Raw genomic sequence first — 72089 nt, forward strand, 5'->3', positions numbered from 1 at the left:
ATAGTAAAAATTTTGCTTTCTTTTACATATAGAATTAATTTCCAATCTCCCGCCTTAATTCGTACCGTAGTTAACGATGCTAATTGTCATTTTGTTGGATAGGAATTTGAATCCCGAAAAAGGCTTGAATGCTTTTAAATGCATAGTTCTTTACGGCGTAAGGGTATAATGTACCTCAGTATTTTGTGTAGATAAAATGTCGAGCAATTTAGCAAACTAAGTAGCGTTTTCGCTACTTAGTTTGCTAAATTCGCTACTTAGTTTGCATATGATCGCTGAATTCAGCTATTTGCTAAAGGCTTTTGAGAAGGGTCAAAATACCTTTTTATTCATTTCAAAAAATAATAACAGATGGCCCCCTTCTCGGACTTACAGGAAAGCCTCCCTTCCGGCTTGCTTTTAAATCAGGATAAGAAAATACGAAACTAATCTAGTACTAAACTAAATAGACTTAGCCGAAGCTAGACACAAATACCTAACGAAGTTGGTCCTTAATTTAACCAACCGGTGATTATAAACAGACAATACGGCTGAGCGTAACTGATTTAAGAACGAAGTAGCTAGAAGAGAAACACTCGTCACTAAGGACTCCTAAGCTCTGTAGAGTCATTTGGATAATTGGAAGCAGAAAAAATGAAAAACATGCAACCGCCTTCGCCGGGAATCGAACCACGGACCTCAAATACCGGCTCAGTGTGCAGAACCACTACACCACTAAGGCACGCTAGGAAAGTGGGAGTAATACCTTATAGCACTTTCTCTCGTAGTAAGTTGAACCTTTCTAAATACTTCCTCTGACTCGTTTGCATAAAACGCAATTCTAAAAGCTGATTCTGGTAGGGAGTTGTAAGTGGGAAACAAGAATTGAAAGGAAAGTGTTTCAAAATTAAAAATAAAAAAAAAAAAAAAATCTGAAATGTTTCAGATTTTAAATTACGTCCAAAGGGGCGTTTTTTAACATTTTGTGTGTTACTTTTCTTTATTAAATACCATGTTCCTCGCACTTAAACCATAAGATCCAGTGCAACAGCAATATCGCAAAATAGTTTTAAAACGAGCATATCTTTAGAATTTCCGATACAGAGACTCACGCGCTGGAGATAAAAATGTTTTTTCTGCACAACGTTGCCATTGCTCGCTTTGAAATCCTTGAGTTTGTTAATCAAAAATTCGTCAAAGTTTTAAAAAATAGGAAATCGATCATAAAACAAATTTCAAATTTCAAATTTGGTCTTCCACATGCTCATATTCGTTGGAGGATTACGTTATTCAAAATTCGATGACTCTATGTACCGTTGTTTTATCACAATGTGAGAAATATACATACATTTATGCAGATTTTTCATTATTTAATTTCTTCAAATATAATGCAGGACTCTAACATTTTGTGGCAACAGTTTGAAAAGTGAACCGACATTTATGAGTCCGACGCAAAATGCCAAAACGAAACTAATAGTTCTTCGGGATTCAAATCCCTTTGGACTAATAACTGTTATAAGATTAAAATACACCATACAAGGACATTTTAAAATACAAGCGAGGTTGAAGTTTTGGTGTTTCGAAAGAGAAAATAGAGATTCTTGTATCCGTTTACCAAGGACACTTCTTTGCAATCTGGTATGGAATTAGAGAAAGTAGCTCTTTCTGTATTTTATTTAGTATTATTTATTTTTCTGCATTTTATTATTGTATTAATGTATTTTATTTATTTAGAATAAAAACTGGTGTGTTACAAAATATATTTATCAAAAAAATTAAATATAAATACCAACAAAAAAATAAAATAATAAAACAAAATAAGATTTTTCAATAAACAGTTTAAGCTTTAAAATTATGCTTAAATATATTTCTGGAATGTTTCAAAAGATAGCATTGTACAGAAAAACATCTTTTGAAAAATATTGTAGTGAATTTTGGGAGAACCTTTGCTTTTGCTCACTAAAAATACTTAACTTTTGTTTCTATACTTTGTTACATCTGTAGCGGGAATTGAGTTCATAGCTTTATTTTTCAAAATGTAGAATCAACTACATTTTTCCTCAAGTTAAAGTAAATGCAGACTGCAATTTTATTGAAAAACAGATTAAACGTTTATGATAAAACATAAAATTATTTGTCAATTAGCAATACGCAACAAATGAAAAAATAAATACAAAACAAAAATAATTTTCACATGAACAAATAAAACTATTGCAAAATTTTTATTTCTTGCACATTAAATTAATAAACAGAGAATACTACTTTAAAATATAGAAATGTATAATATTGGAAGGCTAATTGCAAGTCCAGATATACAGATAGTTTAATTTAGCGCCTAGCATCGTGTGTAACCTATGGAAACAGTTCCAAGATACAGAATCCAACGAGAGAAAGCCTGGGCAATGTCGTCCAAGAGCTACGACGGCCAGAGAAGATCGCTATTTGTCCATTTTAGAGAGGGTCTACAGCTTCTCAGCTCTCTCGTGACCTGTATGCAGCCACAGAAACCCGTGTAACAAAGGTGACTGCTTCCAAAATACTGAATGAGAGAGGGTCGTTTGCCAAAAGACCGGCTGTTTGCGTCCCGCTCACGTCTACGGAAAGAAGAGTCCGATTAGCATGGTGCAGACAGCATAGTAATTGGAGTACGGAGCAATGGGTGACCGTTCTGTTCATGTAAGCATATTGTTGCGTGCGTACGGGTTCGTTATGAAATGAATGCACAAGTCCGATGAAAAAAAATGAACAAAAATTTATTATTATCACAACAAAAATGCTTAAATTTTCTCAAATTATCACGCAGTATTACAATATCTCACAGTAGTTTTTCTTTTAACTACTCAAATGTCCAATAGAACGTAATTCAAAACAGCTAAAGAACGCTAATCCACGAATTCGCTACAATCAATAACAGTAGTTTTTTTAAACAACAACAAACTAAGCAACTACTACAAACTGAGATGTTTTCCTCCTTTTATAAGATTTTAAAATCACGCGCTAGAATTTTCCAGTACTTTCTCGAAATCAAAAAGAGATATTTATTTATTTAATGCACGCGCTCTTGTATTTTCAATTTTCCGGCTTAGCTTTCTTTTAATATTCGTCACGCGCTGCACTGCGCGAGAAATAAAACCAATTAATTTATAATTGAACTAATATTAGCTTTTTAAATACCAAATTCGTAACAATATATTATGAAGTATGTAAGCATGTATACAGGACCAACATATGCCCTTATAGTCCCCATGAGGTGTTGCCCCGGATAGTTGTGGAACCTGGACTAGACCCGAATAGTCTTAGTAAGCCGCACGGGTGTCCAGATTCTGCTCTCAACTCAACTCAACTCAACTCACCGACGACTTCCCTTTTAGCCTAAACACCGATTCTATCCTAGGTATGGAGAGAGCCAGGAACCCGCTACCTACTCTCCAATGTCCGCGAAATCAACAATTATGGAGGTGTAATGACCTGGCCAGGCATCATGTTGGATGGCCGCAAGCCTTTACATGTCTTTGACAGAGGCTCTGTGTCCGGTTATGAGGTATAGAGATGATGTCTTGGAGCCTTATGTCCTTCATTTCCGGGGTGGAGTGGGCACCGAATTCATCTTACAGGACGATAACGTGAGGCCACATAGTGCTCTTCTGGTCGACGAATTTCTCGAGAGTGAGGATATTCGCCGGATGGATTGGCTAGCCAGGTCTCCAGACCTCAACCCTATACAGCATGTCTGGGACGCTCTGGGAGGGCAATCGCAACTCGCAACCTCCCTCGGAGAACCATCCAGAAACTGAAAACAGCGTGCTGAATAAGTGAGACTAATTGCCACAGACACTGTTAAACTACCTTATTTCCAGTATGTCATCAAGCTGCGAGACCTGTATGGCTGCAAGAGGAGACCATATCCCCTATTAATCAATTTTTTATGTCGTCTGCAACCGTTGTTTCAAACTTTCAGACACCCATGAGTGTTACCCGCGAACATGTGTGTCTATTATAACTGTTGAATGTTAATTTTGTTTGTATTATATCAATTTATATTCACGCCAAATTTTATTAAAATCTCTCCTGTAGTTCTGGAGATCGTAGATCAAATATGAAAATTCTCTTAATCTATTTCATCAATTTATATGGCCGATCTGCTAGCCGCTTCAGCGAGCTCAGTTTTTTATTCCCATATATTGGTAAATCGTGCATTGTTTGCCTTACATATGATTGAATTTTATTGTTCTTATGTTCCAATTAATGTTTTTATACCCTCAGTTAATCTGTATGCACTAGTTGTAGAAATACAACAATTTAAAAGTTGCATTTGAAACTTTTTGTTGTTTACATTTGAAACTTTTTGTTGTTTATATTTGAAACATTTTGTTGTTTACATTTGAAAACTGTTGGTAGAATATTGAATTAAGTCAATTTCTGCACCCTCAGTGTCTTTTTGCTGAGTGGGACCAAAGTAAACGTTCAGTTTTTTAACCAAAAAAATCTGTCTTCTTTCCCGCTGGCCGAATTTCTTGTTTTTGTGCCGACACACTTTTAATTGTAAAAAAAAAAAAAAAAAAAAAAAAAAAAATAAAAAGTTTTAATTGTGTTTGATGTTATATATTTTTCTACGTATTTTTGCCTTGCCGCGAAATAAGAACTGCATTAATTGAATGAGAAATATATATCTAATGAAATTCGAGGAAACACGGTAAAATGAAATGCAGCAAAAAGTACGTATAATTTAATAGGCTGTGGAAGGAGATTAGACGCTAGGCAAAGAATACAGTTAGTGTAATCATTACTATCTTTTGAGCAAAATTAAGTACAAAGCATTTCATACATTGTGTACAAAAGTTATGAAAATGTCTGACGAAAATTAGGTCGTCTTTAAATTAGATTATTTTTAATGCCAGATACTTGCGTATTTTATAGAAAGATGCCCACTATAAGAAATAAAAGAACAATTGTTTGTTGTGATCAAAGTAGACATCCTTTTTTCTCCTCTAAACAAGCAAGTAAAATGCATCAGCCAAATATTGTATATTTTGGCAATTCAAGGTAACACATTGAGTAAAGGAGCAGCATTTAATCATATTCTATTTGATCCAATGAAACTATTAATAATATCATCTTGAGTTTTGAATATAGAACATTTTTATCTAAATTAATAAATTTGGAATCACATTTTACTACAAACATACTTTGCCTTATTTAGATACATTTTGCATTTTAAAATATATGTTCAGGATCTATAATTGAGGAAATAAAATACATAATCGACATTTTCAAATGTCTCTTACAAGGCTGCAAGCGAAATGGGCTCAAAATCAAGCATTTACCACAAGGATAATATAGAGAAGAAATAGATTGGCAAGAAATGGTTCTTATTGAGAAGAAATTAACAGCATGAAAAGATTATTTTAAGAAGACTGTGTATGTACTTTTTGTCTTTATATCACTATGGGTAATTTTCGCCTACAAATAAACGATTTAAATAACATTCATAAATGTCTTATATATTGTATATACGAGGGTTGGAACTTTAATAGTGGCAACACAGCTAAAAACACGCTACGCAACAAAACCAAAGAATATCGCGTATACCACACGTAAACTACATACCTACCTTACCTCTCAGCAAAAACGACTCGTCCTGCCTACGTCACGCGCATGCGGAGTGACGCGAAGAACGAATCCTTCTATTAGCTCGCGGTCTAAAGTAAGTGTTGTCAGGATGTTTTCAAAAGAAGAACAACGATGTTGGATAAAAATTGAATGTGCCAGAGGTCGTACAGCACGACAGTGTCATCAAGGGCTTCAAGAGGCTTGCGGGAAATCTGCATTGCCTTACAGAACCGTAGCAAGATGGGTGAAAGCATTCAATGAAGGACGCCAAAACGTGGCAGACATGCTGCGGCCAGGTCGTCCGAGTGTCAGCGATGCAGACGTGCAAGCTGTTGCCGCACTAATGGACAGTGATCGCATCCAAACGATTCGTCAGCTGGCCGGACAAGCAAGATTAGCGCATACGACTGTGCTGCGCATTCTGAAGAAACGTCTGTTCATGAGAAAAATTGCTTCACGATGGGTTCCACATCAATTGACGGAAATGCAGAAATGGCTACGATATGATGCTGCCCGAAACACCTGGAGCGCTATGAGCGCGAAGGAGATGCCCTTTTTACGCCGTATCATTACGCTGGATGAGACTTGGGCCAGATCTACCAGCCAGAACTGAAACGCCAATGAAACGAATGTCGTCATCACGGGTCACCACGACGTTCGAAATTTCGTCAGAACCCCAGCAATGTGAAAGTTATGGTGATTCTCGTGTACGACTGTGATGGTGTCATCCTAGCGCATACCGTTCCCCCACAGCAGATCGTCACTGCGCAGTATTACTGCTCAATTTTGTAGCACAATCTCCGACCAGCTTTGAGAAAAAAACGGCGACACTTTCTGCAGAACGCTCCTATCATTTTGCATGACAATGCTCGGCCGCATGCAGCGCAAGCTGTGACAGATTTGTTCAAGTGATGGGGCTGGGAAGTGCTTTACCATCCACCATACTCCCCAGATCTAAGCCCTTGTGACTATGACTTAATTCCTAAGATGAAGGAACCACTTTGTGGCACTCGCTTCCAAACTGTTCCTGAGATTCTTGCAGCAGTAGACCGGTCCATTCAAACTGTCAACAAAACAGGCGCTGCTACAGGTATTCTGAGACTTCCATATCGTTGGAAACGGGTTGTACACAATGCTGGCGACTATATTGAAGGACTGTAAAACATGGTGACATGAATCACTTTTGTATTCCTTGTAAATAAATAGTTGCCACTATTAAAGCTCCAACCCTCGTATATTGTATTCGAAGACATATTTTATCAATTTTCAGTTCACCGTTTGATGGTTGCGATCTTAAGCAACGTTTTCTTCCCAAATACGAGCGTCAATCATAAATTCATAATGCTAGTGTATTCGTTTGCGCCCCTTGCTTTACGTAACTAAAGCGCAAGTTGAGCTCGTTGATGACCATCAATAGGTTAATAAAAAATTCCTAAAATTTTTATCATTGCATCTGTATGATGACTTTCGTTTTGCATAGTTTGAACTGACAGTCCTTAAATTAACGTTCACTGGTGCAAAACTTACGCAACAATGTAAAAGTTAATTAGATAGCCATGAAATTGCAGAAAATGGGTTCTTGCGATCAGCACAATTAAGGCGCAATTCGGTAGAAAGGTCATGCGTATGCAAATGTCAGGAAAAAATCACAGGCGACGTAAGCGTACGAAAAACTCTTGCGGTCTGCGTGCTCAACTCAAGAGTACATTAAAAGGAAGGATGGAGCCGCAATTAAAGACATTCGCTGCAAACTGCAAGTGAGTTCCTTGAAATATGGCTAGAAGAAATCACCTGGATGACTTCACACCCGGAACAATGATCGCAAAGCTGAAGAAAGGGCGTAGTGTGACCAGTATAGCGGAAGTGTTCGGAATTGACAAAAGTATCGTTTCGCGCACTTGGAAAGCATTCCAAATCATAGGTACTGCTGTTAGAAAGGTTTGTGGTGGCCACCACAGGAAATAAAACTGCACTTAATGACCAATGTATCGTCCTGCAGGCGAAAAGAGCCCGGAACCAGTCAGCAAGCAACTATCTACAGCGACGGGGCGACCTATGTGAAGGCGTGTTCAGACACCTCCACAAAGATGGCGTATTCGCCCGTCTTACTGAACGCTGGATCCCTTTCAAATTTGGCTATCTGCTGCACCGTTTTGAGTGGTGCAAAGAGCACAGAAACTAGACATCTCATCAATGGAGTCGTGTCATCTTTACGGATGAGAGTCGTTTTAGTGCCACAAGAGATTCTCAACGACAATTGATTTGGAGAGATGTCGGGAGGGTTTCATCCCAGTAACATAACGGAAAGAGATCGTTACGGTGGTCCTGGAGTTCTAGTCAATGTAGGCAATATGCTGAACGGGCGGACAGAGCTCCACATTTTAGACTGCTGATTGAGGAATGGGCACTCAAGATCTGTTAGACAATCGGCTGCTGAGTATGGAGAGATGGTGCGAAGCAACCATTGCAGTTGGAGGGAATACCCAATACTAAGGAACTCCTGATTGTTGTTCTTCCTCTTGTACAGACAATCATGTGCGGCGATATTAAGTTCTATAAAGCCTTTTTTGTTTGATTCCACACTGTATGCATTATTTTAGTTTTTCCTCAACTATGCTTTCGTCATAATTTATATGCAAAATTTTGTCTCTCATTTCTGAATTTAATGTCTCTCAGATGATTTCATGTGGAAATTATGGCAAAAATGAAAACCTGCTGCTTAAGTTTGGCACTCCACTTACACCGAAAATACTTCAATGGCTGGAAGAATCCGTTCGAATTCGTATACTTATAAGGTATTTCACCCACTTCCCTAGCGTGCCTTCGTGGTGTAACGGTAGCACGCTGGGACGGTATTCCAGAGGTCCGTGATTCGATTCCCGGCGAAGGCGGTCGCTAATTTTTAATTTCTTTGGCTTCCAAAAAATCCTAATGTCTCTACAAGTGGCGCTCGAACTAAAAGGGTTGTGGATGATGATTCTCCGCACCCAGGATTTGGCGACTAGGTTCCCTAAAACCCTAGTCGCCCTTTAAAAAGGGGAGTATATAAGGTATTTCTCGAACTTCCCTAGCGTGCCTTCGTGTTGTAACAGTAGCACGCTGGGCCGGTATTCCAGAAGTCGGTGGTTCGATTCCCGGCGAAGGCGGTTGCTAATTTTTCTTCTCTCTGGCTTCCAAAACTCCTAATGACTCTACGTACTCATTATTATATTTTCATGCTTAAAAATTAATAAAAACTACTTTAATTCAACAAAACCTTGAAAAACACATGAGTCTCACGATAATTAGGTCTGTATGTGCCACTCACGGGCAGTGGGATTCGAATTGAGTTCTCTGCGAATAATGCTAACAATTTTTTTTTTATTTCACTTCTGAATTATTCATTCTCAGAATCAAAATTAACGGTGAAATACGGTGTTCGCATAATGCATCGAAAAGTAATTTTTAAAAAGCTTAATTTTTTTCACTTAAGGAAGGCTTTTAAATCCTTACACGAATACTTTAATCATTTTATCTTTAAAAGCACCAAAAAGCTTTTAAATTTTAGAAGATGTTTCTTCTAAAAAGCTGCAAATGGTAGCATTTATATCGTGTATTTAAAACACGACAACCGACGATATAAATGTCATAAGCTACTTGCGATGGTTAAACATAGCGGAAAGTTGCATAATTGATGGGATGTACGCCCGTTGGCATCGTGCGTTTGATCTAAGATACTGAAGACATAAATTAAAACTGTCATATTTTGAAGGGAAAATTACATCTTGTTCTGTCTAATACCTGGTACTGATAACATTTCTCCAGTTAACTCCATGTCTGCTTTCTAAAAACGCGTTTCACCCCTTACACAAACATTTCTTGATATGTGCGTATTCAGGAGGGATCCTCATGTTTAAGATTGAAGAATATCTCTCCTTTTCATAACATTTATACAGATTTCATTCTTCTACTAAACTTCTAGTTAAGTTAATTACTTCAGAATCTCTGAGTTAGTGTATGGAATCTGTATGAAATGAAATGTCACAAATACTCTTTGTGGGATATATTGTTCATTTACATAATAAAATATAACAAATATTTAAGTAATTAATTATAAACTTCGATCTCCTACAGAATATTCACTTCTGGGGCATCTTCGAACTGCAGCCAATCACAAAACAAGGAATCAAAATTTATATGCGTACATCCTTGCCAAGCAAAAGCAAAATAAATCTTTATCCATGAATCGTTCTTTTCATATAGTCGTTCTTTTCCATGAATCGTTCTTTTCATATAGTTTCATAATAATTAAATCTGTCTTATTATTTGAATAAAATGTATATAACATAATCATAAATGTGTACAGAAAGAACTGTTAATTGTATCCACAGCTTTTCATTCATGAATAGCCTTAAAGCTATCCATCATTTTTTAATGATATAGTTTGAATAATCTTGTCGACAAGAACGTAAGAGGTTCCTTTTATTTAAACCTGGTATTGACATAGTACTGATTTATCAGATTTTTTACACTCTTGGAATAATTTGTTTGTTAATTGAACAAAGAAAATCACACGAGGCGTGGTGATGCCTCCGTTTAAAACTTTCTCGAAGAAAATCTATCATATTCTTGCTCTAGGAAACCACGAAACTATTGCTAAGGCCAGCTATTTTGAAAGAGGACGGAACTACCTCAGCTCAGCGGTCTTAATATTTCACTTGAGCAAATGTAATTTCTGTCTCAAATTTTCACTTGTCATTTTGACTTTTCGTACTTAGTATAGTAATACTAAGTTCCTTTCTTCATTTGAAACTTACCGATTACGTATTGAAGCTCCCTGATTGAGGCTAAGTATTATCTCTTTCTCCTTGGTAGAAGTCGCAAAATTTTCAAAAGTCGCTAAACTATGGCAACCATGTGATTAACAATTCTGCAGGTAACCATACTGATAAGTGTAAGTTTGAATAAGAGACGTTGCTGTTTTTGTGAGTGTTCTTTTGGTTCTATTAGAAGCTCTAAATGCAACCTGCGATATTTGTGGTCTTCAGCTGAATTTTAAAATGTGCTCTTGCGGAATTTGCCTACAAACGAAGAAAGTTCTGTAAATATTTTGTAGGCATGTAATAATTTGCCACAAATGAGGGAATACTCAGAATCGCATTGTTTGATGCTGTATTTCGGAAAACAAGATTTTTCGAAATGCAAAGTGAAAATGTGTGATGAAGGCGCCGACATTCGACACGGTAATTGTCCGAGAATAGTCATATGCCATTTACTCTAACGATCAGATTCATATATTGCTGGAGTAAACGATTAACGAGTGTTACATTTTGCTTGGAAGAATTAGAAATGGCCTGTAAGACTGTGTTAGAATAGAATAATTACATGCAGATGGTGCCATCTGTAGAAATTTTATGAAATGTTTTCAAGGATAAGTATCGAACTAAAACATGTTTATACAAAATAGAATAAAATAGAAATTTTGTGCGATTTGAAATTACTATTCTTTTTCTTAATAAAAAGATCACCAACATGCACCAGGATGGTTCTGATAACACCAAAGTACCAAAATATTTGCTCTTTTCTAAGATCCTAGTGTTTCAATAACCGAAAATAAATACATCAAAGTTTCAAGGTATAAGAAAATGCTTATACAGTGGATGAACAAAAATATGGAAACACCTTGTGAAATGCATGTTTGAAAAGAAAGATTGATTTTAATGAAATATGTAGGTGGCGCTGGCGTTTTTGACTACTGACGCCACCTATACAACTTCGTAAATGTGATAAACAGTTCAGTTGTTGTCGGAGTACTGTTATGTGAGGTTGTCATTGCATTACGTAAGAGTTAACAGACTTCGAACGTGGGCAAATTGTTATACGTATGGTAGGTGCTTCCGTAAGCAAGGTAGCCGAGGTGTTTAGTGTTTCAAGAGGTACTGTATCGAAGATTTATTCCGCATATTTGAAAAGCGGAAAAACATCAGCTGCTAAATCACAGCGCGGACGAAAGTGTGTCCTGAGTGATCGTGACAGACGATCATTAAGGGCAATTGTGACGAAAAATAAAAAGACCGCAGCTGCAAAAGTTACTGCTGAAATGAATGTTGTGTTACCGAACCCTGTGAGTACCAAAACAATTAGAAGGGAGCTTCATAAACAGGGAATTGCTGGCCGTGCTGCAATTGAGAAGCCACTCATCAGTGATGCTAATGCCCGTAACAGGAAAAGGTGATGTTTAAGTCATAAAGCCTGGACTATAGAGCAATGGAAGCGAGTAATATGGTCTGACGAGTCTTCTTTAACATTGTTTCCCACTTCTGGCCGAGTTTACGTATGGAGAACGCCATCTCAAGCCTATAATACAGACTGCTTGTTGCAAAGAGGGAAACATGGCGGGGGTTCTGTTATGGTTTGGGCAGTCATATCGTGGTTCTCTGCTAGCCCCAAGATAACTGTGTCAGGGCACATGACTGCGAAGACTTATGTGAACATTTTGGCCGATCAAGTTCATCCCATGGTACAAGCTTTTTTCCCGATGGTGATGGTGTCTTCCAAGATGACAATGCCCCTGTTCACACAGCTCACATTGTCCAGGACTGGTTTTCTGAGCACGAGGATGAGTTTTCCCATCTCCCTTGGCCACCACAGTCACCAGACCTGAATATTATCGAACCTTTGTGGTCTACATTGGAACGGAATGTGCGTTCTCGTTATCCACCGCCAACATCGTTATCTGAACTTGCCACCGTTTTACAGGAAGAATGGTATAATATTCCCTTGGCAAACATACAGGAACTGTATTTATCCATTCCGAGAAGACTGCAAGCGTTTTTGGATGCCAACGGGTTTCCTACACCATATTAAGCAAAGAAACATGTTATTTTAAAGGTGTTTCCATATTTTTGTCAAACCCCTGTATTACTTTTATGGTAATCAAGATTTTCACATTTTAACGTTCTCACATGTAAAAGCAATTATCGTATAACTTATACTGCAATTTCATAATGTTTGCTATTTGAAGTAAATTCCAATACAAATATTGCAAATTTTTTTCAGTTATATCTAGTGTAAAAGTGAATGCATGACTCATAATAAAAACGTGAATCGTTTTTTTAATTTATCGCTTACTTCTTCTAGGGAAGAATTTCAGTTTCATTACGCTCAGCGTCATGAAGTAAACCCAATGTAACATCAAATGCACAACCTTAAATAAAGCCAATACTATCCAATTATTAATTCATAATTTTGAACTAATATGCATTTATTTGCGAATATGAGAAATTACATTTGATAAGTTGAACAATTAAAATTTATTTTCAAATAAAATATCAATCCGAATTCAGTATCATCATCAGAAAGGATAGTCTGCAGGAATTTTATTTCTCTGGAAAATAGAGGTAGAAAAAAAACATTGGATGCAAAGCGTATAAAATGAAGATAGCGTAAATTGAGGCATACTCTCCTCGCTTTCAAAGAGAATGATGAAAAGGACTTTTTGAATTTGATAGGGTAACTCGAATTTCGTTTCGTACCTCTCATCTAGAAAAGGATGAATTTCTCTCAGAGGCTTTTGAAAAGAAAGTGACATCAAAGAAGTATGTAACAAAATTGCATTTATGATCAAGTTCGATGTCTTAAACTAATATAGAGGATCTTGAATAATAGAAAATGTTTAAATTTAAATTTTAATAACGCAGAATTTATACAGGGTAAAATGAATTGTATTAGTAAATAAGTTTGTAAATTCGTTCGCAACGAACTAACATTAAGTTAATTAAATAAGCTAGAAATTTATCATTCGTAAATTAAGTATATATGTTTATTTTAGTAATAATAATGATTAATTATAAACGTTTTTAGTAACATTCATAAAAGAACTAAACCAATGAGTAAACATATTAGTAATTAAAATGAAAAAATAAATCAGCAATTTAAATTTTTATTTTTAGTAAAATTAAAGCAAATGAAGTGAAGAAATATTAATTACAGAATCTGGAAAAAAGGTGAAAAAAAGCTATGCATTTTGCATCAAATTTATGATAGGTAATTGTTTAATGTTAGAATATGTAGTGAATACTTATGGATGTGTATACATTTGTAATAGTTTTATGTATCATCAAATTTCCCAACAGATTTGCCAAGTTTTTCTACTTTGTGCAAAAAAATGTTGATAAACTTTAAGTTCCGTTTACTGTACGTAAATTTGTGATAGTAACATAAATTTAGTTTTACGCTAAAAAAATAATAAGTTTTGTGACTGTATATAAATTAATATGAAGATAAGTAGAATCAGAAATGTGATATTGTTTTTTTCCTTCACATCTCGTAAACGAATCATTGTGATAGTAAACGGACGCCAATTATTACCCTAAAAGGGATGTTAGTCCCGAATGGGATATTAGTCCCGAATGGGATTTTAGTCTCGAATAGGATATTAGTCCCTAATGGGATATTTGTCCCTAATGGGATATTAGTTCCGAATAGGATATTAGTCTCCAATAGGATATTACTCCCGAATGGGATATTAGTTCCGAATAGGATATTAGTCCCGAATAGTATATTAGTCCCGAATAGGATATTAGTCCTGAATAGGATATTATTCCCGAATGGGATATTAGTCCCGAATAGGATATTAGTCCCGAATGGGATATTAGTCCCGAATGGGATATTAGTCCCGAATGGGATATTAGTCCTGAATAGGATATTAGTCCCGAATAGGATGTTAGTCCCGAATAGGATATTAGTGCCGAATGGGATATTAGTTCCTAATGACCCAAATAGGATATTAGTCCCGAATAGATATTAGTCCCGAATAGGATATTAGTCCCGAATAGGATATTAGTCCCGAATGGGATATTAGTCCCGAATAGGATATTAGTCTCTAATGGGATATTAGTCCCGAATAGGATATTACTCCCGAATGGGATATTAGTCCCGAATAGGATATTAGTCCCGAATGGAATATCAGTCCCGAATAGGATATTAGTCCCGAATGGGATATTAGTCCCGAATAGGATATTACTCCCTAATGGGATGTTAGTCCCGAATGGGATATTAGTCCCGAATGGGATATTAGTCCCGAATGGAATATCAGTCCCGAATAGGATATTACTCCCGATTGGGATATTAGTCCCGAATGGAATATCAGTCCCGAATAGGATATTACTCCCGAATGGGATATTAGTCCCGAATAGGATATTAGTCCCAAATGGGATATTAGTTTCGAAACGGCGTTTTACGTTGAATCATTATAAATGGCATATCAGTTTTCAAATTGTTCCCTTCGAATATTATCGCTCTATATTATACTTAACTGAATAATGAAGAATTTTAATAAATGTCTGCATAAAAACAACGGTGCCTATGTCGAGACATTACGTATTTTTGGAAGTAGGAAACTTATTATTTCGATAACGTTAACAGAATGATAACATTAATAAATAAAAACCAAATCCTCGAAAACAGCAATGGAATTTAACTAATTTAGCATTAACAAATCAAAATGTATAAATAGGTATTTTGAGAACATTTAAAAAACTCAAAACTTTGTTTATGAACTGTTTCTAACGTTTCTGTAAATCATGTGGTGGATGCTACACCATTAATACTCCAAGGGCATCTCACATTTATTGCCTATGTCAAATTTAAAATTAGAATAAAAAGAACCTTGGTTTAACATTAAAGCTTTCAGGTTTCTTTTTTTTAACCCAAAGGGCATTAGCCCAGAAGGGCTATTAATTTCGTTTTGGCATTTTGCGTTGAAAACTTTAAATGTCCGTTCACTTTTCAAACAGTTGCCACCAAATATTAGAACTCCGCATTATATTTAAAGAAATTAAATAATGAAGAATCTGCAGGAATATATGTATACTTCTCGCATTGCGAAAAAACAACGCTACCTGTAGACACCAAATTTTCAGTAATGTTATGTAATTCTTCACTCGAATATGGGCATGCGGAAGCCCAAATTTGAATTTCGAATTTGGTTTATTATCTATTTCAAATTTAGTAAAACAAATTTTTGATTAAAAACTCAAAGATTTGAAATCGAGCAATACCAACACTGAACGGAAAAAAATGGTAAGTATATGAAGTAAGATATGTATTTTCCACTTTTTTATATACAAACTGGCTGGACTTCTGTAGTTCGAAACTAATATCCGAATGATAATATTAACTTCAGTCATATTAAGTGGCATCTACTGCAATAGCGCTGGCATCTAAAGACTACTTTAGATCTATGTCCTACAGATGGTTCCACGATAATTGTTTAAAAGCTTAAAACATTCTGACGATTTAAGACTGGAATTTACAAATGTTTTACGTTATAAATCGATTGTGAACGTTGCATCTTTTTGTGTTGTGTAAATGAATCCAGTGTGTAAATGAATCCAGCATTGTTAGTGGATATATATGCGAAGTTATGTCTTTATGTTTCGTGTGCGAATGCTATAAAAAATTAGAATAAATGATTTGGTGTTATTTAATTATATTTTATGAATTTAAACTATATAATTGTGTAATTCAACTTTTATTCAGTTTTCAGATTTATTTAGAATTACAAATATTTATTGAGGGTTGTCCGTGCATAATATTTTTAAGATTTAGATTCACAGTAACTAATAAAATGATTAAGTTTAGTGGGTTGGAATGTTTAAAATTCGATATCTTCAATTTAGGAAATAGTGTCTTAAGATAAAGTATAGATAATCGGATCTTAAATAGAGAAAAGTATTTTCGTATTAGATAAATGAAGACATTCTATACTTTTATATTTAAAACAGGCAAAAAAATAAACGTAACCAAGTAGCAAATTGTGGATATTTGATACAGCGGCTTGTCAAATAAAGCTAAAAAAAGTCAAATATATCTGGTTTCTCGGATGATAGAATGTTGAATTTTCTTAATTTCCAGGCATTTATCGATCTGGCTGTATTACTTTGCTACCTTGGTAACCATTTACGGTAATGAGCAAATGATGAAAATCTACTGGGTAACTTCTTTTCGGTAATTAATTTCTGTATTGAATCAGTTCTGAGCTCATTTCAAACTAATTATCTCGGAAAATGAGTTAAAAGTTTTTTTCATCGGATTCTAAGAAACAAGATATATTTAGTTTGTTACATTGATGGAACACAGTTTTCAGTGCCTGCAAATTTATTGGTGACATTCGATGGATAATATAAAGAACCGAATAATATAAAGGAAAGAATGTGAAGAAAAAAGAGCGTGGCTGTTGTATTTATTCTTTAGTACATATTCTGGAACAATGCCTGCATTTCAAGCATAAGCAATTTCAATGCAGTGTGCATTACTTGCTTTAGATTTAAACAAAAATGTATTATGATCCCATTGTGATTCAACAGAAAATTTCTCAGATAAATACAGCACTCTTCCAATGTAAGTTTTTTGAACGAAACATAGTATTCAATGCAAGTGTAAGAAAAGTCACCAAATGGAAACACGCACCCCGTGCATTAACATAGAATCCGCATCAAAAACCTTCAATACTTAATTCTCTGAAAATTCAAAACACGGTTTTCCCATTCGTTGCAATACCCCTTTCCCTTCCCTTTCATTGGAAAATTATTTTAGACGCTGAAAATTCACTTTAATTTTACCTTCTTCCGGCTTTGCTGAAAGAATGGAAAAGGGGCGGAGAAAATGGTAAACCATCTGTGACGATTCCACGTTATTTAATTCCATGCTAGAATGACATTCATCGAGAAAAGGGTCAGACCTCCTGAAAAAGGGAGTGAGGGTTCTGAACCCCAATGTGAAATGCAAGGCTTCGTTTGCACGCCATTTATGATCACATTAGTGATGTTTAATGATTTCGCTAGGGGCACCGGAAAGGAAAAGAAGATACTGCTGTTAGAATTTTCTGCAACTCCCAATTGGGGTCCCTATTTTCTCGGAGAATATCTTTACATGCATTCTAAATATACATTAAAGAAATAGAAAGTTAATTTCTTGTTTCGATTTTTAAATATTAGAATAATGTTGTATAGAAAAATTAAACTAACTCAGCAAACAATGTTTTTGAGGAAAATGAAAGAAAACTGCATTTCCATGAAAGATTCAATTCTTAGGGCTTAGTATAGAATTACATGATTAAAAATATCACTTTAATTGTAAACAGGAAATTGCTTGGTTACAATTTTAGCATGTTTTATGTATCTGCTTTTTTGGCTGTTTCCATTTTCATGACCATTTCTTAATGCTTTTTATTGATTATTATTACACTGAAACAAAATGTATGATAGCATTTGGATAAATGAAACATTAAAATTTACTATTCCCTTGAATTTTAAAAACGTTTAACTTGAGAAATCAATTTTGCAGATTTACGATTTCATATTGAGGGCATTGCATAATATATCTGAAAGCTATGCGTTTACTTTATAAAATCACATCAAGTTTATAATTATTTATCTCTTATGATAATAAAAGGAAAGTTATCACGACTAATTTAGTTAAGAGAGTTATATTTATAACTTTTTAACTAACTTATTCGCAATAATTTTCCTTATAATATATATATATATATATATATATATATGCAGTAATTTAAGTGCAGATGATGCCGTCATGAAGAACTAGGTACAAAAGTGACAGGCTGAATACGTTTTACTTTTCATAAAAGATACTTGATATCGAGACAGCTAAACTAGCGCAAAAATCGCGGCTTTATTTGAGTGGTTAGTTTCACTGGTGCTTTCAGCATTTAAAAAAATATATAATGTGGACATTGCATAACTTTCTTTGTACGCCCTGTAAAATATACACACCTTTTTGTTGCATTGCATTTAAACTTATTTCCTCGAATTTTATTAGAGATATATTTGTCATTCAATTAATTCAGTTCTCACTTCGCACCGCGGCAATACAAAAGTACAGAATATAGGAAAACTGAAAACACAAAATACAATTAAAAAAAGGAAAGAAAATTTGAAAGGTTTCAGATTTTAAATTACGCCCAAACGGGCACTTTTTTAACATTTTGTTAAAAAATTATTAAATATTTATTTATTAAATTTATTTATTAAATATCACGTTCTTCGCACTTAAACCATAAAATTCAGTTCAAAGGAAATATCGCAAAATAGCTTTAAATTGAGCACATCTTTAGAATTTCCGATACAGAGTCTCGCGCGCTGGAGATAAAAAGGTTTCTTTCTGTACAACGTTGCCATGGCTCGCTTTGAAATAATTGAGTTTGTTAATCAAAAATTCGTTAAAGGTTTACAAAATATGAAATCGATAATAAAAAATGTTCCAAATTTGGGATCCACATACCCATATTCGTAGCAGAATTACGTCATTCAAAATTCGTGGCTCTATGTACCGTTGTTTTATCACAGTTCGAGAAATATACATACATTTATACAGACTTTACATTATTTAATTTCTTCAAGACTTTAACATTTGGTGGCAACAGTTTGAAAAGTGGAATGAACATTTATAATGATTCAACGCAAAATCGCAAAACGAAAACAATAGTCCTTCAGGAACAAAACCTTTTTGTACTAACAATTTAAAAAAACATTACAATTAAAAATTGAAACTTTTAAACAAAAACAAGCAATTCGGCCAACGGATAAGAAAGTAGATTTTTCAGTGTACAAAACTGAAAGTTTACATTTGGTCCTACTGAGCAAAAATACAAAGAAGATGCAGAAAGACTTAATTGACTGTTTTGCTAAGTTTCAAAAGTAAAAAAAAATAGCTGCTTTGTAAGGCTTAGTCGCACTTAAACAACTTTTAAATTGTTGATAACTTTACCACTACTACATGCAGATTAACTAAAAGCATAAAAACTTTAACCGAAACATAAGAACAGCGTAATTCAATTACTTTTAAAACAAAAATGCACCATTTACTAACATATCAGAATAAAAAAAAACAACTGAGCTTTCCAAACCAAATAATAGGGTAGGTATATATAGTTACATACCTTTGGGGCGGCCGCTTGCATTCAAAGCAGCTGGTACAGAAGTACATGTTATAACAGTCATATGTATAAAATTTCAACGATCTGGGACTACTCGTTTTGAGTTATGAGAGATATACATACGTACAGTTTTCACTAAGAAATCTCTCCTGAATTCATTTTAAATCCATTTTATTCTCCGTTTTAGAAAAAGAAAGAAAAAGTCACATGTATTCGCTGATCTTCTTTTTCCATTATCTAAAATATAAACTGCATTTATAGAAATTGTGGGGGCTTTTAGTACCCCCATTGTTGTACCACCTAACCAAAAATATATTTTCTAAAAATTGTTCCTATTCAAAATAAAAAAAAAAAAAAAAAAGATTCAGCCATGAAGCAAGTTATGATTTTCGCTCCAATCATATCAGCATCCTCAGTTATGAGTGAAAAGTGATTAGTTTTGGCTTCTCTAATGAGCTCTATATTAAATTATATTTATGTATCACGACTACGAACTTCTTATATTCCCCCCCCCCACGTATATATTTCACTCAATACTGAATTTGATTTTTTGATGTTTCGGATAACATGCCATTACCATTTTATTTATTTATTAATTTTTTTTCAAAATTTGCTGCACTGGATAAAAAATAATTACAAAACCAGAAACGGAAGAATCGAAGTTTGATTCCTTCAAGATATTATAAGGAATTCGTCTCAAATAATTTAGTTAAAAGGTGGTGTGTGTATTAGGTATTTATGTGTGTGTATATGTATATATGCTGCTTTTTATATCCAATTTATTTATTTTGGTCACAAATTAATATTGTTTTTCCGGATCACATATTTCATTACTTTTCTTTCTCACAATTTGCTGCAATCGTTGAAAAATAACTATAAAACCATCTTAAGATGTTGAGCTTTAATTTTATTCTGTCTGTTGACTTGAAAATAATGACAATGTACTAAAATATATCTAAATGCCGCAATTAAATTTCTACATATGTGATTCAGCGTTACTTCTGTCTAAATCAACATACAGTCTGATTTAAAAGAGAATTCATTAGAATACCAAAGAAATTAATCTAATCTAAAATCTATTTAACATCTCATCAGCAGCATTCGAGATGCGTTAAACATATCGAAAGCAAGTTCGCAAACTCACACTGTTGTCAGTTACCGTTTTCTAAATGAATGTGCTTCTACTGATTTCCGCGTTGTCGTTGAGGGGTAGGGAAAAGTGTCTATTCAAATCGGAACAAATCCATTGCCGAATACATGATTTTCAGAGAGAAGTTAAATAGTCAAAAACTCTATACACTACCTTTTATAGAAATGGAATATCCCTGTAATAATTATGAGTTTTAAAGAGAACTTTACTTTTTAATCTCATTTCTGCTGTAAGGTTTCGTTTACCTGCCAAAAACATAGTAATAAAAGAAAGGGTTAAACAAACTAAATATAAAATATCCAAGTATATTACATTACAGAAATCGTATAATAAAATGAAAACAAATAATTGAAATTTCATCTTTATTTTATCTTAAGCCCAACATGTATACGTCAATATTGGGATGAACACATGCAAGGTCTGCTTTGGTATATCTCAAAGAAATTATAATATATTCTGTTAGATATTTGTCAGCTTGCACGACGCAACGTTTAGAAGAAACTGACTGCTATTCCGCATCTAATGGGTGTGGTTCGACTCCCGAATAAGTGCTGTCATAAGAACTTGCTTGTCTGTATGTGAGCGTCTTCCCCGCCACATCTCACCAATCAGATATCGGTCTGTTCCTTGCGGTTCCCAATGGGCGACCTTCTTGTGTAGAGACAGTTGAATGATGCATCACTTCAACTAATCGTGCTGAATGAATTCGAGCAAGTGTCCAGCCATTGGGTAGAAACTGAATGATTTAAACGTTATCAAGAAAAGGTTCCTCTAACTATAAATCTAGGAAGCAGGAAATAGTAATTGAAAGGCATATAGAAAGAGCAAAGCATTGAACATAAGCGCATTTGATTTCTGAAGTAGTCATCCTGCCGATTAGCCCGGATCTATTGCCGATTAGCCTGGATAAGAATGGTAAGCCCTGTTTCGCATGTGAATTCGCAATAAGAATTTCAGAATCCTATAAGTAAATAATGTAAATAATGTTTGTCACAACTCCAGAGAGCAAATTTATGGCAAAATTTGCAAGCGTTATCTTTACATCTGAATGTTAAAGTCGACGTTCTCGCTTCTTAGTGAGCCATTGAAAGTTTGAACATTTAGATATAGAATCGTAGCAATGAAACAAGTTTCTTTCACTGCCACAATCAGTTTTAAATGACTTTTAATGCTACACTTTATCCATACATTTTCCATACCTAATGCTTTCATTTTAAAAATTATTTAATTGAATTAATCTACGGAAAACTGTTAATTTACCATGTTTCAAAGTTAGTTTCCATACTCTTTGTATCTTAAAATGTAGCGAATGGAAATGGTACACAATGACCGAGTACTCACATTACGTGAGTTCTGCCAATTTATGTGCTATTTCTCGTGAAGATACGACTTTAAGCGATCTTTGTTAGAATGAAATAGTCTTGTTGAATGTGGATCAACAGATAAGTTAAACCGCATTACCAGAAAGCCAGAGAACCATGTCTTTGCCGTACTTTGAGCAGGAGCGTTATACCGTAAGCACCAAAAATTGCTTTCACCTGACTGATCCTGGATTCACGTCCGATAGGAAAGCGTTCCATAATTTAAAGTTTTTCCTACGTGACGCTCTGACATGTTAGTCTGCAAAACAAAGCAGCCATGAACATAATGTCAGAGCTTAAATTGTGCCGAAGACCACCGAAACCGGGTTCCGGCTATTCTTATTTTTAGGATAAATCATAATTCTAACCGGAGGGCACCGGAGCCCTAAATAAGAAGTCTCCTGCACTTCTCTAATGTAACAGAAGAGCAATTTCAGTAGAAATCGGATAACGAAAATTTGATTTTTATTAATAAAATTACATTAAAAATCGATTTTAACTTGAGTGCGTGGTCCAGTCTAACGGAGGTACAGACATTCAAGGAAAGAAAAGAGCTTTCCAACATGTCAGAGACTTATTCTCAAGATGGTACATTGGATTTATGACTGTGAATAAATTTTTTCTTTCAACATCAGTGTTTTCGCGTGGAAAAGAGAACATGGAGACATTTTGGAGCGATGTAGCCAAGGGCATGGGATAAAAAGGCGTTACCTTTTACTCTGTTTTCAGCTAACTCTAAAATTCGGTGAACATTTGCACTCTTATCATATTCTGCGTGACAACTAGATTTATGCTGAGAGAAGATAGTAGTTAAAAATGGTCGACATTTCTCTTTTTTGTTTTCAAACTTACAAGGTCATCCGTTAAAATTATTTCTATATTCTCTTACTGTTTATAGCATTCTCTGTATTTAATTAGTAACGCTTTAACCATTTTAACATTTGCATTGATGCTCTGGAAAACGAATGATCTTTATCTATCACCCCTTGAAGCAGTACATTATGTTAGTGCATTCGATAGCACATTACATTCAGAGTGCAAATTAAACCGGAGACCAGTTGAGATATTTCTTATTTTTTGTGCGAAACTGTAACTCTAGCCGAAACCACAAATAGGTTAAGATCAAGTACTTTATTTTATTATTAAATTATTTACCATTTAATAACGTATTATATATTTATTTATCTCTTTCATGAAATTGTAATATTAACTTTTTTAATTATTCAAGCCATTAATTATTTAAATTTAACATTTAATTATTTAATTGTTTAATTATTAATTGTTTTAGTAGTCATTTTATTTAATTATTTATTTTTCTTTCTTTTTCCCTGACTGTCTTCCAAAGGGCTCCGGCACTTCTAATTTTAAAAAATAAGCACTGCAGAATGTTACAAGAATTCTTTTAGCAGTTGCAATGTAAATATTTGAAGCTAGATAAATGCCATAATTCGATGCAAAATATTTCGATATGTATAAATTTGAGATTTAAAATGCGTACATGTGGATGCATCTTCGCATGAAAAGCCGATGTATTAAAGGCAAATATAATTTTTAACTTGATTTCAATATATTCTGTCCCAAGCTTTAAATAAATTGTAAGTTACCCGAGAAGAGAGAGCTAATTCTCCTTAAAAGGGATATATGAGCTCTGCGTTTATTCAAATCTTATGTCTAAAGCTTCAGTTATCATGCCCTTATTTATATGTTTCATTAGATACAATATTAGAATGACTGATGTTTTATTAAATGACACTGTACTAATAAAAATCAAATCTAAGTATTATTCCAGTAAAACTTAGCTACTACTGTTACTTATTTGCTTATAACCAACCAAAACCCTTTCATAATCTTCAGCCAAATTACGCTATTTAAGAAGCATCGAATAGAGAAGTAAACACATGTTAGTTACTCAGTACAATAAAATACAGCATTAAAGGCAAGTAATGTGATATTTTAGTAGGCTATCAGATTTTAGAGGAACCAGTTAATACACATTGAAGATAGTTAAGCATCAACTTACATAGTTCGAACCAAGTACCCGAAAAATTGTTATTTTCTCCTGCGATACCTTCTCCGAATAAGATACTTTATTATTCCCATCAATGTTACTATTCCCATTAAACTTTTGTGCTTTTCTCTTCTATTCCAGTTGATTAACTTTTATAGTTAGTCTCTAGAGTATAATTTGCTATTTAATAAAATACGAAATTCCCATTTTTTTTTTTAATTTACTTTGAATTTAGGCGAGAATTTGGAGAATTTATTGATTCACTAACTTTTAAAGCGTTTCTATTACATATATTGTATCTAAGCACTGTTGTTACAAGTAAGTATCCATTTATAGCTCTAATATTTTTAAGTTAGTATCGGTAGTGTTTAAACGGTTGGATAGTTTTTAAAAGCATGGATACTTTAACGCATACATCAGTAATTAGTATATATAGAATGAGCCTCATTCATTTGTTTTCTACTTCTTTCTAGTTTAATACTTAAGGGGCCTCATACACCTTAAAACCCTCATGATCTTCAAATATGTGACTGTTGCAAGAATTGGGATATTTTATTTATTTTAAAAGCAATTACTTCCAACCTTTTACAGCTGACTACATAATATAGCTGCTTTGGAAACTAGTAACCAGAAAGTTTGTGTCGCCACAAATATTTTTGTAATTTAATCCTCTTTGTGACAAAATATTTCGCCATGTTTCCACCTTGCGCGCATGATATTTTAAAAATGGCTAATGATACATACAAGAAATTCGATGGAATTCGTTTTATGGGCACTATTTTCTAACTGAACCAAACATCTGATGAATATTTTAATATGAAAAAATTTTATGGACGAAAACATTACAGATTTTTGTAATAAAATACATTTTATAAACTCAACTCAAAATAAAATAAAAATTTAACATGAAATTTTTAGAATTTTAGGTTCACAGTATTTTCCAAATGTTATAAAAGCTATATATTAAATATGGAATTAAATTATGTAACAGAATGTTTTAAACTGTGCGCGCAAGTTGGAAACGTGACGAAAAATGTTGTCACAAAGCGGATTAAATTATAAAAATGTTTGTGGCAACACAAACTTTCTGATGACTATTTCAGAAAGCAGCTATATTATGTAGTCAGCTGTAAAAAGTGGGAAGTAATTGCTTTTAAAATAAATAAGTTATCCCAATTCTTGCAACAGTCACCTATTGGAAGATCTTATGGGTTTTAAGGTGTATGAGTCCCCTTAAGTTTAAGGTTTAATAAAATATTAAATAGAGGAAAAAAAAACTAATAGTTAATGGATATTTTTACTTCAATATTCAAACTGACATATTAAAAGTAAATAACAGGCATTTCTTTTAGTTACATCTTGAAATGCTTTAAAATAAACAGGCCACTGTCTTGAGATATTACTTTACGGATAACAATATCAGATCAATGAAATTCGTCTATTTTTTAAACATATGACGAAAACTCATCCACGCATTAAATAGGAGATAAGTTTTAAAATAAAATTGTTAAATTATCGATAAACCCATGTTTTTTAACTGAGTATTTCATAAAGCGTTTTGATGCCCAGTGGGATAGCGGTTATTGACGTGAACTGTCGTATCGAAAGGCCCGGTTAAGAATCCTGGAGAAGGCATGGTTGTTTGGAAATGTATAGTGTCTGTGTGGTATGGAGACACTCACAATTTACGACAACCGAATGCCCTCGCGAGTGGTTTGATGGTAGAAGAGTGGGAAAATTTAAGACCAGTCCCTTGGGGACACTTTGCTTCAAAACTGAGACGGAACTGGGCAACGTCGATTGTTCCCTATTTCAGGGGCAGTCAACTTTTAGAACTTCACGGACCACTACATACATAATTTTATATTTGGCGGATCAATAATATGAAAAAAAAAACTAAACCAGACCTTAAAAACAACATATTAATACGCAAAAACAATATTCAACTTTCCAATACATGTAATTGTAAGTTTCATTTGTTAATATAGTAATTTTCGAAACATTTGGTGTCCAGCAGCATGCCCTTATGGAATTTCAGGCTACCCGCCTGATTACGAGTAACAATTAAAACACTATTAACTTCTCACTGATACGCATATTTCGTTCACACTGAAAATTATATGAAAAGCACAAAAATCTTACCTTCTTTTACAGAAAACTTCACGTTTCCATATCACTGAAAGGGAACTTCCCGAAAAGCAAGAATAAACAGGCAAATGCAAACAATATCAATAAACTGAAAGTCTTATGCAGCCAATTTTTAATTATTGTAAACAAAGTAATCATCGCTTACTCAGCAATGGCGCCATCGATCAACAGTCAGACAAAACAAAAACGGAAACTTCCAGTGGTGTAATTATAAACAAGAACGCAGTTGGTTCTCATAAAAATCCACCAGGTTGCCTATTGACACAGAAAAGAACCGTGTTACAATAGCATATGTTTGTAATTCAAAAGGAAAGAGAATTCCAGTTCGCGCTATTTTCAATAACAGCAGTATACCCATGGATGCCAACTCTCACTTTCAAATGTCGCTAGATACACCTGCAAAAATAGCTAAAAAGTCGCTAAATTTAGACGAAATTTCACTAAAAGTAGTAGCTAAAATTTAAAAAAGTATAGCCCATATTCCGTAATATGTTTTTGTTACTCGTCATTTTTTAAACTGAATCTTCATAAAAATATAAATAATGTCCCAAATTTTCTGCGAACCACCAAAAGGTTTTCACACCGGTTGGCGACCGCTGACCTACATGATGTGCAAGGCTCATTTCAACGACAACGCAATCGTGTACCCTGCCAGAAGAAAATTCGTGCACTTGTTCTAATTAGGTCAGATAATTGCGATTAGGAAAATGAACATAAGCTACTCTTTAAATAAGTTCTACACCTTATAAGGCATTTCTCCCCCTTTTTCGCAAGCCTCCGTAGTGTTCGGTCTGCAGGCTGGGCGCTTGTTTCCAGAGGTCCGTGTTTCGATTCCCGGAGAAGGCGTTAATTCACTTCACATTTCCTGCTTTCAAAAAAAAAACCTAATGTCTCTACAACCTGATAAGACATTTTCCTGATTTGCCTTCAGAGATTTATATAACGCACAAAAAAGACTGATTGCAAGCCTCTTCGCGATGTGATTTGGTTATTAGTTTTCATTCTAAGGGCGCAGATATCTATTGAGTAGAATGAACGTTCCTAGAAAGATTTTAACACTAAAGACATAAATTATAATTTTAGGAATGGAAGCTTAATGTTAAAATTTAATGTTTTGGGTATTTTAGGTAAAGCAATATGGCTAAATACATTATGACAGACAATCCTCATCAAATTCTTTTGACGACAGTCTTCCAGCTTCTTTTTCTTCGAATCCTTTTTTAACGAATGCCGTACAACTTGTCGACTATTCCGATGTTGTTCTTGAAGAGTACAAATTAATTTGTCTTACAGACTGAAGTAAGATGAATGATAAAGTTAACCTTCCTTTTGTTGTTTATCAAGATAAACAAGGAAAAAGACTTGAAGCAGTACATAATTAATGATAAGTGCTTTGTTTTTCAGGTTGAGGTGCTATGCTTAAAGCTTATTGTGAAATGGATTCAAAATTCTTGTAATGGTTTGAGATCAATGTACATTTTAATATGTAGTAATGTAATCTCCTTCTTCGCTAGAATAATTACAGAAAATTAGTGTTAGGAGTATTAAACAGAAACAAATAAATAAATATATATTAATAAGATAATATATTATTATAGTATCTATATATTATAATAATATACTTGGCTTTATTACTAAAAATTAGAGACTTATGTTTGCAAGCTTTACTATCAATATTTTTTAATGTAAACAACAAGCAAACTCTGATCAGATCGCCTCTGAGAAAGGTTACATAATAATGATCTTATTACTAACTGCTTTGAAGTCGCGTGTCTACGGAAACGTGTAATTTGTTAAACTGTTCAGACTTTTAAAAATCTAATGTATGATTTTAATGAGTATATATTGTTTTACATCTACAGTAAAAAGGGTATAATGTATTGAAAGTTTATATATGTAGACGTATAAGTTGAAAATAGCTGAAAATGCATATGAATGTTTTGAAATGATAAAATTTCAATGTCATTTACTTGTATTTTCAACGCAAATTTTTTTAATCATCAAAATTTTATTGTGGTTAAATGTAGACTTGAAACAAATCAAAGCAAAATACCACTTGAAGCAGAGCAAAATACCAGCGATCTACCATTTTCCGTAAATAATTACGAAAGAATTCATTTGTAATTTAAAATCTCAGGTATATAATGCATATATACATAGGCATGTTATATTTTATTTTGAAATGGTTTCGCTATTAAGTTTTTGTTTTCTCTCTTAATTTATTCCTGTATTACGTTCTCCTGTTTGAAAAATTGCTTAACGCAGCTGTTTTTAAAAGCATGCTTTAAATGAAGTCACAAAAGTTTTCTAGATTGCTAAAAAATTGCTCCATAAACTACTAAATCTTTTTAAAGAATACAAATGAAAATTTTACTGCAGTATTATGATATAAACGTTTTTGAACAGTTCTTCATAATGGAAGAAATGAGTCTAAATTCCAGTCATCATTATAATGTTCCCGTTGTTGTCTCGTTTAATTACTTTATAATGAATGCAATGAAAAGAATTGAGTGTTTTATGTATTATAATTATTTATTGATCAAAATCCCATTTTTGATTTCCAATGAATAAAATCTGTAAATAAGAATCAGTAGAGGAAGTAGACAGTTTCGTATTTTTATGCACGAAATATAAAAAGCTACGATTACAGGAATGTATATATTATAAATAAAATGATAGAGATTGATTGTGTACACTTAGACAAGCATTTAATTGTTTAATATAGCTATAAAGTATAAATTTAAAAAGTAATTTTTTAAATATAATATAGCTAAAAAGTTACAAAATTAATATAGTTTAATATAACATAAAGTGTAATTTTAAAAAAAGGTATTTTTTTAACTTTAACAAAGTAATTTCTGAAAGCTTCATATTCTTTTAAATAATTATGTAACATTTAATTTTTGAAAGCGACTGAAGAGAGCTGTTTTAATAGAATTTTTCTTTCAGCTAGTCTCATATGACGAACTCTGTTATTTCAAGTTTTCTTTATTCATATAATGAGACATTATTGCTTGAATAACTGGTATTTTACGGCAAAGCGCTAAATTTGTCCACCGCGTCTATTAGCTGTGATATAAAGCAACATCAACAGAATATCAGAAAGAACAATATATATATATATATATATATGATGTACCAGCGTTTGTCCGGAATAAATAGATTGGTGAAGAATCATCGATGTAGTCGTAGCTTAAATTATCAGACTATAAGTTTAAAAAACAGGATCCATTTATTATTGGTCAGGAGAAATAGTAGTTACAAAAATCAGATATCCGGAAAAAAAAAGAACTACTAATAACTTTTTGTATGAAATTTACTGCATCGTTACATTGAAGAAAAAGGCCCCGATATTCCTTTGCGAGTCTTTTTATAGCCTCTGGAAAGGCGGAGCTTCCAAGAAATGACGTCAGCCTCGTCAGCCATTCCAGTTCGCTTTAAATATCTTCAGAACATTCTATAACTGTACGTGTATAAAAAAACGGGAAAAACAACTTGACTACGGGGCTGTGAATTTAATTCCACGTTCTTTCAAGTAGGAGACCGTCGCCATTAAAAATTAAAAGAACATACAGTTAGAATTTTAAGTGTATTCTTGACTATGGAATTTTATTATTACATATACATATACATATAGCGGACAGCGCTTTAATGAGGGTTACTGTATTCTGTTCCAATGTATACAGTATATACGAAACCTTAAACTTATTAGGTCTAAAACACTATCCTAAAAGCCAAGAATCAGTGACAATGAAACTAGAAGAAAAACTGGCATCACATTTCCATCGAAAATATTCCTTCGAAAGAATGTTAACCAGAAATTAAAAAGTTATTCGGTTTTGTCCGTTTATGAGGATGGAAAACTATTAATGACCTGTTAATGCAGAAAAACCTCAAAAATGTTAAGCACTGTTATTCATCCTTTTACGGACGAAGTCATTAATCTTAAGTTTACGTGCCCCTCAAAAGATATCGTGACTTGATTTTCTTAAAGAGAAATGCTGTATAGCAACAAAACAATGCCTTCAAGAACATACGGTGAGTTAGTTGTTAATGAGAGCAGAAAAATAAGTTCATAACGTGTTATTTCATTGCAGTTTCTGTCTACTTTTAAACGCCTCTGATTGAGTAGTTTATTTTTCAAGTGGTATTTTAAAACAAACTTCAATTATAAAGAAATAAAATGACATCTGAAGATAATTTCATAAATTTAAAATATTCTGCAACTTTATTTTAAAAAAATTGAATACTAAATTTATTCTTAAATTTTTATTACTTGATATTTCATAAATTGTGCTGAAACGATCTGTCAAACGTTACATAAGTATTATCCGATGACTAAGAACACGATGAAATCTTGCCATTATTTTTGGCAAATACATGATTTTTTTATAGTAATTAATATTGTTAGAATGGGTCTTTCAGCAAATTTTATAACGACAGAAAGCTAAAGCTATAGTTAATCCGATATATATATATATATATACAGTCGCTTTTCCTATATCTTCTAAAGAACATAAATTGCTTTCAATAAAAGTTTATGTGCCACTCTAAAACCTTTTAATAGCTATCCTATATTTGACATACACAGAAAAAATATGCAACTGAAGTATTTTATCGTATAATATTTAAGTATTTGTATAATTTTTTAATATATATGTAACAGAAAGTGGCAGAGCATAATGAAGTTTGAAGAGCTTCATGGCGGTATTCTCTAGCACAGTTTTCTTGACAATATTGCACATATTCTTGTGAAAAATTAAAGCGTTTCCACCCTCTTTCAAAGGGGAATATTTCACTTCTTTTGCACGTATTTGATTAAATTTATTAGTGGTAAGTAGTAATTTAATTCCGTAGCCTACTTGATTTTTTTCTCTATACATTATATATAGAGAGAATTATACATGAAGTTTACGTCTTGGCCTAATTATCCAAAGATGAGAGATCAAAAAATCCTAAATATAATTAATAGATCCATAATAAGGTAATTAATAGATTCAAAACACTATAATTAATAGATCCATGAACCGTTTAAATGAATAAGAAAATAAAATAATAGAGTTCCAACAAAATACTGTAAAAGCAATAATAAGTTGACGTTACAAATTGTGTATATATGGTTTTACTCAGATTTGAAGGCGCCACGAAAACGCAAAACTTGCCATTTGTGACCTGTGAAAGTTTTAACACAAGACTCGCATTTTATCTTATAAAAACAAAATATCCAAGTTGAATTAAAGCCTTTTCACAAAAGAGAAAATACAAGTTAATTGTATATGAATAAATACACATTAAAAATTACAATTTATAAAACTTAATCGCAGAAATTATATTAAATAACTAGCTAATTTAATTACGAGGCTAAATTTATGCCAGATGCTGTAACACATTATTTCTTCTTCTTTTATATCAGTGATCTTCTGGAAAATTTAAAAATTATCGATAATTTTTCAAAAATTAAAGACAAATCGGATGTGATCAGCACAGGACGAATATCAACGAGCTTTAATTAAGCTATTACTTCCGGTTGATCATTTGCAAACGAAATCTAATTTGTTTAAAAATTTTATGACTCAGTATTATAAACGCTACAGGTTTTTATTATTCTATTTTTCCTACAATGGTCAAGGATAACTATGGGTGCCCATGTAGAAATCCGGCATCCATAGCATATCCTCTAGTCATATTGTGTTTCGAATTCAAATTAAAAGTCACCAATTTTTAAAAGAATTCCAATAACTTTAGAATTCCCGGAACAGTACTAACAGTTGCCATACATTTATTTTCAATCTTTTCTCAGTTTATTATATTATTCCTTAATAAGACCAAAATTTTTAATCTGTCATTTTAGCATTATTTAGTTATTGGACATTAAATTTTTCGCAATTATGCCACACAAATTTCAACAACAAAATCATAAAATCTTTACACTTAACATATCTTTATAATTCCCAGTACAGTGTTAATTGTTGACATATTTTTAGGTGCACTACTTTATTCATATTTGGTACATTCTTGTACATAGAAATAAAATTTTGTGGCAGCGTCCTTTTATAAGAAAAGTAATTAGACACAAAAGTGAAATAAGCAAAAAATTGAGGATTAAGGTTAATACATTTAATTGCTTCTTAATGAGCGCTCGTTTTCATAATGAGCTTATTCTTGCCGCATACAGCGTAATTGCAAGAAATTATTTAAGGCTTATGCGTGTATTATGCATGTGATAATGTCGCATAGATTTGTCTAGAATGAATAATTTCAGATTGCAATGGTTTTCAGTCCATAGATGAAATCCTGTGCAATGAGGTGCATTTGTTAATGATTCCGGTTGCAGCCTCGAATGTCACCGCAATCGACAAAGACATTTCCTGACCCTGAAGAAAAATGGGTCAGGAAATGGACACCTTTGTTGTACGAATGAAGGAATTTTCCCCCTCCGGTAGTTCAGCGCAAGTAACGATACAGTGAGATATAAAAGGTGATTTCCTGAAAAGAGAAAGGACATTTCTCCTGCTGGAGCTACGGACATGTTGGCCCGCTAGAACTACCATTAATCGTGTATAATGCGATAGAGCAGCATTTTTCCTGTTAACAAAATGTTGAAATTACGGGACTAAATGTATTTAAGTCCCACACTCTAAAGAATCGCAACTGTTATTGTTTTTATTTTAATTAAAATTCATGTTATCGTAATAACTTGGTCCATTTCAACCATGTATTAGAATCCAGGGTTTGTGTAGCGGTTACGGCTACTACACGACATGTATTATGTTGTTTTAAATCATATACCTATTTTAGATAACAAATTTAAAGAGTTCTGAATTATCTCATATTATATATATATATATATATATATATATAGATATTTTTTTTTCTTTTTTTTGGGAAAGGTCTGTTCAGAGCTGTAAGTAAACTATCACTTCCGGTTTATCAGTCGTAGCCCTTTCCCGTTAATCTAAGTTAAATGTCCTGTTCCCATTAATATAAAAATCTTGAATACTAAAATAGACAAATTTTGGATCTTATTTTAATACCGTATTTCATGAAAAACTGCTATGGGCTTCACGTAAAGTACTTCTTCCGGTAAACACTGTTATGTGGCTCATGTGAAATGCCACTTCCGATTTTCCAGTTTTATCCAAACCCTATTCAGCTCCTTCTATGAATCAAAATGCTAAAATACGAAAAATGGAAATTTTTGGAAGCTTCATATAAGAGTTACCATGGACGAAAAAAACTGTTATACTTATACCCACAGAAACAAGAAGAGAGGACATCATTCTGAAAATAACAAAAACATTTTGTGCCGAACCCAATTCGTGGTTTAACTCATAATAGAATTTTTGGGCCACAAAGATTGTTTCGCTTACCTATGAAGTACATAGGTACGTCGGAGGTAACACTTACATTTGGTTTATAATTAAATTCATGTAATGGTTTCACATTTATGAAGATTGTTATAAAATCTAAAATATATTGTACAATGGAAAACCTTCTTCATTTGATCAAAGATTTTCATATCTTAACGCTAAATTTATTGCGAACTGAGGGTCTTTTCTGTCACCTATTCAAATTTTATTTTCTTTATAACGCTGTTAACCAAACTTAAATTAAATTTGACGAGACTCTAATTTTCTGGAAGAGAAAGAATGATCTAAATCTAAATAATTTTCTGACACACAAGAAATAAATTTTTCTTGTAATATAAACAACAACAACAAAAAGAACAAGAGGCCTTAAGGGGGCTCATACACCTTAAACCCCTTGACACCCTTCGAATATGTGACTGTTGCAAGAATTGGGGTATTTTATTTATTTTAAAATCAATTAATTCCAACTTTTGACAACTGACTACATAATATAGCTGCTTTGGAAACTAGTAACCAGAAATTTTGTGTTGCCACAGATATTTTTGTACTTTAATCCACTTTGTGACAAAAGTATTCATCATGTTTCCGCCTTGCGCGCACGATATTTTAAAAATGGCTAATGGTACATACTTGAAATTGGATGGAATTCTTTGTATGAGCCCTAATTTTTAACTGAACCTAAAATCTGTTGAATATTTTACTATTAAAAAATTTTATGGACGAACACATTACAGATTTTTTTAATAAATTACATTTTATAAACTCGACTCCAAATAAAATAAAAATTTAACATTAAATTCTTAGAATTTTTGGTTCACAGTAGTTTCCAAGTGTTATAAAAGCTATATATTAAATATCGAATTAAATTATGCAATAGAATGTTTTAAACTGTGCGCGCAAGGTGGAAATATGACGAAAGGTTTTGTCAAAAAGCGGATTAAATTATAAAAATATTTGTGGAAACACAAACTTTATGATGACTATTTCAGAAAGTAGCTATATTATGTAGTCAGCTGTAAAAAGTTGGAAGGAATTGCTTTTAAAATAAATAAGATATCCCAATTCTTGCAACAGTCACATATTCGAAGATCCTATGGGTTTTAAGGTGTACGAGTCCCCTTAAAGTAAAATTTAACAAAAGGCTTATGCGAGCTCCGTACATCTCATCACTGCTACTACGTGTATTTGACATGTAATGCGCCTGTCTCTTGTTAGATATAAATATTTGAATATTTTGAATATAAATATTTGAATACAAAATATTTGAATATTATGAATATAAATATTTGAATATGCTTGAATATAAATATTTTCAATATGCAGTTATCACAACCCAGCTTAAGCCTCTAGCGGACCCTAAACAAATTTTATGTTAGGACCTCATATGTATAAACTGCTTTAAATGAAATCTTAAGTAACGCCATTTTAAATGTTCTTTAACTCTCCAAAGGTTATAGACGAGAAATCGTATCCGTATCGAAGGATAGATTTCACATCCATTACACACAAAATTTTCTGCCATATCCTGATTAATCCTATTTCGAATTGGATGCATATTATAAGAAAATGAGTTAGAATACAATGTGAGAGGGTCATTTTGGAATTATAAACAAGAAAATAGCACTTGATCATAACATTTTGGAGAATTTTGAAATTTTAAGGCCGAGCACGTAACGTTTGAAAATAATGCAGAATTCAAACACTCATGCTATAATAACTGCATATTAAAAGAGTTGTGTATTAAAGTATAATAAATAAAAATACATATGGTTATTCTTTTATCAAGATTTAAAAAGTTGGAATTTTTCGCTTTTGAATTTTCATTTCACAATACTGATCAATAAAATCATCCCAATCTAGACATTTTAGAGTATCTTTTCCTGTAGCAAATATTGTTAAAAGCTTCAACATTTCCTGTAATATTTCCGACCTGAATTTCTTTACTAATTTTAAATTTGTTTGAAAACAGAAAAACATCTTTCCCTTTCTGTAATACTTACATGCACAATTCGGTATGTTTCAAGAATATTTCGGTATTATAATCCGAACATGCAATACAATATTTTAAATTTTTATCAGTTCATAAATATTGACCCAGTTTCATAAATTATTCGTATTTTCATCTATTTAGTTTTCAGAAACAAGTTAAACATCTATTTAGTTTTCAGAAACAAGTTAATTTGAGGTTAATTTCAGAAACCTCAAATTAAGTTTGAGATGTTGCTAGTGCCTCATTTTTATTTTCGTTATATTTACCACTCATATTTACCCTATTTCGTATGCATTATGATAAAGGTTGCAGCAAACTTATAAAGGTTGTTAAATTATTTCTAAGTTTTTATATGGTTTGCTGGATCTCAAAATTTTGCCCCAAATAAAAGTCATGTAGACAAACTCTAATTTCAGCATTCCTTGAAACAATGTTTAGATCCGTCTGAGGGACTCCCTAGAGTCGAGTTTCATACGGAACATTTGTCTCGAGTTCCAAGAAAAATGATATTCCGGTCCTGTTACGACAATCTACCTTAGAAACTATACACGCAATTCCCGCTGAAGCTACCTTTATCTATACTGATGGGAATAAAAGCGAGGACTCTCGTTCCCGTAGTGGAGTTGTCATTAAATGCACAAATGGAAATATTGTTAAAATAAAGAAAAGAAATTCTGACTTCAATTAGGTTTTTAAGAGTGAGCTCACAGCCATCGACGAGAGACTAAGCGCTGTTTCGTCCTTTATAGTTCTTAAAGCAGTATGGTGTTTGTCTGACAGTCGTAGCGCCATCCAATATCTTTCAAACTGGCGAAGAGTTGGTGATAGGGCTGGAATTGCAATTCTTAGCAAGCTTAAGCAGGTCTCGTCACTCTGTGAAGTGCATCTTCAGTGGATTCCTTCCCATGTTGACATATGAGAGAATGAAATGGCACACATTCTGGCGAAGGAGGGTTCTGAAGAACCATTACCAGTTACCAATTCATTGACATATCTTGAACTGTATTCCATCAGAAGACATGCAGACAAGCAAATTTAGTTCGTTCCACCTAATCATCTCTGGTATCAAGCTGATTGTCCTGGAAGATCTCTTGCTATTGATTGCGATAGATGTGTTCAGCAACACTTTCCCGATTCTTCAGTGGACACCTGGAAGGATTTACAGAGGTCTCAAGATGCACCCAAGTTGTTCTAAATGTCAAAATGCACCAGCATCCAACGGCACATATCCTTGAGTGCATGGAGTTGTCTCTTGAGGACCTTTACAAGTCTCCTAAGCTTGTTTTCGATTTTCTGAAAGTGAATGGATTCGTGAACCTCGTCTAGTATATTCCTAGGCATGGAGTAAGTAGTATATTTCTAGTAAATAACTGCAACAACAACTCTAATTTTCTTACTTTTTCCCTCAGCGAGTTTTGATTCTCCTTGTAATGAAAAATTTTGTGATTCATACTCAGAGTAGTGAAGCGAGACACATCGTATTTCTCTACATCTACATATTTCATATTGCTTTGCCCTAATATCACATAATTTCTTCAAAGTGAAAGAAAACTCATATTCGACGAACTTAAATTCCAAAATGTTTCAAGGGTTAGTGACGCACACAAATATGTAAATTCTGATTGCTAAATTAAAATATAATGTAGCTTGCAGACTGAAGTGAAATACAATATTTCTGCCTAAATTAAATAGATTGTCTGCCCGAAACAGTGAATGAACTGTTTTGCTATACTGTTAAATTCTGGACTCCATAGCTTCATCTTGCCTAGACTCTTGCTGCATTACTATAGTTTTTATCACTGCAGTCATTAATATTTGTATTGTGTTTGGCTGCCCTACTGCTGCGGCCTTTCGTGATATGTCAGTGTGCTAATATATTCGTAGGAATTCAAGCTAGTACTCCACAAATTGACAATTATCTACAAATTAACGAAAAATGATCAAAAACCTATCAACCTGATTTATTAGATGTGGAATCAACATTTGTGGCATAGTAGTTTGACTTCTTCAAAATGTTCATCATTTGTTCACGAATAGTTGTAATCATTTCATCACATATTTTCGCTGATGTATTTGCTTTTCGTTTTAAACCACAAGGTGCTAAATATTCAGCAAATTATGGTAGACACTCCGATGTTCCACTATAGTTTCCATTACTTACTCCACTAGACAAAATTTAATTGTTTAAAATATTTGTTAGCACCACAAAATCCAAGCTACAGTTTCTTTGAAAATTTTGTAATTAGATTTGATCTTTGAAGAAACGTTCTCCAATATATATATTTTCTTCCAAATAGAGTTTCGACCTTTTTATCAAAAGAAATATGCAGAAGCTTCTGCTGAGAATGTTGCTACTGGACACGTATATTCCATTAATCGTTCATGCTGTTGAACTTCTGCTTAAACATTTTCTTAATTTACTGAAGAAAGTTTTTGTACATATTTAGTGTATATTATGCTTGTTGTGTGTATTATTGTACAATAACGTACATTACTTGTATATGTGTATACATATTACTGTATATTATTAGATAATGGCTGGTGACAGTGGAAAGCTTGAAAGCTAATGGGCTGGCGTATAGTTTAGATTACTCGCCAGTCATTCTCTTTCAAGATTTCCACTGTTTACTTTTGCACGGCACCTTCGCGCCAGCCAAAAGGCGACGTCCCTGCCCTTCAGCTTCAGTTCCTGGTGCTACAGCATCCAAGACAGATGCTCCGTGATACAGGAGCTACAGGAGCTCCTTGAACCATAGCAATGCAAATGCTATAATTCCAAATAAAATGCTATTCTAAATCCAGACTATTCACCTTCAAACAAGTGTAAAGACCATCACGAATTAGTATAAGTTTGCCCAATATTATTCAGTTTAAATTTTGTCACGGATTACCTGAAGCATTGTTAATTTGTGATTTTCCATCCATGTGACCAAGGGGCCTATTAATTTTAATCGCTTTCCTATTCGCTTTAATCTTTACTGTGTATCTCTAGATGAGTGGTTGGCGCATCACACTCGCGACCGGAAAGTCGCGGGAATGAATCTTGCTAATTACTCTTAATTTTCCCCAAAGTTTATTTTTCCCTCTTAAACTTTCTCAAGCCATATATTGACTTTCTCTTTTATATTTCCTTAATGTCTTTCATATACTTTTTCCCAGTTCTGCTCTCTATTTATATTTATTATGATGTAAAAGTGGTTGGTACTATACAAAAGACAATGCAAGATAATTAATCCTTGGTCCTTGGAATATGCATTTTTCAAAAAATGCTGTTATTTTCTTTTCAGCTTCTGTTACAGTTATTTTTAATGTATTTATTAAATATGTATTTCACAGGGTCTAGGTTTACTTTTTAAATCTTACTTTATGGAAATAAAATGTGTGAGACTCATAGCTTTAATCATAGTATTTTGCAAATTTTGTTGTTTGTGTTTGCTTTTGTATTCCTGTTTCTTTTATCCTGCACGCCGATCTAAATTTCTTTCAGTTAATTTCCTTCACTTAGGGAAATTTTTTATTCTTAACTGATATTTCGTTTCGCATGAAGTTTTAACAAATCAATTTCCTTTCTTTTGTCTTCTATTATACACAGATCCATATTTTCAATTACGTCTCTCCATTTATTCATGTTGACATCTGTCTCTGCACATTACACAGATATTTGTAAAATTCTTAAAAAATAATGCATCTTTTTGATTTACGTTTTGTATCTTTATTTTCTTCTTTTCTTTTCTTTACAGAAATTCAGATTTATGTTGCTAGCTCATATTTGGTATTTTATCGAATGAGATAAAAAGACCATATTTTAACTAATTATATAATACTAATTCAGAAGTCAAACAACAAAAATCAGCGTTATATTTACAAAATTTTCACAGGACTAGTTTCGATGGTATTACCGAACCACCATCTTCAGCTGCAAAACCGCAAATGAACCAGATAGGAAATAATAATTAGATAATATAAGAAAGCCTGGACAAGGGTAAGCAAATGGCGCCATCTGTTGGTGAAACCTGAACTAAAACATAATTTCTTTAAAGGCCTAAGGCAAATTTGGATTGGAATTTGGATCGTTAACTAGAACAGAAAGGTTTTTATGAATGTGAAATGCCTCTAGAAAATCCAGTTCTCCAATGGAAGATGTTTTTTGAATAATTTTGGCAGCAGAAAATTTGAAAGTGTGATTTTCGGACCAACAATGTTGAGCAACAGAAGACGCTGATTTTTGTTGTTTGACTTCTGAATTAGTATTTATTCGGCGTGCTTTTGTGTCTTAATTAATTATTTAATCTCTTAAATCCTAATTCCTAGTACAGATATATTAGAAAAAACATGCTGTCAGTATGTATGTCTGGTTTATTAGATAAACATAGCACTCGAAGTTCTATGTTTGTGCCGTACTATACAACTCAAATCCAGTTTTATTACTTTATTAATTATTATGATGTTACATATTTATGTATGCTTCATTTTCGTATGGTAATATGTATTCATATTAACATAATTATTCTATATGAATAAAATGTTTAATTTTTTTAATCCATTATCATTTATGTTTTAGCACTGAAGGTGCTATTAGATTCGAAACTCACTTTTTGTCTGTAACACTTTTGTGTCCGAATCACTTTTCAAATTGTTACCACCAAATGTTATCACGGTGCATTATTTAAAAAGAATTAAATAATGAAGAATCAGTATGTATGTACGTTCCTAGCGTTGAGGGAAAAGCCATTACTTTTATAATACACGAAGCCCTCCATCCGAACTTGGGCACCTTGAAGCCATTTTAAATTTCAAATGTGCTTTTTCATACTTAAACTAACTAAAAAAATAACTAAAAAATAAACTAACTAAAAAAAAATAAAAAAATAACTAAACTAAAACTCTGACAAATTTCTGGTTGACAAACTGAATGATGAGAAAGCCAGCAGCGGCAACACTGTGCAATACAAAACATTATTAAGGTTAGGATTTAAATAAAATGTGTTAATATAATTAATCTATATTATACGAGCTGGACAATCTAGCTTTCCTCTAAAATCATTATATACTTTTTCGTTTTTTATGATAACAGTTTTAGGCGGCTAGTTTTTAAAGGAATAGTATAGCGAATATAAAAATATGCACATCAACCTTTAACATGCTATCCGTAATACTAAAGATGTACGGTTTTTAAATATTCTGTGATTTTGCTATAGGATTGAATTTTATGTGACATAAGTGCAAAGAACGTGATATTTAATAAAAAATTACACATAAAATGTTAATAATAAAAAGCCAAAAATGTTGTTAACACTCGTACTAAGAAAACTGAATATTGATATGCTGAACTATGAAAATACAGGAAAAAATGCGTACTGGAAATACTGGAAAACAATTGTAGGAATTCTAAATATATAATGCTAAGCAGGTTTTGAAATTTTTGGCATTCTGTTGTTGAACTATATGCTGTGTAATGGCGAAGGAAACTAGGATTAATTATAAGGCTGAAAAGGAAAAAAAAAAGTTAAAAAAGAAAAAAAGAATGGGTAAAACAGGAATGAGTAAAACAGCAGACTGTCAGCTCAGTGATAGTATTAAAAAAACAAAACAAAACAAAAAAAAAAAAAAACCTTTTAGAAGACCTTTAGTACCTGAGATATTGCAGAGTTTTTTTGTCAGTTCAAATGTGCATTAGCCTAGAAGGGCTATTAGTTTCGAAACGGAATTTTGTGTTGAATCACTATAAGAATCTGAATCAATTTTCAAATTGTTGCCACCAAATATTATCGCCCTTAAGGAAATTAAATAATGAAGAATATGCATGAATGCATGTATTCGTCTCGCATTGTGGAAAAACAAACAAAAGCCATTAAATTTCGAATAACATAGTCCTCTACCCAAACACGGCCACCTGGAAGCCCGAATTTTGAATTTCGAATTTGTTTTATTATCTATTTTAGATTTTGTTAAACTTTAACCAGTTTTCCATTAGCAAGATCAATTATTTCAAAGCGAGCAATGGCAAAACTGTACTGTAGAATACAATTTTATCCCCAACGAGCTTACTGTCTATCGGAAATACTAAAGATATGCTGTTTTTAAATATTTTATGATATTGCTGTTGAATTGAATTTTATGTGGTTTAGCTGGGAAGAACATGATATTTAATAAATAAAGTTAACAGATAAAAAACTAAAAAAAACACATCTTTGCACGTAATGAAAAATCTGAAAGCTTTCCGATTTTATTTTATCATTTCTTTTCATTTTTTCCTGTACTGAAGCTAGGCCGTTATGAATTATGGGCCTTAAACATTTATCTTACTTTGTCTATTGGTTTTGCTTGCACTGTCATGTACAGTACATATTTCACTTTGTTAACCTGTAAGACTATTATGTTTGTAAATATTTGTATCTAAAAAATTAATCAGAATGTATCTGCATGTATCTATATGCAACTGCAAGTATATGTAACCTAAGGTTAAGCAGTGTAGGTAAAATTAAGTAATATGTGAAGCAGGCGTGCCTGACTACGTATGTATATAAAAATAATGTAACGCAAGGCACATGTAATATTAGCATATGTAACTGTACATGCAAACTGTATTTATATGCAATCTACAAGTAATGTAGGTATATTTATTGAAATGTACAGCTAAAAACTGTAACTGTACACAAAAGTAATCCAACGCAATGTAAGATTAATGTAATTCAGGTAATGCATATGCATTGTATGCCGGAAATGAGAGACAAAGTCAGTATGTAACTCTGTAAATCACGCTATCCATAGAATATGTTAACCAGCAAACAAGAATGTAATACTAAATATTAACAGCCCTTGTATGGCCATGTAATTGCTCTTTTGAAAGACTCAAGGTTCAACTCTAGATATTGGTGGACGTGGCGCTACACCAATTAACCGACGGTAAAGGGGTGGTGCCCACGTCCCCCGTCGCATGTCGCATGTTAGACAATCGGCATTTAGTATGCAGTATATAAAATGTGAGTCCTTTATTACTTTACTAAAAATTAATCAAAGATATTGTAGCAGCGGTTTTGAGATTACGATTTTATTTTTCTGTAGACAAAAATGATAGACGAAGACTTTCTCATACATAAGTTAGCACGTATGCTAAGTTTTAAAATTTAATATGGAATTCAAAATTTTTCTCTAATTCTCAGTTATTTTAATTGAAAGAAGATAAAATAGAATTTCATTTTTAAATCTCAGCTAATATGATATGACAAAAAAACCGATCAAGAATTTACAAAATACTCAGCATTTTTTACATGTATCAGTTTTACGAGGCTGGTCGAAATTCATTTCTTTAATTTCACACTTTCACATCTTATCGCGTAAACTCCCTATGAACATTAACTAATCTCAAATGGTTCTGAGTTAAAACTCAGACACCAAATATCGATACAAATGAAACAATTGTGGTAGCACGATTTTCGTTATTTTTTGTATAACATTCTGAATGCGATTTTCAAAAAAGGAATCCAGGAAATCGGAAAACAGAGCAGATTTAAAGCGCATAGACATAGAGAACATGACAAAAATTGCTCGCTCCGTTCACGGGATTTCGCTGAAGCCCTCCAAATGTAATTACAAAATCAATGCTTGTTTCTTGCTTTTGCTTCGCGGGCGATAGGTTTAATTACCTCTCATTTACATTTGACGTTAAAAATTGAATTCCGAGTTCGGGAAGATGTAGGAAGGATAATGACGTTTTTAAAACTAGTTATTAGGAATGGAAGAAGGATTTCCGGTGGTGACACTGTACTATACCGTGCTTGCATCCCGAATTTTTATTTCTCTCTTTCATTGGAAAAATTGCCTTTTGATTTTTGACGAACTGGGATACCTCGATATCCAGGAAGTTTGCCTCAGTGATTTTGCTGTATGGCATCAGCACCGGATGGTATCGCTGTACAAGTTTCTGGCAATTAAAAATAGTTTTGCAATGCTGTGGTAATGGCTGCGATAGAAGGTTTCGTAAGATAAATTTCCTGGATCAGTTGAATGAAACGTTCAAGGTATCTTTTCTGAATAACTAATGTCTTTCAGCTATAATTATTATCTATTTATTCAAACTAAATTTTTAAGAGGGACAACATCTTTTTCTTTATAAAAAATGCAATATATATAGGGTGTTGCAAAAATATATCTATACCTTGGATACTCATAATATTATTGTTTATTATGATTCGGATTAGTTTAAAATAAAAAATAACAAAAAGCTTTTCAGTGATTGTTTAAATGACATCTAATTGCTCAAAATGGTATTGATTGGAAATTGGCTCTCTTCCTTCTATCCTGACAAGTACCTCTTGCAAACTATACCAATCTGTTCGATAATCTGCTCTAAGAATATGGGGTACGTTTCAAAACTCGATAAACACATGATTTTGAAATGTCTGTATCACAATTCGCCTGCCAAATAATTCTTTCATTCTGGTGACAATTTTCGTGAAAATGTCTTCCCTTGTGGAGCCTACTGATATCCGCTGTCTTGTAGAGTATATTTGAAGGCATTTTATACATTTTCTACAAATATATTTATAATTCGAATATTTTTTTTAATCAGGCACTTCCCTTTTCAGCATTCTCCACCCCTAAGCCTGGAAGTAGTAACCATTTTATTGCGTAGGCAACTAATAGGCGGCCACCGCTATTTCCTATGAGGGGACAGGGATTTAACTCCATGCCTTCTCTGGGATTCGATCCCGGGCTATTTGATATCGCAGTCGGCTTCTCTACCACTATACGGTCTGGGCGGCATAATTCGAGTAATCATAAATCTTGTAGTTGCTTGAAGATAACTCATAAAATGTATTCGCAGTTTAATTTTATTTTTAAACTTCTGGTAACATTTACGATAAATTTTCTTTGCCAAAGCTTGGAGTAATCCCTCATGTTTTCACATCAGTTAAAACTGAAAGAGAGGAAAATAAAAGGAATTATCAGATAGTTATATATTCTTGAGACATGCTGCACAAAACAGCACTAGATATTCACATAATATTTTTTTCCAGGAAAATGATCTAATACTAGTTTTATGAAGTATACAATCTATGTAAGGATACTGGTGGATTTAGCTTGCTATGATATGTTTGGAGTTCCAGTATTTTTCGCTTATGCTTAGCAACCAAGTTCTTTAAGGAGACTCATACACTTTAAACCCCTCATGATCTTCGAATATGGGACTGTTGCAAGAATTGGGATCTTTTATTTATTTTAAAAGCAATTACTTCCAACTTTTTACAGCTGAATACATAATATATCTGCTTTGGAAACTAGTAACCAGAAAGTTTGTGTTACCACAAATAGTTTTGTAATTTAATCCTCTTTGTGACAAAATATTTCGCCATGTTTCCACCTTGCGCGCATGATATTTTTAAAATGACTAAGGGTACATACTTGAAATTGGATGGAATTCTTTATATGGGCACTATTTTCTAACTGAACCAACAATCTGGTGAATATTTTAATATTGAAAAATTTTATGGACGAAAACATTACAAATTTTTTTAATAAAATACATTTTATAAACTCAACTCAAAATAAAATAAAAATTTAACATGAAATGTTTAGAATTTTAGGTTCCCAGTATTTTCCAAATGTTATAAAAGCTATATATTAAATATGGAATTAAATTATGTAACAGAATGTTTTAAACTACGCGCAAGTTGTAAACATGTAATGTGCGCGCAAGTTGTAAACATGTAATGTGCGCGCAAGTTGTAAACATGTAATGTGCGCGCAAGTTGGATACATGACGAAAAATGCTGTCACAAATCGGATTAAATTATAAAAATATTTGTGGCAACACAAACTTTCTGATGACTATTTCAGAAAGGAGCTATATTATGTAGTCAGCTGTAAAAAGTTGGTAGTAATTGCTTTTAAAATAAATAAGTTATCTCAATTCTTGCAACAGTCACCTATTCGAACATCTTATGGGTTTTAAGGCGTATGAGTCCCCTTAATTCATTCATGCTAAATGTTCATCATACGGTAGAGAAGTAATTCTCAAGGCTTTGCAACTGTGCGACTAGAAAATAAAGTTATGGTGGGAATAGAAACTTAATGCTAAACATTTGAAGACCTCAGAGGATAAATACAAAATAACTGATATGATTGCAAAGAGATTTATTTATTTATTTTGCCAAATTTTGAATAACTGGAAAGTGCTACCAAAATTATAAATAAGCTATTCGATACAAATGGTTTATTTGACATTTTTTAATTACATAAATGGCTTCAAGATGACAATCAAACCCTTACTCGCTCCAAAATAGCCTTTGTTACTACCACTGCATCAGTAATAATTCAGTTGAATTCACATAGGTTTGTAAAGATGGCAAAGGTAAAATAACTTCGACGGTCGATGTGCTTCCCAAAAAACAGTGGTATGTGTCAGATATGAAACAAATGTCCTCGAACTAACAATAATATGTCCAATATGGAGAATGACTTTTCATTTAGAAATCATGACTTTCTACATCCTGCGTTGATTTCTTAGATATTTTTAGCCCTATGAGGCGGTAGCCCAGAAGGGTTATTACTCTCAAAATGGCATTTTGGGCCATTTCATTATAAACGCCGAATCACTTTTTAAATTGTTGCCACCAAATACTATTGCTCTATTTTGAATCTGCATGAAGGTATGCATGATTCTCGCCTTGTGAAAAAACAAAGGTACCTAGAGCCATCAAATGTTGAATAACGTAAACCTGCACCTGAACATGGGCAACTGAAAGCCCGAATTTTAAATTCCGAATTGGGTTTCTTATCTGTTTCACATTTTGTAAAACGTTTTACGAATTTTGAGTAACAAACTCAACTGTTTAAAAGCGAGCACTGTACGGAACACCCAAGAAAACTTTTCAACTCTGTTTGAAAAAAAAAAAAAATATCTCTAGCGCATCAGACTGTATATCGTAAATTTTAAAGATATTCTCTTTTTAAATGATTCGTGTTTTGCTGTTTGCTGTGAATTGTATGGCGTAAGTGCGAAGAACATGATATGTAATAAGTAACTATAACACACAAAATGTTGAAAAAACGCTCCTTTGGACGTAATATAAAATTTGAAAGCTTTCAGATTTTTTAAATTTTTATTTTAGATAAAAAAATAATGACATTGGAAAAAATTTAATAACAAAGAGAAAATTTTCCGCATATTATGTTTTAAATTTATTGAAATATTTTTTTTAATTAGTAAATAATACCTTAACAAGTATTTATTTTATATTCTTTAAAAGTATCATTCAATTTTTAGTTTTAACTAAGAAATAAATAGAACCTGATAGTTTTGAAGAATAGACTTTTATACACAAACAACATATAAAAGTGTCATGTGTAAAAACATATGAAAAGTATGATAGAATAACGATATGAATAATTTATTGGGAATAAAACAAATATTATTAAAATTAAATATAGAAAGTAAGAAGGGTTGAGTTTGTATGTAGCTTATTTGCACTCAGCAATTTATTGTAAAATAGTCAATACTGAAAATAAGTCAAGAATTGGTTTTACGTCAGCATTAATAATAGCATAAAAAATGTAGACTTACTTCTATTTCAAAAGTTAAAAAAAAATGTATAAAAGTTGCTAATTCGTAAATATTTTATCCATAAAAATACACACGGAATTTTTTTTTTTTTTCTTTCCAAAATTCCGCAAAAAACGAAAAATATGCTAAATGAATAATTTTCAAACACTTAGTAAAATTAGGACCGCCGCTTGCAGGTGCTGATCCGCTGCAGTTTATCAATTGCAGCTGTGTCAAGAACGGAGAATCTATCAGCAGCAGAAAGTTCTCTGGAGAGAAACTGGGATCAATATGTGCGAGTTACGACTATGCAGAAATGAAACGCATCAGGCCCTTCCAGCTACGCCCCCCACACACATTCCGCGCACTCACGAAATAAAAAAAAACAGCAATAATGCATTGAAACGTAGAGTAATAAAAAATTACTGAAACAAAGTTCTAAACTTGCGGCCCAGCGATTAAAATCCTTCTTCTTTCTTCTCAAGGGGAAAAAAAAAGCCACGCTACGTAGGGAAGGAGTTTAAAAGGTTTTTAATTTATAACGGAAGTAAGGTTTGAAGGGAAAAGTATAATCTTAAAACTTGTTTTCTCGAAAAAACGTTTTCTGCAGCTAATGAACATTCATTACGAAGGCCTTTCGAAAGACAGGGGGATGGTAAAGAAAAGAAAATATAATTTCACTTCGGTAATGAAGAGGAGGCAGCCCAAAGAAACATTTTATGCAGAATCTTTGTAATTATTCAATGTTTTTAATAAATTCGGAAGAATCTTAGTAATTATTCACTGTTTTAATAAGTTGGGAAAAATCTTAGTAATTATTCAATGTTTTTAATAAAATTGAGTTTTGGAGCAAAAGGAAGGATGAACAATGATTATGAATATAACATGGCTGTAGGACATAATTGATTGCAAGAATGATTATGGCAACAATATGATTATATAAAAAACATGATTACGTACATTGATTATGTAAATAACAGTATGAAATTAAAAAATTGTTATACCGTATAATAGTAAAAAATATGCTTGAATGTATATAAATGATGTTAGAAATATAGCAAAATATGCACCTATGTATTAATATTTGGTTCTAATAAATTGTTTCATTTTCCTTTCTCAGAGCCTCTTCATGCATGCATGTTTATGTTTGCTTTGTTTGGTTTAATTATCACAAATCACGCGACCGACGGTTTATGGCAAAGCACTCGCCTGCTTGGAGGGTTTCTTTCGTGGAGGGCTTTCTAAGGAAAACTAATTCGAATGCACTTTACACTTGGGAAAAACCAGGAAACCGAACATGCAGACAACCCATTCATCAGGACACGAGGCCGAGACAGAACTACCAGTGTTCAGAGTTCTTTCGCTGGTGAGCTCGGGTATATGTATGTATTCAAGTAAATAAAAACACTATTCATTACAATTGAAGGTTTAATGTACAGGTACGTAATAATTTTAATTTCAAAATGTGATATAACTTTTTGTGAAATATCACAAAACTCACAGCATTCCGGAACGAATTCCGAAGTCGCCGAAAGTGTATTTGTTGGTCATTTGCAAATCTGCGTTCTTGATATATGTATATATATATAAACATAATTTAAATGTTAAAAAAAAATTGGAAGCATACTCGACGCATATTCCAAAGGTCCAGGGTACGAGTCCCTGCAAGGGCACTGCGGAATTTTCCATCTCCTGAAAAAAAAAAAAAAAAAAAAAAGAAGAAGAATGCCTCTACAATATACATGTATATTATTAAGAATTATAACATGAAGCTGTAATTAGAAATAGCTCATATATAGATATGTATTAGGAACTTAATAATATGTACCTGTAATTATAAAATATCTTAAAATATTCAGTCATTTTCCAGCTGTTTGGCTGGAAATTAAAATAAAGCATTTGTACTCTAATCCGTATTTTTAATATTCTGCTTTCTGCCGACCACCAAACCAGATCTCATTCAATGAATGTGACTACCGAACTTTGAACTGATTTTATCATCCGCAAAAGTAAGCTTTCACTCAGTTTTTTTTTAGTCCAAATGGATTTCAGTCCCGAAGGACTATTGCTTTCGTTTTGGCATTTTGCGTCGCACTCATAAACGTCGGTTCACTTTTCAAACTGTTGCCACAAAATGTTAGAGTCCTGCATTATATTTGAAGAAATTAAATAATGAAAAATCTGCATAAATTATTGTCTATTTCTCGCATTGTGATAAAACAATGGTACATAGAGCCATCGAATTTTGAATGACGAAATCCTACTGCGAATATGGGCATCTGAAATCCCAAATTTGGAATTTGTTTTATTATAGATTTTATATTTTGTAAAACTTTAACGAATTTTTGATTTACAAACTCAATGCTTTAAAAGCGAGAAATGGCAACGTTATATAGAAAAAAAAAATACTTTTATCTCCAGCTCGCGAGACTGTGTATATCGGAAATTCTAAAGATATGCTTAATTTAACATTATTTTGCGATATTGCTCTTGAACTGAATTTTATGGTTTAAGTGCAAAGAACATGATATTTAATAAACAAAGGTAACACTCAAAACGTTAAAAAAACGCCCCATTGGACGTAATTTAAAATCTGAAAAATTTCAGATTTTTTTTTTTTTTTTTTTTTTTTTTTTTTTATTGCTTGGCTTTCATATGGTTTCAGAAATTTTTAATTGTGTGCTGTTTACGTTTCTCAACAATAGAACTATTGTTGTAATTTGAAAAAAATACCTTCAGATTTTTCAGTTTTCAACAATTTTCGTTCTTAATTCATTGAATGAGGGAGGTTGACTCTTCGATATTCGAGACTTAGTATTGGATGTTGTTTGACGGCTTTCGTAGAACTAAACTGTAGTATGGTGTAAATACACGGGACTGATTTGTCTTCCTTGATATAAACGCGTCTCTGGTGTTGGTGTTGGTGTATTTAATTATGGCAAAGCACACGAGGGCTATCTGCCTAAAGGGAGGGATGCCTTTCGTGGAGGACTTTCTAAGGGAAACTGGCTCGTATACACGTTACACATGGGGAAAACCACGAAAACGCCCATGCAGCCAGCCCGTTCGCGGGATTCGAACCTCAGACCGAACTACCAGTGTTCAGCGTCTTTACCGCTCGGCCGCTGGTGGGCCAAACGCGTCTCTGAAACTGAAGCTAAATTGCCTAGGTTGGTATATTTAGATGCCGGGTATCAGTTTGTTGTCTTGACGATGCACCTTTTCGCGTCTGGAAACTGCACTAAGAAAATCAGAAGTGATTCTAAGTAAAACATGCAACGATATCCATGCAAGCGCATGACATAATAACTTTTAACGTTATAAAAATTATCAAGAATTAAAACAAGCTACATGAAATGTAGTTATATTTAACCCTTGCACGAAAAAATGGGACTGTTATGTGTCTCCCGTTTTACAGACCGGAATGTCGAAATTTAACTTACGTCTGCCATGTCTGGAAAGCGCCAAGTAGAATATATATTTGATTTATATACAGCATTGTTCTAACATAGGTATTTTGTGATAAAATCGGAATTTTTTGAAATAACATACCAATTGTTTTCATATTTCTAATCTACTACTCAAATTATACCAAAGAGCCAAATTTTATAAACAGCACGAGTAGATGTTAAAAATTTAACTCACAAAATTTTAGCTCTTCCATCTTAATTGAATTTGCTATATATTTATGACTATCTCCTTTTTATTAAACTTATTTGACTCTTCCTCTCACATTTCGAAATTTAGGCTCATTCCAAATAAAATTCGCCCATGTTTTATGATTTATTTTAAAATAAATTTTATAAATTTTTCGAAAAAAATTTGACATTTAACCTAAAAAATATTTACTATCATCTTGCTTAGAAATACATCTACTTGATGTATTTCTAAGCAAACCTGCAAAAAATAAAAGTTTATTTTTTTTCAAAATTTCCATACGATTTATAAGATATACTTAAATTTACCTATTGGGACGTTTTGAAATTTGGCATGTTTGCTACAAGCGATAATAACGCCAAATGTGGTTTACGCACTTTGTTAAGTTTATCTTAAAGTATGAATGAATATCTTTTTCCCGCTCGTGTGCAGTGGAAAAAAGGAAAGGCAAATAGGTTGCCATAAATTAAGAAGTTCGCCAATTGAATTATTCTTGGCGCAAACTGAAAAAAATGAGCCAAGATAAAATTTTAAATTTCTGTATAAATTTCTCACCAAAAATTACAAAATTTAATTTCTAGGCATAGTTTGAGTCGTAGAATCGAATTGTGGGGGAAAATGTAATGTTATTTCAGAAAAAGTCCGATTTTGTATCAAAATACATATGTTACAGCAATGCTACATGTAAATTTAACATACATCGTAAGTCGCGCTTTCGGGACGTGAAAAACGCAAGTTAAATTTTGACAATCGATCCAGTAGAACGGAGATATAGAACAGTCCCCTTCTTTTTTTGGCAGGGTGTAAATGAGCAGTTCTGCGCTGACAGAGAAGTTTACAACTGATCGACCAGATATCGAGACGAGAAAAGCTTTAATTTAGAAAGTAAAAACTCTGAACAAAAATCATTGATGAGTATGGCTGTCCGAAGATAGCTGGATGCCAATGTTTATAAAAAGAACACATCATTTAGCAGAGCACTAAACTTCTCAAAATCCACTCTTTGGGAATGTATCAATAAGTTAGGCCCATTTAATAAATTTAATGCAACGATTTCGTATAATTTGATTAAGAGAATTTTCTAACTATCTCTTTGTGATAATGGTTTGAAACAAAACGAAAGCGAAGGATGCTCGCTTTGATCATACTATTTCCTTGACCATAGGACTTTTGACTGGTAGTGAAAGAGCGAACGATTATAACACCTGTTGTAGAAGAGGACAAAATTGCTACATGCTGCTATACGCATTTAGGAACAACTAAATCAGGACTGCTTCTCAAGTATTTGGTATCGCATGCAGATGTAATCGTCTACAGGTAAACTTCTAACGGACAGTCTCAAGGTAAGCAGACAATGTTTTTCACAACTGGATGTTTTGAAAGCTACCAATATAATTTGATGAGCTACCAAAATACAATACTTTGTTTTAATGGATAGGACTTAAGATAAAGTAATATTTTCGCGGCAAACCAACAAACACCAGATTTCTTAGCTCATGGGTTAAAAATGCCTCAAGTTAGATCTCCAGTTTCACTCATCAGGATCTGAGGACATTATTCCTTCGTATATCGTTTCTAAATTGCCGTAATAGCGCAAGCTAATTTGGACTAGACAAAAATTACACAGACCTAATTTTTTTACGAAATCTCTTCTGGGAAGGTGGAACGATTCACCAGAACGAATCACTTGGGTATAATGACCGGATATGCGTACTTTTCAACATACTATATTTATTGCGATACGTCAGGTTTTATATGCTTTTTTTCGACAGGAATCTTCCGGAAAATAGAATAAATACTTGAGAGGAATTAGTTGTTGCAAATAAGTGAAAAGGAAAGAGGAAAAAACACAATTATTAAGCAAAGAATGGACTTCAGGTTTATTGGAATGAATCCAAAAAAGGTTTCGTCACCATTACTGTAAGTTTAGAGTGAATACAGTAATGCTCTTGAGGAAGTTGAAGTGCTTGACCGGTATTCGAAGTGTAGCTAAGAACACTTTACTTTCTCACCCTACTTTCTCGAGAAAGAAAGGGATGAACCTAATCTAAATTTTTCCAATAAAATATTCCTTTTTCAGTATTAAGTTTCACTGTTACTTATACGGCATGTTAATACATTTGTTCTGGGCGTTTTTGTAAAACTAGACTCAATTTCAACAAAACTGTGGTGACTAGAAGAACCAGTGTAAAAATTAGAGGAATTTACTTAATTATATTTTTTTACATTGCTTATCTTTTGTTATCTAGTAAATACGTTCTTTCATTAGTATAACTAGGAAAGTAAGCAAAAATAGATGAACAATGGTATGGGTAAAGTGTTTGTTGTTATAAGAAAAAATCTGATGTGAAGATCACATGACTTCCTTGAATGGCCAGTTAAATTATATAAATTTTTCGCTGTATCCATTTAAATTTATTTCCTCGAATTATTGTAACTTAAATAATCAATCCCTCAAAGCATGTTGAAAATAAAGTCAAAATCTAAAAATTTTGAAATTGAATATTCCAGACAAATTTTGTAGGACAGATGTCAAACTTTTCAGAATTTATTTTTCATAACGAGTATAAAGCGCTTTCAATAATAATTGTAAGGATCACATTAAATTTTACAACATATCGTTATTTGTGGAAATTATTCTTTTTTTTTGATTTGACATTGATGAAACATAAATATTTTTGTCATTTAAAATATTTCTGTATTTGGAAGTTACGCGCCCAGCATGTAGACCACTACACCACGAAGGCACTCTAAGAATTCGGGAGAAATGCCTTATATACTCCTCCTTTTAAAGGGCGTCTGGGGTTTTAGGGAATCCATTCGCCAAATCCTGGGAATGGAGAATATCCATCCACCACCGTTTTAGTTCGGGTGCCACTATAAAGACATTAGGTTATTTCGGAAGCAGAAGAGGTGAGAAATGAAATAACGCCTTCGCTGGAAATCGAACCACGGACTTTTGGAATACGCGCCCAGCATGCATACCACTACCACGAATACTACAACTGGAATCTTATAGCTGTCCCATATACAAAATTTCAACGCTCTACTTATAATTAGTTATGGGAGATACGTAGAGGCGCTGCGAAAAGAAATCCCTCTTAAATCCATTTTAAACCAATTTTGCAAGCTTTTTTTTTTTTTTTTTTTTTTTTTTGGAAAAAAGTGTCTCTTTATTTTGTTTGTACGTACGGATGTTACGCAAAGAAAATCATCCAAACAGATTTGGGAATGTTCAAAAATATTTTTTCTTTGAAATCTGATAACCGAAAATTTTCACGATTACAGTACTTTCTTTACTTCCTACAAGGAAGTAAAATAAAACTTAACCACTGAATTATATTATTCAGTTCTACGAGTATCTGTATATAAAATATTTTTTCCTTAATTTTCTAAACTATGGATTTTTGTAAAGCAAATACGAAACCACATTGATATCTTCTTTTACAACATAAATAGAAGTGGAGAATAATCATTTTTATTACAAATATTTGACATTTTCCTGAAAAAATTAAAAAATGGTTTTTAGTTCTGTGGCATATTTATATTTTGTAAGGAAATTCAAATATATTACTGAGAGTTATATCTAAAATTACTTTGAAATGTATCAGAAGTCAAAACGCATTTACCTAATAAAATATATAAATATTGACCTAATAAATATACGCATTTACCTAATAAATATATAAATATACGCATTTACCTAATAAAATATATAAATATTGAAACATCACTTGAAAATTAATGAAAGATATTTATGTTCCACTTTTTACTGAAGCTGCTGATATTTTATATTTGTGATTACAAATATTTGAAATTTTCCTGAAAAAATTAAAAAATGGTTTTTAGTTCTGTGGCATATTTACTTTTTGTAAGGAAATTCAAATATATTACTGAGAGTTATATCTAAAGTTACTTTGAAATATATCAGAAGTCAAAATGTTTTATACGCATTTACCTAATAAAATATATAAATATTGAAACATCACTTGAAAATTAATGAAAGATATTTATGTTCCACTTTTTACTGAAGCTGCTGATATTTTATATTTGTGATTAGTTTTATATTTGTGATTACAAATATTTGAAATTTTCCTGAAAAAATTAAAAAATGGTTTTTAGTTCTGTGGCATATTTACATTTTGTAAGGAAATTCAAATATATTACTGAGAGTTATATCTAAAATTACTTTGAAATGTATCAGAAGTCAAAACGTTTTATACGCATTTACCTAATAAAATATATAAATATTGAAACATCACTTGAAAATTAATGAAAGATATTTATGTTCCACTTTTTACTGAAGCTGCTGATATTTTATATTTGTGATTAGTTATAAATATATTAAAACTCTATTTTGCTATCCAGCCTTTCGGTTGCCATAAGCTTTGTCTCCCATTTTGTTAAATAGCTTACGCTGGAAAAGTATAAAATAACAATATAACGGTACAATAGGTGAAAAGATCACGAACAACCGGATACCAATCACCTTAAAACAAATTTAACGCATAAAATTGTATAATGTAAATATATTCATATATATATATATATGTACTTTTATATATATATATAGATAGATAGATAGATAGGTAGATAGATATCTATATTTGATATGTGTATGCATATCTATGTGTGTGTTTGGTTAAGTACATATATGTATCCCTTTGTATGTGTATAAATATATTCAAAAACTACTACTATTTACCTACTTGCAGGCGTTGCTGCCAATAATAGCATAGCTAAGTTCGTATATTTAATTTTATTTTTATTAGGTTAAATACAGGAGTTGGACAAAAATATGGAAACATCTTTAAAAAACATGTTTCTTTGCTTAATATGGTGTAGGAAACCCGTTGGCACCTAAAACAGCTTGCAGTCTTCTCGGAATGGATGAGTACAGTTCCTGTATGTTTGCCAAGGGAATATTATACCATTCTTCCTGCAAAACGGTGGCAAGTTCAGATAACGATGTTGGCGGTGGATAACGAGAACGCACTTTCCGTTCCAATGTAGACCACAAAGGTTCGATAATATTCAGGTCTGATGACTGTGGTGGCCAGGGGAGATGGGACAACTCGTCCTCGTGCTCAGAAAACCAATCCTGGACAATGTGAGCTGTGTGAACAGGGGCTTTGTCGTCTTGGAAGACACCATCACTATCGGGGAACAAAGTTTGTACCATGGGATGAACTTGATCGGCCAAAATGCTCACATAAGTCTTGGCAGTCATGTACCCTGAAACATTTATCATGGGGCTGGCAGAGAACCACGATATGGCTGCCCAAACCATAACAGAACCACCGCCATGTTTCACTCTTGGCAACAAGCAGTCTGTATTATAGGCTTGAGATGGCGTTCTCCAGACGTAAACTCGGCCAGAAGTGGGAAACAATGTGAAAGAAGACTCGTCAGACCATATCACTCGCTTCCACTGCTCTATAGTCAGGCTTTATGACTTAAACACCACCTTTTCCTGTTACGGGCATTAGCATCACTGACGAGTGGCTTCTCAATTGCAGCACGGCCAGCAATTCCCTGTTTATGAAGCTCCCTTCTAATTGTTTTGGTACTCACATGGTTCGGTAACACAACATTCATTTCAGCAGTAACTTTTGCAGCTGTGGTCTTCTTATTTTTCGTCACCATTGCCCTTAATGATCGTCTGTCACGATCACTCGGGACACACTTTCGTCCGCGCTGTGATTTAGCAGATGATGTTTTTCCGCTTTTCAAATATGCGGAATAAATCTTCGATACAGTACCTCTTGAAACACTGAACACCTCGGCTACCTTGCTTACGGAAGCACCTACCATACGTACTCCAACAATTTGCCCACGTTCGAAGTCTGTTAACTCTGACATAATGCAATGACAACCTCACATAACAGTACTCCGACAACCACCGAACTGTTTAGCACATTTACGAAGTTCTATAGGTGGCGTCAGAAGTTAAAAACGCCAGCGCCACCTACATATTTCATTAAAATCAATCTTTCTTTTCAAACATGCATTTCACAAGGTGTTTCCATATTTTTGTCCATCCACTGTATATGTATATCATATTCATGCATGTAGACTTTTTTTTCGTATGGGAGAAATACTTTAACTTCTAGGTTGTAAACTTTACATAGGTAAGGAAAATACACTGAAAATGGCATCAAATAATGGAAGTTATAAAATTTACCTTCGCAAAATATCTTCCACAATTCTTTCAACAAAGAAACAAACAGATCACTCAGAAAACAACTCAGGACTCAGGAGAGCTTGTTGTCATACATGCACTGGTTTCTCTTCCTTTTCACACATATCAATTTGAGGATGGTATTCTCTCTAACGAGATCTATCGACAGATACGTTGGCAAAGATTTTGCCCGAAAGTGTATCTAAACAGCTTTCGTTCTGAAAGAATCATTTCACCGGAAGCTTCAAGAACTGAAAAATGTTTTATGCAAAATAGATAAATTTCCCAAACGTTTGCAGCATGATAATTTGTCCATCTGCTTTCAAATGTCAACAAAAAATATTTCAGTATTTCTTTTTTTTGTTCTTAACACTAGAAATCTATAAATCGGTAACTAATATTACCATATTTTAGGGCATTATTGCGAAAGAATGCTCTATTTTGGGTGCGTGACACTTAGCCGACAACCACTTAGCCGATGGAGCACTTAACCGAAACCAGTTAGTCGACAGGACACTTAGCCGACACGTACACTTAGCCGACACGGACACATAGCCAAGAGGACATTTAGCTGACACGGACACTTAGCCTACAGGACATTTAGCCGACACCGACACCAGTTAGCCGACAGAACATTTGGCCGACAAAGAGAGTTAGCCGTCAGGGCATTTAGCTACGGGACGCTTAACTGCCAAGACATTTAGTCAACAGGTTACTAAGCCGCTGCTGTATTTAAACTATCAATTACAAAATTTCTCGACTACTCCATAAGTTCAATATTTAAGTCATTTTTTTCACCTATGAGTAAAATTCATTTTTCGATTCTTTAGGATCTCAATTGTGCTATTAATTATTGTGTTAATTTAGCATTGTTTGATATGTATCGTGCTGTTTGGTGTATATTGGCCAAATTGAAAAAGCGCTGAAATTTCTGGTCAGGGAATATGAATTAAATTTCGAAAGGAAAAAAAGAATTTTTTTAGCTAAGTACGGCGGTCACTTAATTACACTTTAATATGATCTTCAAAAATTATACGCAAAGCTAAACCAAAAACGAGAAAGAGAAAAACAAATAAAATTAATGAAGAATGAAATGAAAATTTATACATTTTTAACAGATATCCGGAAAAGTTATATTTTATAAGAAAAACATTAATATAACATTGTGTCTTATCGGCTAAATGTCTTGTCGGTTAAGTGTCCGTGTCGGCTAAATGTCCTGTCGGATAAGTGTCCGTGTCGGCTAAGTGTCCTGTCGGTTAAATGCCCTGTCGGCTAAATGTCCTGTCGGCTAAGTATCCCTGTCGGCTAAATGTCCTGTCGGCTAAGTGTTCCTGTCGGCTAAATGTCCTGTCGACTATGTGTTCATGTCGGCTAAGTGTCCCTGTCGGCTTAATGTCTTGTCGGCTAACTGGTGTCGGTTAAGTGTCCCGTCGGCTAAGTGGTTATCGGCTAAGTATCCGCGACCGCTCTATTTTATACATGTGTATATTCAGCTTTCATGGTAAATGTTTCTTGATCTGCAGAAAAACTAAAATTATGTTTGCGTAAGGAGTGATAAAGTTTGTAAGAACAGAACTATGCGGTTAAAAGATTAATGTATTTTTGATTAAAATAATTATGAAAATATTCTAATAAACAGACCATAGATGAAAACACATATAATTAGCAAAACTAGTAGCTCATGAAAGATTCAGATTAATTGAAGGAACTCCGACAGCAATTTTCTTTGAAGAGTTTGCTGTATATACTTTATCGGTGATATGTTTGAAGAAATGGTGAACCATAACATGACTTGAATCCAACGCAGTCTATTTATTATGATCCGGAGATATATGTAAAATCACATTACTTTACTTGAAATGCTCCCGGATGCTATATGCTAATTCTATTATATATTCATAAGTGCGAATTAGATGATGCTTATTAATAAAGATAAAAATACCAAAGAAGTGGTTCAGCGGGAGTGCTACAGCAGACTGGTAGACTGCGAGCTGAGCGACAGCGTACAAAACCTTAACAAACCATTTCCGGAGACCTTTAAAACTGAACCATTTCAGAATTTGTTTTGTTCTTTTAATTTTAAGTAAAATGTAAGTTGTTTAGTGACCAAATCAAAGCATCAAATTTATTTTAAATAAATATCAGTCTGAAAATTTAATATTTAGCTAGAAATGTATTTGAGTTACAACGTTAACCAAGAGAAATTTCTAGCAAGTACCAACCATTAAATTTCAGACACAAAATAAATTGAAATTGTAATTCATCCCTTTGCGTCATTTTTATTACTGTTCATATAAGTTTGAATAATATTTAGAAAATAAAAGGTTAAACTCGTTTATTGCTTTTAGATCATTAATTCGTTCGCATGCAGTTTGAGTTTCAAGCATGTTATATGCCTGTAGAAAAGGAACTTATTCTGGACGGCATTCAAGAAAATACATTAGTAGTTATGTTACAAATGAGACAAGCGACGAAACATATATGCCGCCCAGTTAGGTTTTGGGTTTTAGAGTCTAGGTCCAAATAGCAGTAATCTTTGTCATTTGGTCAAGATGGTGCATGCAAAATAATGAGCTGAAATAAATTTTTATTCAATAGATGATTTAAATTACCTGCGTAGCCTGGTGTATTACTTAAATAACAAATTAACATTGTGAAGTGCTACTAATAAATTTATGAGTTACTAAAACGAAAAACTGAAAGATTTCAGTAAGCTAAATAACACTCTGAAAAGCATCTCAATTAGGATCAGTTAGTCTTGCTGAGTGATGTATTGTCAGGCCTGACTTAATCCCAGAAAAGGCTTGAGTATTTGTTAGTGTACAGTACCTGTTGGAAAACTTAAAATATATGAGAGTTAAAAATCCTATCAAGTAGCTCGGTAGTAGAGGAAGCAAGTACGAATTCCTTTGCCCCATCTTCCTGAGGGATTCTCCTTCAAAACTGGCACAAAACTAGGCAAAGTCGAACTGCTATCTATAAGATGTTCAAGGCCCATTTCGTTGACATGTGGAACCGCGCGCTTCTCGCCACGATGGAAAATACGGATTTGTTCCGATGTTACTGTGAGGTAAATGAGATAAGTCACATCAACACCTCAAATTTAACTTTCAGTTTTAATCAAGTTTAAATTTAATCAATTAAACTTAATCAGTTTTAGCTATGAGGAAATGTGTCAACAATCAGCTACTTCGGTTAATTTTAACCAATAAGAATGCTTTTGAACCTAGAAACGGTTGCTCAGATTCCTTATTTCAAACAGGACAAACAGTTGGCATGATGTCAACTGATATGAATCATTCTCGTGTTCACTGTTTTATATCAGCTGATCATGTCAGCCAGACAGAATAGTGGTTAGTGACTCTAACTACCCTAGCGATGGGCCCGGGTTCGGATCCCAGAAAAGGCATGGTTGTAACAATTCGTCCCTTCATAAGAGGTGACGGTGGCCACCTCTTAGGTGCCTCCATAATGAAATGACCACTACTTCGATTCCTTGTAATGGCGCAAGGCTAATGGCTATTAGGTAAAGCACTCGGGAACTTGAAAAAGTATAATTGATTATTATTTAAATCAGTTGATTTATATGCACTTAAAAGATGGTACTACAGCGTTGTTAAAATACGCAACGATAAAAATTCCAAACTATCGCAGTATGCATGTATCTGTAATACGTATTTTTGCTTAACACTTCGGTAGTTTATTTATTTGTTGGCCGAAGAAAGTATCATAGAAAATACTAAACGTGTTATCCGAAATGTCTCCCTGAAATATTTCGGATACCCAGGGCTGTACTCTATTGCGTTATTTAAATGAAATAAAGATATACTCGTTGTAGTTTTCCTTGATGGTGTTGCGAAGATCCGTTTACTTATTTTTTCTCTGCATGTCATATTTTTCCGCCTCTGTGCTCTATTATTAGAGATATTCCTTATCAAAAGAAATAATTTCCGGTAACACTCAATCGATCATCGACAAGGTATCTCATATCTCTGTGGATGAGACCCAAATATTATAGCTTACGATAACAAATTCTGTCTGTTATGCAGCTGCGTCACAGGCCAATATTTTCCATCCAATAGAAACGTATTAATCATCACTTGCTACAACAAGCGTTTCAAGGCAATGCAAGCTATGTCGTCCAGGGTAATCAATGACAAAACAGAAGAGCAATGATAGCGGTGATTACAGTGTGACGTATGAAGCTACGGATGACAGAAATTACATCAAGCATTTGCTTTACTGCTAGAAACGCCATTGCATTCCACCAGCTTAACGGGCGAGTTCATTAAAAGGTAGATGAAAGGGAATAATCATTATGTGTTGGCAGAACGTTCATTTAACTTTAATCGGAGAAACGATCTGCAATGGAAATGATTCTCAGCATTATTTAGAAGTTTGGAGCTCTTTATATGTAATACTGATGCATCTAATGCAAGTATTAATTCCCTAATGAATATGTATTAATTCTCTAATGAATATGTATTAATTCCCTAACGAATGATGAGAAATATATTTAATTATAGATTTCCAAAGGTTAGAAAAAAATAATTTATTCTCAAAATTTGTTATATTTACGAAGCACCGCATTTACTCACGTGAAAGCGCATCGAAAAGTTTGTATAATAAGGTCAGTCTTTTCCAATTACAAATGTAAATTATGTAATGAAATTTGATAGATTTAATAATGCACAATTTTCTCTCTATGTTGAACTCTCATGCTTTAGGGGAGACTTTGTCTACTGCTCTGCTAAACTAGCCAGAAAGCATCATAGAAAAGGCAAAACTTGTTATCCGAAATGTCTCCCTGAAATATTTCGGTTCATACATGATGCAATGGATGATTGGATTAAATATATGAATACCAGTAACCCGACCGTGGTTCTTATCGAGCAAGTGAACGAACAACGGCTGTGTTTAATTGAGTGATTTCTCCCAGTCTAAATCAAATGCGAGCCACTTTTCTCTATAAATTCTTGGAAACATTATTTCTCTTAGGCAAACTTAAATCTTGAACTTTATATAGTCCAAGAAGCAAATATGCAAACGCCGAAATTTGTCTGCATCAAACGTTGCAGCAACTTCCTAGTTTTCTTTCCCCGCGCATATGTTAAAGAAGGATATATTTCTCAGCACCGGAAAATATATAACATTGTGCTTTTGACAGTTATGTGTATAAATGATATTAAATTTTTAAGAGGAGATGGTGTGAAACATCAACGGTAGCATCGCCAGAATTAGGTCCACGCGGATCTTCCAGCTGCCAACAGAATATGCTAACCTTGTACATTATGGAAACACACATGGAAAATGCAAGAATTCCTTTATACTTAAAGCACTATATTAGCATACTCAAATTAATTGTGTGGTTTCAGAATTGAAACCGAAAGAAAATGCTCAATGATGTTGGCAGCAAACACTGTCAGTATGATCCTGGCAACAGAATTTGAAATCAACAAATTTACAGATAAAGTATTTAATAAACATGCTTGATTATTAAATCTTTTAGGCTGCCAATATGAACTTAAAATTGCTACACGTAAAAAAATTAAGTTGCTTAACTGTTGCCATAATTTCCCACCTAAACAATTTTCTGAGTGACGCATTTGATATCCTTACCCCGTTCGGTCTCTTGGTGCAGCAGAAATAATACAATGGTGCCAAGTGGATACATGAATTTTATAAAGGTTTACTGATATAAGGGGTAAATATAATCTGATAATTTAGTAAAATAAAATATGATTCCTCTTTCACAGATTTAATTTTTTTAAAGCATGGCTTTTATTTGAGCACGAATTGAGATATATTAAAGGACCATTAGCATTTCCACATTTTATTGCACTCCTAATTTACTGGGATTCTTAATTTATAGGGGTTTAAATATCTTTTCTTACATGCTTTTTTTCGTGCAGTGTTAGACAACCGAGCATGTTATTTATGAAGAATTTCAGAAAGAGGGATATATCATGAAGGATTTCTTGCTGTGTCCCTACATTTCGCAGATTTAAATAATGATAATAATAATAAATAAACAATTCCCAATTGTTTTTCAGACTTAGATTGTCTGCGAGTGACTTTTCTGCGATTAAAGTTAAATGAACGTGCTGCCAACACATAATGATTTTTCCCTTTTACACACATAATGATTTACTATGATAAAGGAAGATAGCTAGCTATCCTTCTATCTTCCTTTATCATAGTAATGCACTGAGGGAGATTGATTGTAAGGAATTAAAAATACCATTCCATTTTGCTTTCTTGTGATGTTAATACACTAAGCTGGTTGCTAAAAAAACCCGTGGATTTCCCAACAAGGTTACGATTTTTTCAAGGATCTGAAGGATTGATTCAAGGATTTTGAGTTATGACTCTCAAACTCTTAATATTCTCCGCATTGTTAACAAACTCATGAAAGGAATTTTATCCGGTATCTCAATTTCTAAATTAAAATATGCTTTCAAGAACACAACCACTCGATTTTTATAATTCTTACTTTCTTCACTTTCGATTAAACTAATACCAAATGACGAAACTTATAAATAAGGATATCATAAATCCCGAATGTCCATACATTTTTCATACTGCATAAGACATACAAGGCATGTCATTAAAAATTATAATCTGAACGTATTAATGAGCTGATTTATCTTCATTGTGTACTTATCCTCATCGGAATACACGATACTGATAAGGCTGGCAAGTTCGCTAAAACCACTTTGTTACGAACTCGCTTTCTAGAGACAATCACTAATCTCTGAGGTGTATGAAACTTCCAATTAAGAATTTTGAAACAAGTGGCTGAGCAGCCAATCTATTGCACAGACTATGAAACTTGCTGGAACTACCATGGGATATTCAAAAATATTCAGAAAATTATCAGGCTCTCTGACTAAAGTTCTCACAGACCATTTGTATACAAGATGAACTACGTAGCGAAGTGAAGCTTAACTAATGCAGATCTGTGCCCATTTTCTTATAAATAAGCGAGTACTTCGGACATATATTCTCTAACAGTTTTTGAAAAATCTAGGTGGGCAATCTATCTTTTACCAAATGGATAAAAGAGCTGTTCATTGATTTTTCGTTATTCCATCATACTTTAAATTATTGCTGTTAACGTCATGTATAAATACGCTTATATCGGACTGAGCTCTAAATGATGTGAGCATTCAAAGCCACAACATAGATAGGTAATTTAATTCGTTTTCTACATATGTTGCACATATGTGGAAAGTGACACCATATTTACAAAAAATATTATCCATCGGTATTTTCGCCAGTAGATATACGCATTCAGTTAGAAAATATATTTTAAAATGTTCAAATGATTCATGTTTTCACAGTTTTACGTAAGTCAGTTTTATTAATAAATATAACTTTTCTTGCGTTTCTCCAGCTCATTTACATATATTTATGGTTTCTCCAGCTCATTTACTTATATTTATGAAATTCTTGAACCCCTTATGAAGAATAAAAACACAAAGAGATTGGTTCCCGTGCGACCAAAGCTGTGCGAAATATTTATTTTCAACATTTTCCATTTCTGATGTCAAGTATAATCTACATTGAAGGGTCTGTTAATAAATAAATTAGAATAATTTAAGATTTATTGTTTTGTGTCTTTAGAGCCGTGCGATGATTTTTGTTTCTCATGTAATACTGTCTTTAAATTGTAATTTTGTTACATTTGGTACGTCGAAAGAACTTTCATGTAAGTACTTTGGAAGGTTTCGAAGTCAAAAAAATACATTGTTAATATTCTCTTAAAGTTTTATTACTTAAGAATCATAATTTCCTGATCATGCAAAAGTCCATTAAATTACAAATATTTTTCCTTTTTAATTACTGCAAATAATATTACAAGTTGTCCATTTGGTAATACTGCAGCTACTTTTCTGGATGACGGATTCTGTAAGGTTTTGTATATAAGTCTCAAAAGAGAAAACAAAAAATGTGTTGATCTTTAATCTTTCACATAAACTTGCACTGAAATGTTTGTCACTTAAATCTTTAACACCAGAAAACTTTTTCAAAGCAATATTTTGTTGTTTCTGTTGTTATGCTCATTTGTCTGACGTAGTCAGCCCAAGTCCACGAAATTCCTTGTCGTTGGCAGTAACCTTGAGCACCTAACAGGTTGACAGTGCGATTTGGCTCAGTCACCCCCCCCAATTTTGTTGAAGAACACCACGGGAGGGACGGGTCCAAGGGTCTCCCACCCCCTTCCCCTTCGATCAAATCACACAAAGGACTTTCGACTCGCCGCATATTTAGAGTGCCCCCATGCCGCACCGACACTAAACATATACAATCATCCATGCCTTCTCCGGGATTCGAGCCCGGGCCCTAGGACACAGGTATCTAACACAGCAGTCACAGCAGTCTCGTGTGGCTAACGATATTTTACTCTATTTAAGTATAAATAAAACACTTCTCTCTTCATTTCGTGCGAGACGCCTAAATATGTTATTCGAACTTAATACCAAATATATGGAATGATTTTTATCATACGGAAGTTAAACGTGTTTATTCTGAAGTCAAACGTGTCATACAGAAAAGTGTTTTATTTTTTTATAACGTAAAAAAAAAAAAAAAAAAAAAAAATCTTAATTATAAGAACCCGAGGAGTGTATAAAAAGTTAGATTTCGCATTTCAGTTTTTCCAAAATTGATTTCTTTAAATATAAAGTACCAAAATATAAAACTTTCCTTCATATAAAACATGTATCTACTTGGAAATATACGTCTATTACTAAAGCCTGCGAAAATCAAAATAGCCAGTTACGGCGCTTCATGGGCACGGTGTTCCTAAACATACGTTACCGTGAAAGACCGAAATTGGAGAATGTCGACTTTCACAGGAGAACATCAACATTCACCAACTACGTCGGTGAAAGACCGAATATTTCACTACATTCTTGTATATTCGGCCGTCAGTGTATGTCGATAATCACAGATATGCTCTGGTGAAAGTGCAAAAGAGAGGTCATAAAGTGCCATTATAGTTTAAGTTGTTGCAATAAATAAGATTTGAATCACGTAATTTAGTAAGTTTTTTATTACTGTTATTGTATTTTCTCATTTAGAACGTACTGTATAATTAAGTAAGTTTTTAACTTCTATTATTTTCCTTTCTCATTTTGAATGTATTGTGTGTTTTAGGTTCTCATGTTCTTAAGTTCTTATTTCAAGTCTCAAGTGCTTTTATTCGCGACTGAATTACGGAGAAGAAAATATAATATTGTTATATGTTCAGCATTCACCATTAGTACATGGTGAATGTCGACATTGACCGGTGTAAATCAGAAATAAGAGTATTTGGAAATTATTTCGGACATACACCAAGAGACTATGTGAATGTTAACATTCACCGGTGAAAGTTGACATTATCCAGATTTCGGTGTTTCACCGTAACATATACATATAATTAGTGATGGGCAACTTCGGTACTTTCTTGTACCCGGTACGAGAGTAACGGGTACAGACAAGTACCCGGTACAAAATACCCGTTACTCAAGTAACCGTTACTTTGTAAAGTACCGAAGTACCGAGTACCCAAGTAACGATTTGGAGTACCGAAGTAACGAAATACCGGAGTAGCGGTTTGCTGCACCGGAGTACCCTAGTAACGGTTTGCTGTACCGGAGTACCCTAGTAAGGATTTGGAGTACCGAAATACGCTGCTAACGATTTTGCGCACTGAAGGAACTCTGCCACGTCACCACATGTTTGATTTTATCTGTACTGAGTAAGATTTTGAATATCAGTAAACATGTCAACTACGGAAGTGTCTGAGGAGCAGGCAATTCATGGACACAAGGAGCGCATATCACCATTTCGCAAATACAACCAGATACTACTGTACTCGTACCAAAACCGAAGTGAGCTGAATCGATCATCCTGTAACGAATACCGAAATACCGAGAAGAGACGCATATTTTCGTTACAAAGTAGCAAATACCGAAAAGCATCCGTTTCGGTACAGAAGTAACGAATACCGAAAAGTACCCGTTTCGGTACAGAAGTAACGAATACCGAAAAGTACCCGTTTCGGTACAGAAGTAACGGATACCGAAAAGTACCGATTTCGGTACTGAAGTAACGGGTACTTGGACGTACCGATTTTCAGTACCCGTTACAACAAAGTACGCGTTACAAAATACCCGGTTCGGTAGTACCGACTCATCACTACATATAATATATAAACCATTTAATTGTTTTCATATATCAAAATCATGTATAAATAATGAATGCTAAATATTTATTTAAATCTCCTTCCTTCCTTCTTTGAAATTACTTAGCTAAATATACAACTCGTAAGTAGAAATTAATTGCCTCTCAGGAAAGCAAAAAGTATTTATCTTCAAGAGGATAAAAATGATAAATTCATGCAAAGTTTTTCGAGTTAAAGAGTTCTGTTTTGCGTTTTATGAGAAGTAAACACAGTAAACCTTTGCATCTCAAAACATAATACACTAGGGCATAAGCACTTCAGAAGTTGATGTACGTGCTTTATGCAGTTTTTTCCCCTTACAGTGTTCTACCAGGCGTCTTTGATTAGAGTGTTGGGTGGGTGGCAACTGCAGGGAATTGGTTAATTGACCGAAAACAGCAGAGCAATCATTTACATGACGCTTATTTAATGAAGAAGGAGGCACAGGCTTTTGGTTTTGCCACGGAGAGGGGGGTTAATGGAGCAGAGACTGTTGAATTTATTTTTCCGGATTTCTTTTAGTTTGCCAGCGTATGGTCAATTTAGAAAAGAAATTCTCTCTCTTGTGTTAAAATATATACAGTTCGTTGTGTGATCGTAAATGAAATCTGATTCCGTTTCCGTCCATGGGTAATGAAGCCTTTAATGTAAATCGACAAATTAAGCTCTGCAGATTGTTACATTATGCTCTAAGAATACTTTTGTTTTCGTTTGCCTGACCGAAATCAATACAGATTTTGTATTCAATAAATTCAAGTTAACTTGAAATTTATTTACAGTTTTGGGGACTAGGAAGAAATCTCTGCGGAGCTACATTTTATAAAATGCGAACATTTGGATATAAATATTTGTAAACTTCATTATTTTAAGTAAAACTGGTAAAAGGATGCCAATGATGCATCAAATTTCTTAATTTATTGCAGAATGTTATACTTATTATAAAATGTTGGACACAGCATTTGTTTTAATAACGAACGTTCACTTTCGTAGAATGATATGTTATTTATATATATATATTAATTAAAAACAGCCTCGTTAGGTTTAGCCGCCTGTTATACTTCTGAATTGTTGATAATTCTATAACTGTTCCACGCAGACTAACTAAAAGAATACAATTCCATAACCAGAACATAAGAACAGCATAATTCGATATCTTTGAAAACAAAAAATGCACAATAACAATAAAAACACGGAACTTAGCGAACCGCGTAAAAGGAACGGTATACACACATACACACATATACATATATATATATATATATATATATATATATATATATATTGTTTCATAAGAATAAATTGAGTTTAATTAAAAAAATTAAATTTAAGTACAATTTTAATTAAATATTCTTTGCGCCAATGCTGCAAGGAATAAAATTTAAATTTAAACAAATTTAAATTCTTAACAAATACATATAAAAGTAAAAAAGTAAAAAAGCAAATTTAAATTCTAAAAAAAGAAAAAAGCCAAAATAATTTAAAAATATGCAAACATGTAAAAGATTTAATTCTCGAACTAATCTACAATATCATTTAAATTCAGAAGCATAAGCAAATCAAGTGCAAAATCTATCCATTAAAAATAAATCTACTAATTTAATAAATTAAAATTAAATTAAACAATTTTTTTAAAAAATGCATATGTGAATGATCGTAGAGTAGGCAGGAGACAGACTTATCAAGGGGAAGTTGCCTCCAAACCTAACTCTCCAATCATTCAATTCGTGTTTCGTCATTCATGCAGGCAAGGGTAAAAGTCAAAACCAAAAGTAATGCCAATAAAGTGGTACCCTTAGAATTTAACATTTAAGTATTAACATTTAAGAATTAAAGTTCAAAAAGGAAAATACTAATTAAGTCTTTTGAGAAACAAGCAAGTAAAGTCAAAAATTAAACTTTATCTTAAAAAATTAAATTTTTTTTTAAAATAAATTTTTTATAAAATAATAAAAAAATCTAGAAACCAATGTATTTTAGAAATCCTTGTCTACAGAATTTTCCCCTACACGAATATGCATATCAATAAAAAGAAACTATAAAAGAACTATACATAATCCATATAAACCAATAAGAAATAAAAAACAGAAAGAAACAAAAAAACTAATTCACAATTTTTAAAATAAATATATATTAAAAAATATAATTTCATATTTAGAAAATACTTAGATACTACATAATTTTTTTTAAATTAAAAAAAAATATATATATATGTATATGTATGTATAGAGAGAGAGAGATGTAGATATATATATAGATACAGATAGTGTTACGAAATGCCCTGCCGCGGTAAAATAGCGCCCCGCAAAGCAATGTTAGGGTTGCCAGAAAATAGCACGCACAAGCAGGGTTACCAGATTTGGCACGTTGGTGACATTTGGCCACAAAACTGGCCAAATACCATAGATGCAGCGATAACATTGAACGAATTCTTACCGATTTCCCTCAGAATGTTCTCGAAGGCAGGGAAAACGCTATATAAACCCTGCCTGTACGCGGAGTAGTGTACGTTGTGAATTTTATCGTGAAGACTATCTTGAGTGTAATCAGTTCAGTACTAGTGCTTCGAGTGCAGATATTAGCATGGGAGCGACCGACCAAGTCGGGAGCTGTACTTATGCTTTGCCGTAAAGCCTCACTGTTATAGCCTGAAAGCCTGAAGACTGGGCTGCTGATTGTTTCAGGGTGTTTTTTGTAGTTTTTCGACGACTGTAAACGTGTTTTTTAAACTGTACAATGTGTAACACCGGCTAATAAATTGAGTTTTTGTTTTTCATCAAGTACTGTCATCAATCACTCCAAATCTACAAACCCGTAGAACACAACAATATATATATGTAATGATTTTGATATGTAGTCGTGATAGCAGAGCGGCAATACGAGACGACGATGTTGATATCAAACCCAAGTTCAGCTAATTACATTCTTTATTTCCAGGCACATTAGAATAATTCTTCGTAGACAGTATATTGTTCGATCATAAAAATATTACAATAATTTCTTACATACACAGAACCTGCGTCGAAGATGTGAAGTTCGATATCAGTTTAGACAGAAAAGCAAAGCAGCGAGGATGTTGGCGTGGCGGAAGCAAGGAGAAGAAGATGACACGGTTTGTTTGCGAGCGGTATTTATACTAAGTACATGCAGAAAGTACTTTACGTTATGATTGGTTGATTTTAAATGCTTATATAATCATGTAAGGATCTCGAATTTGGGAGAGCAGATGAATTTAGGGGACAGCACCAAATCTAGTATCGTTAATTTGGAGGTCGTCAAATATTTTGTAAAGAAGCTATCGTATTTTCTTCTACCTTACATATATATATATACTATATCGTGATATTATTACAATATATATACATATTGTTGTATTATTACAATATAATACATATATGCATGTAGGAATTGTTAAAAATTAAATATTCGGCTTAGTAATAAATCAGAATAAGATAAAGTTTAAATATAATTTTGAGTTATTAAGGAATGCTTTCTTAGAGTATTTTCTTAGTTTAAAAGTTAAAAAACAAAAACTAGATCTAAAACGTCAGCAGTTTTCCATCAGTATTTTGTATTTTGTATTTTATGTGCCTTGTGTACATTTGGTGTGTATTCTGGTCCATTCTGGTCCAGAAGCTCCATAGATTTAACTTCTTTCGCCCACGTGGACTTTACACATACACACATATACACTCGTGTGCAAAAATTAAGGACGAGACGGTTTTTTTCAATATAACTATGTACAAAAGCTTTCCAAATCAACACATTTAATACCGTAAGATCCCCAATTTGTAAGGACATGAGAAATGTAAGCAACACTTACTAAAAGAGAAATCAGAGGAATAAAAAGTAGCATGGAGCGCAATGCGACTGAAGGCCGAAACATCCCTGTGATGGGTGTCCAGTAAGAAACATCCGGTCTTTAATAGGGGATATGATCTCCCCTGACTGCTAGGCAGGTTTCACAGCGTCTGCCCATGCTGAGAATGAGGGTGTCAATGAGTTGTTGAGGCACTGCTGCTCATTCGTCTTGCAGCGCCTATCGAAGCTCCGGAATCGTTACTGGTGGTAAGGTACGCGCTGCCAAGCGTCTGCCTAGAAAATCCCATACATGCTCGATGGGATTGAGATCCGGAGATCATGCCGGCCAATCCATACGTTCAATATCCTCACTCTCTAAGAGCTGTTCGGCAGCTACTGTGCGATGACATGGTGCATTGTCGTCCTTGAAAAGGAACTGCGGACCCATAGCGCCTCTAGAAAGACGCACATATGGAAGAAGAATCTCGTTATAATAACGGGTCCCGTTGACTGAACTTGCGTCGAAGATGTGAAGGTCTGTACGACTACCAAGCATGATGCCTCCCCAAACGAGAAAACCGCCACCTCCATACCTGTCCCTTTCAATGATGTTCGAGGGATGATTGCGGCTTCCCCGCTCTCTCCAGATGAGTATGCGATGAGAATCGCTACTCAGACTGAATCTGCTCTCGTCTGTAAAGAGTACTCGTCCCCATTCATTGTCTCTCCAATTCCGGTGTTCCTGGCACCACAGAGAACGCCTTCTCCGATGGGCAGGCGTTAGAGGTACACACCGTACAGGACGTCGTGCAAACAGACCACCACCGTACAGTCTTCTGGCCAAGGTAAAACGCGATATCGTCGTCCAGTCGCCAGTGTCGTGTGTCTAGCGATTTCTCCCCCGCTGTGTGCCGCCTGTTTCTTCTGGCCTGTAAGGCAATATACCGGTCATCTGCGGGTGTGGTTCCTCGTGGACGACCACTACTAAACGGCCGGATAGCTGTTCCTGTAGTTTGAAATTGTCTCCAAAGTCGTGAAACGATGCTGTGAGCAATTCCGAACTCTGCAGCCACGCTTGTCACACTGCGGCCTTCCTCCAACTTCCCAATAATTCGACCTCGGGTAAAAGCATCCAGATGT

The sequence above is a fragment of the Stegodyphus dumicola genome, chromosome 10 (assembly GCF_044657685.1).
Source record: "Stegodyphus dumicola isolate Sdum_Otavi_A_Nest chromosome 10, ASM4465768v1".
In the NCBI taxonomy this organism is placed as follows: Eukaryota; Metazoa; Arthropoda; class Arachnida; order Araneae; family Eresidae; genus Stegodyphus; species Stegodyphus dumicola.